The sequence below is a fragment of the Aulostomus chinensis genome, chromosome 4 (assembly GCF_037954235.1).
Source record: "Aulostomus chinensis isolate RoL2024-O1b breed Wild chromosome 4, RoL_Achi_v1.0, whole genome shotgun sequence".
Taxonomy (NCBI): Eukaryota; Metazoa; Chordata; class Actinopteri; order Syngnathiformes; family Aulostomidae; genus Aulostomus; species Aulostomus chinensis.
Window position 1 is genome coordinate 27353009 of NC_141323.1, and position 71335 is coordinate 27424343.

At 42.5% G+C, this 71335-nt stretch overlaps 12 non-coding genes and 7 pseudogenes across 12 annotated transcripts; 18 read left to right on the forward strand and 1 right to left on the reverse strand.

Annotated features, from left to right (window-relative positions):
• The first annotated feature begins 7565 nt into the window (after positions 1 to 7565).
• On the forward strand, positions 7566 to 7638 carry trnar-acg (transfer RNA arginine (anticodon ACG)). Its single transcript has one exon. It is a non-coding gene; the product is annotated as a tRNA-Arg (tRNA).
• Positions 7639 to 22059: 14421 nt separating this feature from the next.
• Positions 22060 to 22168, forward strand: LOC147264855 (5S ribosomal RNA; annotated as a pseudogene).
• Positions 22169 to 22479: 311 nt separating this feature from the next.
• LOC147264856 (5S ribosomal RNA) lies at positions 22480 to 22598 on the forward strand. The gene has a single exon (XR_015114377.1). It is a non-coding gene; the product is annotated as a 5S ribosomal RNA (ribosomal RNA).
• Positions 22599 to 22909: 311 nt separating this feature from the next.
• LOC147264857 (5S ribosomal RNA) lies at positions 22910 to 23028 on the forward strand. The gene has a single exon (XR_015114378.1). It is a non-coding gene; the product is annotated as a 5S ribosomal RNA (ribosomal RNA).
• Positions 23029 to 30015: 6987 nt separating this feature from the next.
• On the forward strand, positions 30016 to 30134 carry LOC147264858 (5S ribosomal RNA). The gene has a single exon (XR_015113471.1). It is a non-coding gene; the product is annotated as a 5S ribosomal RNA (ribosomal RNA).
• A 310-nt stretch (positions 30135 to 30444) lies between these two features.
• Positions 30445 to 30553, forward strand: LOC147264859 (5S ribosomal RNA; annotated as a pseudogene).
• Positions 30554 to 30863: 310 nt separating this feature from the next.
• Positions 30864 to 30982, forward strand: LOC147264860 (5S ribosomal RNA). Its single transcript, XR_015115280.1, has one exon. It is a non-coding gene; the product is annotated as a 5S ribosomal RNA (ribosomal RNA).
• A 310-nt stretch (positions 30983 to 31292) lies between these two features.
• On the forward strand, positions 31293 to 31411 carry LOC147264861 (5S ribosomal RNA; annotated as a pseudogene).
• A 307-nt stretch (positions 31412 to 31718) lies between these two features.
• Positions 31719 to 31837, forward strand: LOC147264862 (5S ribosomal RNA). Its single transcript, XR_015114785.1, has one exon. It is a non-coding gene; the product is annotated as a 5S ribosomal RNA (ribosomal RNA).
• A 308-nt stretch (positions 31838 to 32145) lies between these two features.
• LOC147264863 (5S ribosomal RNA) lies at positions 32146 to 32264 on the forward strand (annotated as a pseudogene).
• Positions 32265 to 32572: 308 nt separating this feature from the next.
• LOC147264864 (5S ribosomal RNA) lies at positions 32573 to 32691 on the forward strand (annotated as a pseudogene).
• Positions 32692 to 33000: 309 nt separating this feature from the next.
• Positions 33001 to 33119, forward strand: LOC147264865 (5S ribosomal RNA; annotated as a pseudogene).
• A 308-nt stretch (positions 33120 to 33427) lies between these two features.
• On the forward strand, positions 33428 to 33546 carry LOC147264866 (5S ribosomal RNA). Its single transcript, XR_015114786.1, has one exon. It is a non-coding gene; the product is annotated as a 5S ribosomal RNA (ribosomal RNA).
• Positions 33547 to 33856: 310 nt separating this feature from the next.
• On the forward strand, positions 33857 to 33975 carry LOC147264867 (5S ribosomal RNA; annotated as a pseudogene).
• A 311-nt stretch (positions 33976 to 34286) lies between these two features.
• On the forward strand, positions 34287 to 34405 carry LOC147264868 (5S ribosomal RNA). The gene has a single exon (XR_015113601.1). It is a non-coding gene; the product is annotated as a 5S ribosomal RNA (ribosomal RNA).
• Positions 34406 to 34716: 311 nt separating this feature from the next.
• On the forward strand, positions 34717 to 34835 carry LOC147264869 (5S ribosomal RNA). The gene has a single exon (XR_015112881.1). It is a non-coding gene; the product is annotated as a 5S ribosomal RNA (ribosomal RNA).
• Positions 34836 to 42014: 7179 nt separating this feature from the next.
• Positions 42015 to 42087, reverse strand: trnak-uuu (transfer RNA lysine (anticodon UUU)). Its single transcript has one exon. It is a non-coding gene; the product is annotated as a tRNA-Lys (tRNA).
• Positions 42088 to 45939: 3852 nt separating this feature from the next.
• Positions 45940 to 46021, forward strand: trnas-gcu (transfer RNA serine (anticodon GCU)). The gene has a single exon. It is a non-coding gene; the product is annotated as a tRNA-Ser (tRNA).
• A 25047-nt stretch (positions 46022 to 71068) lies between these two features.
• On the forward strand, positions 71069 to 71142 carry trnan-guu (transfer RNA asparagine (anticodon GUU)). The gene has a single exon. It is a non-coding gene; the product is annotated as a tRNA-Asn (tRNA).
• Positions 71143 to 71335: the final 193 nt, after the last annotated feature.

Consider the following 71335-nt stretch of genomic DNA (forward strand, 5'->3'; position numbering starts at 1 on the left):
GACATCTACCTTCACTGGATGGCCTGTATCAAACATATTCAAACCCAACAATAACACTTGTCACTATTGCCAATATCAACAAAACAAAAAGGGTAGGCCAAGTTATTCGAGAAAAATTCCTTCACCAAGACTTGAAAAACAAAACTGATAAATAGAAAATAAATAAAATAAAGAATAAAATAAAACATCCATCCAGATCTTGACAACCAACAACATAAAATTTATCTTCATTGGATGGTCTAATTCGTAGATTAATTTGCAAAATAAAGTAATAAAATAAGACCTCTCAATAAAGCCAATATCAACAAAACTAAAAAGGGTCAGCATTGTATTAAATCTCTTTTTCTGTCTTTTCGTCTCATTTTAAGCTTGTTTGTTTTGCAAGCACCTGAACAGCTCCACTCTCCTTTCTCATCAATCCATTCTACAACAACAGTCTCCTGTTTCCCTTTGCAGAACTCTATCAAATCCTCCATATCCAAGTCATTTGTGATGGACTTCTCATGGACCAACATCACCTGTTCCTCTTTCTTTTATGGAACATGGTGCGATTGTAGGGGGTTAGGAGCCGTGACAAAGTAGAGAAGGAACTCTCCCAAGATGCTGAAGACGCATCAGTGACAGGGCACAGACTCAGGAGGGAAAGAGTGAGAAGAGGTGTAACCTCTCATCTCATTGGTGCCTTTTCCAGTGGATTTTTCAGTTACTGTAGTAACTCTTGTTCATACTCAGTTTGTGGGGGATCTGTTATTTTCTTAAGGGAGAGAGAGAAAGAGAATCTTCATATTCTGAGTGCAACCGAACGCAGCAGAAGTCAGTGTTGGTGCTGAAACCTGACAGGCTCCATCTTGGGTCGTTTGCATCCAAACAGTGATTGGAAGTTGACGGAGGGTCGTGGAGCTGGGAGGGGTGTGTGTGTGTGTGTGTGTGTGTGTGTGTGTGTGTGTGTGTGTGTGTGTGTGTGTGTGTGTGTGTGTGTGCGCGCTGTGCAGCCTAAGAAGATACACACACACACACACACACACACACACACACACAGCTGAGTGACAGAGAGATGAGAGGAAGCTGATACTGTATCACTCACATTTTTCAGCGACTGTAGATAATTTTGTCAACTCTTAAAGTAGTAATTTTGTGCACACACTTCAGCAGTGTCTCTGTCTCCAGGACCACAGCTGTACTAGTTTGTTTTCTTATGTGTGTGTCTTTAAAAAAACTTTCAAAAATTAACATAATAATAATGTAAATAAAGTAAATGTGTACATCAAAATGGATGTTTTGGCAGCTAACTTGAAATTAACAATTACAGAAAAACAAAATATATTAATGATGTTAATTGGTTCATGAATGTAATCTACAAACAAGCTTTCCTTCACAAGAAAATAAACAGATAAATTAAAAGCAACCTAAAACTATTGGCTTCTTCCCTGTTACACTCCTGATTTAATATAAAGCCTCCAAAGAAATGCATACAACATTATAATTAACACTTCAACATTAAAACACAGTCAGCACACACACACACACACACACACACACACACACACACACACACACACACACATTTCAGCAGTCTCTCTCTCCTGCAGCAAGTCACATGATATCCAAATGAGTCACGTCAGAATTAACCAATGTTACAGTCGCTTTAGAGAACAAAATACAAAGGCAAAACTCATGCAGACACAAATGAAGCCTTATTTTTTCATTTAAATGCAGTTTCAGTCCAGATCAATGAGTCTTGAGCTGCTAGCTTGTCAGCTAAACACAGAGCATCACAACACTTAGCAGGACCAGAGCAGGAGTCGTTTTGCCGGCTTGAACTGATGTCACTATTGCAGCTCTTTGAAAGCACAAGGAACTCTTTTGCTCAAGACAGAATTTGCTTCAGAAATCGAGGCCAGGACAGGAAGTGACTCATTGCAGCTCAAAAGAGCAAAAAGTAAAGACTAAAAGAGAATCAGAGATGATCAAGAATGTGATGTTATGTCCATCTGAATCTCAAACAGAAGTCAGTGAGGATGAGCATCCGTTTCAGTGCTCCACATGTAGTACAAGTTTTAGAAACAGAGGGAGTTTGGATGAACACATGAGAAAACACACTGGGGAGAACATGTTCCCATGCTCCGTTTGTGGCAGGAGATTCTCAAAGGGATATTTGACCACACACATGAGAATACACACTGGAGAGAAACCATTCCCCTGCTCAGTTTGTGACACAAGATTCTCAGAAAAGAGATATCTGAAAAGACACATGAGAACACATACTAGAGAGAAACCATTCCCCTGCTCAGTTTGTGGCACAAGATTCTCAGAAAAGAGATATCTGAAAAACCACATGAGAACACACACTGGGGAGAAACCATTCCCCTGCTCCATTTGTGGCAAAACATTCTCAGTTAAGGGACATCTGAAAACACACATGAGCATGCACACTGGGGAGAAACCAGTCACTTGCCCTGTTTGTGGCAAAAGATTCTCACAAAAGGGACAAATAACAAGGCACATGAGAACGCACACTGTGGAGAAACCATTAACCTGCTCAGTTTGTGGCAAAAGATGGTCAGAAAAGGGAAATCTAGAAAGGCACATGAGAACGCACACCGGAGAGAAACCATTTCCCTGCTCAGTTTGTGGTAAAAGGGAAACTGGAAAAGACACATAAGAACACACACTGGGCAGAAAACATTTGTCAAAATGTGGCACTGAAGCTGTGACAAAAGAGTGGGAGACGCAGGTTGAAAGCCAATTAATGAATGTATTTAACTAAAAAAAAAAAAACACAACGATGAACCAAAAATGGGCCCAGGTGCTTCCAACTAGGAGGAATGAACAGCTCCCCACCCTCCAGATACCTGCTGCAACACCAGAAACATCATGAAAGACATGAGGTTCCACGTGTGGAACTTACTTACTTACTTCACTTCAGTTCAACCTGTGTTGGGAGCTAACTTGCTGTTTGGGCTGAAACCAGGTTACTTTTGGATGCTGCAAAAATACATCCCTGTAATCATTCAAATAATTATCATACAAGAACATACATCAGGTTTGTTTTTTCAAAAGCAGGCAGAAAGATTTTAAACACAACTCTGGATTTTACTGGAGGCCAGTGCAGCGAAGCTAAGACTTGGGTGGTGTGGTCTCTCCTCCTAGTTTCTGTCAATACACGTGCAGGTGCATTCTGGACCAGCTGCAGTCTTCAACCACTTGTTGGTGCAGCCTGATAATAAAGAGTTACAATAGTCCAGCCTAGAAGTAACAAATGCATGGACTATTTTTTGAGCAACATCTTGAGACAGAATGTTTCTAATTTCAGATATTTTGTTGATTTAAAAAGGCGGTCCTTGAAATTTGTTTCATGTGGGAACTGAAGGACAAATCCTGACCAAATAGAACTCCCTAGGTTCTTCACTGTGCTGCTGGAGGCCATAGTGATGCCATCCAGAGCAGTGATATCACTCAGTCATGTGCCTTGAAGGGTTTGGGGCCAAGCACAGGAACTTCTGTCTTATCAGAGTTGAACTGTAAAAAGCTATAAGTCATCCGGGCCTTTATGTCTGGAATGCATGCTTGCAGTTTAGATAAATGTTGGCCTACATCCGGCTTTGTTGATGAATGAATTGAATATCATCTGAGTAACAATGGAAATTTACGGAGTGTTTTTGAATAAAATGACCAAAAGGAAGCGTTGAAGTGTTCAAGTCCCTGTAGCAGGATTTGATGGTCAATTGTGTCAAAGGCAGCACTGAGGTCTCACAGGATGAGTACAGACTGAAAGCCATGATCTGATGAAATTCAAGGTGTCAGTAATTTCTACCAGTGCTGTCTCTGTGCTGGGCTCTAAAACCAGACTGAAATGGATTTTTCATCATTCTCCTCATTACCATACTTTAGGTTGCAGTATGTACACCTGAGTTAGTCTTGGGTTTCAGAAATCATACAGCATACAAATAATAGCAGGTTGAAACATATTTATTTAAAAGAATTTAACATGGTCACACACACACACACACACACACACACACACACACACACACACAGCCTGTCTTTGGTATAAAATGGTCTGTCACGTTCTCTCACGTTGCACAACAACAAAACAAACAAAGACGGCCATGTCCAGTGTGGTCCTGGATATGACGACTGGACTGCAGGGTCCCAGTATCACTGTGACAATTCTTTTACCAGCTATGACCTTGGACAAGAACTTCTCAGGAGGAAACTTATCATGGTGGCACAGTGAAGAAAACTAGACCTGAGCTGCCTGCTGAAATCTTGCAGGTGAAGGACAGAGCTCCACCTCTTTGACAGACACCACCACTGTTGGCTCAAGTTGTCAAAAAAATAAAGTGTCCGTTTTTGACACACACACATCTAAACACACACACATACACACGCATCTAAACACACAGAGACTTTTCCTCTGTTTTTGTTTTTTACTGGTTTTGAACCAGTAGTTGGTTTCTGTTGGTTTGATTTGCTTGACTGGTTGTTGTTTGTTTGACCTTGCAAATCCATATTTTGGGTTCTCGCTTGTTCTGCTTTTCATTTTGTGTTTGTATTAAAGTTCTGTTGCTGAAAAAAATACTTTTTTGTCTTTTTCTTGAAGTAAATATATGAGGGTCTAAACTGACCCATAACACCATGGATGTTACAATAGTTAATAATATTAAAATGAATAATAAATCAAACCAATCCATGTCAGAGATGTGTTCTAACAACCCTCAGTAATGGTCAGCAAACACAACAACCTTTTGTTTATTTCTATGATTTTCTTGAGGTTCATTTGATAATTTTTTAAACTGAAATCGAGGGTTTACTGACTAAAAAAGGTCCAGAGGCCCACAACAAAATATTCAAATCAATATTTCCATGGATAAGGAAGCCTAACAAGGTAACCAAGAGATGGGAAACAACTTGGATGATAGAAAATTCTTTTTAGTTTATTTTACAGCTGATTGAAGATGTGGGTCAAAACCGACCTGTTAACATCAGAGATGGGAACAGAAACCTAACACAAGAGGAAGGTTGAAGCTATGAAAAAGGAGTTTGATAAAAATCTTGAACTGACAGTAGAAATATCCTTTTGTATGTTTACCTTTGTTGACAGAAGTCACTTTAGCTTGGCAGTGAAAAGAATCTCTGCTAGCTTGACAAATAAGTGGCACAAACTGGGTTCAAGCTGGACTTTGGACACTGGTATCTGCAACAACTCCCATCAACTCCTAATTTGTGTGTACAAAAAAATCATTGAGAAATCAAGGTGAGATCAAAGAAAGAATTCTAAGATCACCCAGGGATGATGAACAGGCTCTACTGGTGCTTAGGACTCTGTTGATCAGCTGCTGAGTTGCTACTTGATGTCAACATTGGTCTGTTTCATCCTGAGTAGTTTGATCATAGCAGAGTCGTTGCATCAATGATCTGAATGTGGACGGACAGATTGACCCTCCACAGCAGACGCATGTGACAGATCTCTTGATGAGACGCCTCAGTCTTCAATTTAGTCGTCGTGTGTCATGCAGTGTTGAGGAGGCCGGCTGGCTGTGGGTAAAGTGGGGCTCAGAGTTTGTGGAGTCGGCTCTGGACTGAAGGGGGTCACTGATTTGTTCTCAGATGCTACAGCTCAGGTTAGCGAGGTGGTGGAGAAATGAGTGAGAACTCTGCCAGCTGGAGCCTCTTGGGTCCCGGGGGGCTTCACTCCTGGAGGTGGAAATGATGAGGAGTTTTAAAATCTGCTCCTCTTTCATGCTGACTTGTTTTCTTGGGTTCCCTCTTTTATTCATGTGTGATTTTAATCTCAGCTCTCTAAGCCTGAATGGAGCCAGAACCCATTTTAAAAGAGCTGCTCTTTTTAAACTCCTGGAGATCAAGAGGATCCCTGCCATGTTTGTCCAGGAGACCCACAGCACAACAGTCAGTGAATGGGGATGCAGGCAGGCTTTTAATGGAGGTCATTTGAAGTCCCAAGTCCAGTTGGAGCAGAGGGTGGAGTTTGATTCTCCAGGAGTTTTTTGTTGTTGTTTTTTCACCAGTTTCTTTTGATTTGGAGGAAATCGTTCCAGGTGTTTGAAAGAAGGTGAGAGCAACCTTGGAAAATCGAAGCGAAGTAAAATCTGGTCAACTGGACGTAAGTTTTAAACTACGGTACGTAAACTTACGTCCAGTTGACCAGGTTTTACTTCGCTTCGATCTACGATGACCTGGATGAATGAGAACCTACACAGAAAACTTTGGAAAATGTTCAACTGGTGTTTTTAAATGTCTTTGCACCAACAAATGGTGGACAGGACAGCTTTTGAAACATTTTAATGCCACTGTTCAACACTGAATCTGCTGGTTTCCTGTTTTTAGGAGCTGATGGGAGCTGCACAGAGAAGCTCTTTTAGACAGGAACCATTCAGAGCTCCATCCTGCTTCTTCCAGCAGGATCCACAGATCCACCAACACACCAGCTGTTTGATGTGTGGAGGCTTTTTACCAGGATTCCTAGACAGCACAGCTGGACTCACTCAACAGCTAACTTGTTAGCACCGACCAGACAGGAGCGCTTCTATGGTTTTACTCAGTGGTTCAATATTTTTAAAAGATGTCCCATTCAGCCTGTGGGTTTTAGTGATCACTCTTCAGTCTCCTGTTCTGTTTTATTAAAATATTCATTTAAAAGCTCCTGAGAGAGAGAGAGAGGGAGAGAGACAGAGAGACAGAGAGAGAGAGAGGGAGAGAGGGAGAGAGAGAGAGGGAGAGAGAGGATCAAACTGATCTCAAACTTGACTTCAAAATTCTCTGATTATAATTTGTACTCCTTGATAGATTCATCACTACAGTGTCATAGAGGGTCCATTACTATTGCAGTATATTAAAGAATATAAGAACGAGGTTTCCATCCATGGAAATATAATATTTCATGTATTGCAGTATATTTTCAAAGATATAACACTTTAATGTGAGACTTTAATGTCTGTCTTTGGTTTCTAAACTCTGACTCTCCTGTTATTGGTGCTGACTGAATTCTACCACCTGACAGACTGGGAAGGCTCATATTTGTGATGGATCCATAAATACATGAAGGTCTTGTTTCAATTTTATCACATTAAAGCTCATCTTAGTAAAACAATGAAGTTACCTGAACTAAGTTCTTGAAAAAAATGACTGTCACTGACTTAAATAAATCAAATCTACTTCAAAGTTCCTTCTGTTGTCTTAAGTCGGCCATTTTAAGTGTACTTGTAGTTCCAGAGCATTCCAAGTGGAGATGATATGAATCCATTTTGTTAGATGAACTCAGTTCCTCTGCTTTGATGTTGGTGGACTGAGTGGAGTTTGCCTGAACCTGCTTGAACCTGTTTGCTCCTGCTCAGTCCCTCACTCAAGCCTCACTCAGCCTCAGCAGCACCGCTCCACTGAGGACTGATTCAGGTTCCTAGCAACCAAATACAGAGGAGAGCTGAACCTTCTTGCTGTGAGGCCACAGTGCTGACCACTGCACCATTGTGTCCCCTGAAAATGCCACCACGTTGTTGGGATTTTCTGTAAAACCAAGCACACATGAACATAGCAGTTCCTTCACAGGGCTGGTGGCGCAATGGATAATGCGTCTGACTACGGATCAGAAGATTCTAGGTTCAACTCCTGGCCAGCTCGCTTTAAACTTTATACTGAGAAGATGAAGTGAGAACCACTGCTAAAAGTCCCTGAAATCCTCTCTCAGATGCTACAGCTCAGGTTAGTGAGGTGGTGGAGAAATGAGTGACAACTCTGCCAGCTGAACCCTCTTGGGTCCCGGGGGGCTTCACTCCTGGAGGTGGAAATGATGAGGAGTTTTAAAATCTGCTCCTCTTTCACGCTGACTTGTTTTCTTGGGTTCCCTCTTTCCTCCTTGTCTGCTGTAAACATGAACACATGCATGGATCCTGCTACCTCTCACATGTTAAGCTGGCACTTCACAGTGACAGCAGGAGAACAAAAAATCCCAGAGTGTCATCAACATTTCCTGTAAACTAAATGATAGAAGCTGTTGAATTTCTGTGTCAGAACAAGGAGAAAGGAGCCCCAATGAAAGAGTGGTGTGTGTGTGAATGAGAGGACATTGTTCAGTCCACAGACCTGAGCATCGCTGCTCTGACTACCACGTTACCTCCTGGTTATCAGTGTGAAGTCAATGGTGAGGTAGTCAGTTGTTCCTTGTGTTTTATTCCAGAGGCCTGGTAGTTAAACGCTGAATTAAATAATTTTAATTCTTTACTTTAATATTCATGCAGTTTTGCTGGAAATGTTTGACAACTTCTTGCATGTTGGTGCCCCATCACACAAAAAAGGTGCAGTTGTACTCTTTTCACCTCTGACCCACAAACATTCCACCAGTGAACGTCCAGAAATTGAAGCATAAACAGTTCAGCAACAACAAATTCTTCAAATCATCCTCTGAACTGAGAGCCACAGGCTCCTCCCAACATATGCAACACTGCCATTGAACTCTGCTTCAGTGTAACGGTGGTCGAAGGGTCAACATTGAACCTGTTGTATGACTTGAAAATTGTATCAGAGATCTGTGAGCAGGGCTAAATATATGAAAGTGTTGTCATTAACAGGTTGTGCATTTCTGTAGGTCCAAACATATCCTGGAGTCCACCAATGCCAGTTGTGACCTTGTGGGCTCCGGCTCCAGCGCTGTCAGTGAAAAATGATTGACAATCCATTGTCTCCTGGTGAGTCCTGCTGTGTTGGTAGGATGCATCAAATCACTGTGGGAACAAGAGACACAGTGACTGAACTGTAGCCCTTCCATCCATTCATTCATTCATTCATCCATCCATTTTCTTCCACTTATCCTGTTAAGGGTTGTGGGGTGGGGGGACCTGTCTCCCCAGCTTTCAGCGTGAAGTGGGTTCACCCTGGAGGGGTCGCCAGTCCATTGCAGGGCCAACACATAAAGACAGACAACCATTCACACTCACAGTCACACCTAGAGTCAGTTTAGAGTATCAATCAGCCTCGTCCTCATTCTCATGTCTTTCCCACTGAAAAACTTTCACACCTGAAGTGTGAAGCATCGATAAAAGTTAATTTGACAGCACAACAGAAAATCCGAGTATATCACTGACATATTCTGTAAAAGAAATGATAGAAGCTGTTGAATTTTTAGAATGAGAAAAAATGTCCCCCAATGAAAGAGTGATGATTCTTTATTTTGATTTTGTTCTTCACTCCTACACAAGAGAGGGAAAGTGTCGGCTGGCTAGGAGCAACTGCCTGCTTCAGAATGGGAGGAGCCTCAGGACTTTCCAGTGAGAGCTGCAAACTTCCACCAGCGCCCACTGCCAGCACGTCTTCATGATGGAGCTGAGAAGAACACAACAACACAAGAGCACTGGAGAGGAGCACAACACTTCTTTGCTTCCTTGTCACTCTCATATCTGTCTGTACCATCTGGAGCTGGGGGGAGGAGCTTCACATGTTTTTTCTCTTGTTTTTTTTTCCAAAAGGGAATGACATGACTTACTCTGTATATTAGTATATGAACTACTGAGAATGTTCATCCCCAGTTTTAAGTTAGAATTAAATGTTAAGTAGAAAAATCTTCCCTCTTCAATCCTGTCACTCAGTGTTGTAAACTGTTTCAAACAAATTCTACTGTTCAACAGTTCAAGTGTTTCTAATGAAGCTGAATGTGCTCTCTTATACTTTCCTCAATTGTGTTTCTTTCATGTCCTCCTGAGATCAAAGACAGAATTCTAGGTACTGTCAAAGCCCTGATGACATCATCAGGAATTCTGACTTTGATCTGGAAACTCTTGCTTTAATCTGAATTTGATCTGACTGAAGTTTTAGTTTAGGTTGCATGAGACTGATGCCCCCCCCCCCCCCCCCGTGACCCTTAAAGGATAAGAATAGAAAGTGGATGGAGGGATGGACTGAACACTGAAATCAGCTGATCTGATCCACATTCTAATTTTTCCTTTCCCTCTTTAGGAGTCAATGAGAATAGTAGTGTATATAATAATGTATATACAACCTTGGAGTATCTTTCCAAAGCTTTTAGTATTTCATCTTGTTTCTACTTGTAGTTTTAGTGTCTGGATCTTTTCTTTTTATATCCTGCTGACTGCTCTTTGCTTTTGGAGCTTCCTTCAACAACTACCAAGCCTCCTGGGTACTGTAGGAAACATGGTCAAGTTCTTCCTACTTTTGCAGTCAAGTCCTGCTCACATTGGTCTGTCTTCATTTTGACTCCTCCCACTGCCACAATGACCAGCCTTTATACACTTGGTGACTGGGGCCCTGGTTGCTGCAGGCCTCAACACCAGCCTGTGGTTGTGAGCAGGGCAGAACAGAACTGACAGTATCTCACATGCAGGACCTGGGTCAGTGCCTGGTGCCAGCTGGGGCACCGCTTTAACCTGGACGCCCTGGAAGATCTTCTCCAGGATGTCGCCTTTTTGGTTCCATCAAGGCCTGTGAGGATGGTGAAGAGTGATCCACCAACAGGCAGCACAGTCAGCAGCAGCCATTTTGTTCCACTAAACTCATGTATGATAGTGAAAGACTGGTGAGTACTTGCTAACTAACACTTCCTGTTTTTATTGCTATTCTTCCATGAATGTGCTCATGTTGGCTTGTCCCCAACCACAGTTTCAAAGCCATGATGACATCTTTCATTAACAATCAGACTTATTTTTTCTCTATTTGGACAAATAAGGTTTCAACTGACACGGCTGGCCAACGTCCTGGAGTTAATTCAGCCTGTAGAACCAGGTGCTGGTTCCTTCTTTTACCAGGCAGGAACAGGCAGCAGATCCAAGATCAGTAGGCGAAGATGTCTGCTTTGACTGGTAGGAGGAAAGAGAGCAGGAGAGCTGGTCAGAGACAAAGACAGATAATGAAGAAGGACTGCTGTATTCTGCCAGCACATGCTAGTCACAGTCAGAGATAATGAGTCTCAGCAGGTAAAGATTCATCACTGATTTCAGAAGATAATTGGAAGTTCACTGGAAGATTATGAATGTTTGTGGGTCAGAGGTGAAAAGAGTACAAGTGCACCTGTTGTGTGTGATGGGGCACCAACATGCAAGAAGTTTTATACATTTTGAGCGAAAAAGCGTGAATCTTCAAGTAAAGAATTAAAATTATTTCAGTAACAATGAGGTCTCTGTAATAAAACAAAAGGGACAATGACTACCTCACCATTTCCACCCCTCTTTAACAGATTCACATTTCAAAACAACCAAGTTTATTTATTCCCTTCTTTTAGTAGAGGATGGTTTTGATCCATCAACCTCTGGGTTCTGGGCCCAGCACGCTTCCTCTGTAAATCCATATTTTGGATTCTGGCCTTTTCTGCTTTTCATTTTGCGTTTGTATTAAAGTTCTATTGCTGAAAAAAGGTTTTTTTGCCTTTTTAAACACACACACACACACTTCCAGTGACTAACCCATATTTTCATCACTTAAACCACCACTGGAGTATTGAAAGAGATTCCACATGTTGGTCAACCAGAGAAGCTTCACCTGGTGACGCTCATCCAACCATGCATGAAGGTCAAGCTGCATTATCGGCTGTGCTCATTAGCAGGGGAATTAGCTGAAATGGTCAGTAACAGTAACAGGGTGACACTTTATCACAGCAGTGGACAAACATCAGCATTCATCACACAGCAGCTTCTCTGATCAACAGAACAAGCTGAAGTATTCTGGAGAATGAGGGCATGGATCCCTCTACCTCTCACATGCTAAGCTAGCACTCTACCATTGGAGCTAATTCCCCTGCTAATGAGCACTGCAAATAATGCAGCTTGACCTTCAGATTTGAGGGAAGAAAACCTTGAAACATTCATTCATCTTCTTCCACTTATTCCTGTTCAGGGTCGTGGGGAGCTGGAGCCTATCCCAGTGTCTACGGGCAAAAGGCAGCGTTCACCCTGGACCAGTCACCAGTCCATCACAGGGCCAACATACAGGGACAAACAACCATTCACACTCACATTCATACCTACAGTCAATTTAGAGAATCCAATCAGCCTTTTCCCCAAATTGCACGTCTTTAAACTGTGGGAGGAAGCCGGAGTACCAGAGAGAACCCACACAGGCACGGGGAGAACTTGCAGACTCTACACAAGAAGATACTGCGCCCGAGCCGGTACTCGAACCCAGAACTTTCTTGCTGTGAGGCCACAGTGCTAACCACTGCACCACCCTGCAGCCCCCTTGAAACATGATGATGTTATTATTTATGTCTTTAATGCACCCAAACCTTTATTTTTCAGGGGTTTTGAGTGGTTCTGGGTCATGAATCAAAATTTGAATTGGACAAAAATTTCATGCAGGGTCACTGGGGCCACACGTTTCATGTTCTCAACAGATTGAAACTGTAGAGTGTGTGACATGTGGTGTGTTTGTCAAGTTCATCAAGGACAGTAAACATGAGCAGGTCTAGATTCACCTCCATCTTTGGAGGTTGTTGAATTTCCTCCTGAGGACCGTCAGGCTGTTTCCTTACTTTGCTGTGACACAACAGCAGACAGCAACAAGGACTGCTGTAGTGCACTTGGTAAAATCACCATCTGTAGACTGGACAAATATGCTGATGTGATCCTTTGATTAGTTTCGGATCAGTCTGAGATCAAAGACTGAAGCAGGAGATCAATGCTCAGCATTCAGAGATCAAAGACTCCTGGAGCGTTGCCCTCTCTTGTCTTTGGGCCTGGATGTTAATGAATGTTTTACACATTTCTTTTGAAGAAAAAACTTGCATGACATTTCAAGGAGTTTTTCCTGCCAATACAGGACAGCACCCACTCACAAACCAGTGCTGGACAAGTTCCTTCAAAGCTGTAATGCCTTATTTCTTACTTGTTACTGTCATTTTAAAATAATTGGTTCCATTACGATTGTGTCTGCCAGCGCTTGGTGACTGTACAGGAGGTCTGTGGACCGCAGGGCCACAACAAGCCCATTTCCTCAACTCTCCATTTAGTACAGAGGTCCCCAAGTATGGACCAGTGAGGATAAATGTGATCGTGGAGAAGTCTGTTTGTTCTTCAACTGGTCCAACTTGATGGTGAGATCTGTGACGCCATCTTGTGATAGTGGATTCATTCATCTGCTATTTCAACACATTCAAGTTCATTATCCCTACATGTCAAAATACATTTGGTGTGGAGTTTTACTTTCTGGCCTCAATCATAATGTGTGCATTTATTCTTCATGAACATTTCTCAGCTTTGTAAGTTTATGATATTTTGTCTTCCTCTGTTTTCTATTCCATTGTTGTTGATGATTCTATTGCAGGTTTGAGTTCCCTGTTGACTGAAGCAGAAACAGGAACAAAAAGCTGGAGGTGGTCAGAGCTCCAAGTTGGGACGCTGATATTAAAGTAGGAGATGAACACATCCAGGTTAGCCATCACTCTCAGAACCTGCTACTTTACCTCTTCAGAATGTAGCAGCATAGCATAGCTTCATCTCACCGGTTAGTGGCCCACTTTGATGTCTGGGATATGAGGTTAAAGGTTCTTTACAGCTCTGAATGAAGGGTTTATAAAGTGTTAACAATGCCATAAATAACACAAGCATTCAGTAATCCTTGATAAAAGGAGACTCACCATCAAGTTGGACAAGTTGAAGAACAAAAGGACTTCTACACTATCACATTTATCCTCACTGGTCCATACTTGGGGACCTCTGTACTCAATGGAGAGTTGAGGAAATGGGCTTGTTGTGGCCCTGCGGTCCCCAGACCTCCTGTACAGTCACCAAGTGCTGGCAGACACAATCGTAATGGAACCAATTATTTTAAAATGACAGTAACTAGTAAGAAATAAGGCATGACAGCTTTGAAGGAACTTGTCCAGCACTGGTTTGTGAGTGGGTGTTGTCCTGTATTGGCAGGAAAAACTCCTTGAAATGTTTTTTCTTCAAAAGAAATGTGTCCTTCTCATGTTGAGCTGTGGACATCAGCTGACTGCTTTTCTTGCCACTGCCTTGCTGGCAGGAAAAGCCTGAGCAGAAATGAAGAGTGAGTTCAAGGCAGTAGATTTCACTCCATAGTTTAGGCCTTCATCCAGCAAGGAACCATAAATGATGATGTCAGCACTCCTCCAGCACTGCGATGCAGCTTAGAGAGGTCGGAGAATCACATGACTTCTGTCACTGGTTATTGATGTTTATCTGTGTCTATATATAATTTATGTCATGTATATATTTGTATATTAATATGTTATTCATGTTACATAAAACATGTTAAACACGGAACGGCGTGGACACAACAAATGAACTGGTTCAGAGACACGAGGCAAAAAAAGCTGGATGAACTCTTCTTCATTCCAAAAATGACTTCACCCTTGAACACTGACGTCAGGTCATTTTATAGGGTCCTCCATTTTTTCATTTATGTGACATTGCATATTGGGAAATAATTATAAAAAAATATAAATTTTGATGAAAACTACATTGGGTCAAATAAATCCATCGTTAGTGACAGTGTTACTAATTTTAACTTTAGTGCTCTGGTGCTGATTGCCTCATTAAGATCTTCATGAAGAAATAAAGTGAGATTTGTAAAAATGTTTTTTTTTTTTACAGAGTTGGCAGTTTGAGCATTGAATCTTTCTTTTTGTTGAGAACAAACCCTCAAAGCCTTCATGTTTCAGTTTGCTTCACAGCTAACAGACAAACACCTCTTAGCCTGGTTCTGGTAGTCCAGGTTTAAACACCAACACAAGGATTTTATGCTGATTTCTTCACATGCAGCTGAAATCTAGACTTCAAGTGTTCATGTGAGGTTACAGCTTCACGCCTATTTAGTTTTCAACAAATATTACGTCACTTTCATGCATTGAGCTCACTAACGAACTTTAGTCTCAGTAGCTGAATCTGTTAGGGGGAAGGCAGTGTGGACCGGCAGGAGCCTCCTACAAAATGCAATGGAGAGAAGAAGAAATCCTGAGGAGTCGCTATGAGATTGAAGTGTTAAAGACGTGGCTCCTTTGGTGGTGATAGGATTTGAGCTATTGACTCTATTTTTAGTTTATTTCAATGTTATTGCAAACATCAGCTGCTCACTTATCAGCTAGCAAGTAAACAACGGTATTGTTCAGTGTGCTAGCTGAAGTAGACCGAGCGGTCAGTTGAGTCTTTATTTCCATGTGTGCTCATGGTAGCAGGGGTTTAGATTTCTAAATGTAACCCTTTTACCACCGGCTCCAATATTAAAACCCACCTTAGGCTTACAGGGAACACTTTAACTCATTTCAAATATCTTGTATGGTAAAAGTCCCATCTGGAATAATTAATATCAATCTAGGGCAATGTATGATTCTCACTCTTAAATATTCAAATGGAGGCTATGGGGAGTACACTTGACCTTTAAACTCTGCTGTAAAGCTTCAGTAACACACAAATTCAATGAAACAACACAAGATTTCAGTTTCGAAAATGTATTAAAGGCTTGCAGAAAAACACATTCAACAAACAAGACTATAGAAAATAAAAAGAAGAACCCCGGGGTATATTGTTTGTCTTTTTTTCAACTGTCTAATTTTATTTCGAGTGCACTCATGTTTACTTTCGTTGGCCCGCTTTAATTGGAGCTCATGATGGAAACCTTTACCAGATCCCCCCGTGTGTCGGTGAAGTCAACAATACCGGACCGCAGCCGATGAATCCCTCGCTCGTTATGGCAGCAACCGTCCCGCTCGCAGCAGCCCGCAGCAACAGACCTCCGTGACTCGGCAGCAGCGGCACATCCTCCGTTAACGACTCTCTCCCGAGGCGACTATCCGAAGCTCCTGTCCCGTCCGTGCAGCGTCGTCTCCCTTCAGCGTGGACAGCGTTAGCCTAGCTCCCGCTAGCTTCTGTAACTGGACTTGCCTGGTGCTCAAAACACAATCGGTGGCGGAGAATCCGACTCACGCACTCCGATCACGTCGGTCAATTACAGTTCACAGTCCGTTACCGATAAAAACTCCTCTCCGACGACACACAGTCTCGAAACTCCGATAACGTTACGCCATTAACACGATGCTCCTTCCTCGCGCTCGTTTCTCCCGGAAGTGTAAACACTAAAGGTCATGAACTCACGCACGTAACCTAACGTAATAGAATTACTTTAACATTTTTGAAAGACATTCACACCCCGTGAAATTATGTTTTTTGAAAGTTACTAATTTTAAACAAATTTTATTTACATTTTAATATCTTCTTCATAACAAATACTTATTTATGGAAATAAATTTTAGCTTAACCATGAACTGGCATTTTATTCTTAATTTATTCCTGTGAAAATCATGAAATAAATACCACTGATTTATCAGAGTATTACATCAACCTAGGATTAAATTAAAGCTGCAGTCAGCGTTGTTTGGGCCTGAGCCTCCTCCCGCCCACCGGGGCCGAGTAGCAGGGGTCGTCCTGAATCCAGTGATGAATTTTATGAAAGCGGTGGGACTTGTACACTGCAAGCAACTGCTGTAAATTTACTACAAGATTTCAATAGTATCACCGTTTATAAAAATACAGTACTTTGCCGTTAATTCTAATAGGAATCTGTTAAATTACACCCCATGACTGTTTAACAGAACTATGCTGTAATGCTAAAATACAGTACTTCACTGTAAATAAAACAGTATCATGCAGTATCTTTGCCTTATGGACGCAAGGAGAATCTCCTGATCTGCACGTGAGGCCAGAGCCTTGGTTTACGCCATCCATCTCAATCTCAGTCATTTGGTGAGTAGCGATTGCATTTATTGTAGACACTGGCGCAAAGTCTGTAGGCCAGTGGAGGCTAAGTGAAGTTTCCAGTTTGTGTGGCGACACACACGAGTGGGGGGTGCACTTATTAAAATATAATAGTGACCAAAGCCAGACATCGCCACCTTGGGAATTTTGCCCAAGGAAATAGTTAACGTACCGACCAAAAGGCACTCACAGGTTCATTTACTAATTGGCAGGAGATGTGGTTCCATGACAAAAATATTTTATTGTAAACAGGCCAGCAGATTAAAAAGAGAACAAGAATAAATCTAAACAAGTCTGGAGCTTACCAGTGGGGGGGAGGGATCCCAAGGCAGAAGACACCCTGATCAATTGGGACATCACATTTAAAAAAAAAAAAAACCACACATGATTAAAGCAAAACAGGGGTGCACAGCACACAAGAGGAAAAGAGACGCCAGGACCGTGAGCTTCCAGTACCTGAAACGAAATGACAAGAATTATAATTTAACACCAAAACTAAAAAAAAACACAAAAACCAGAACCAAACTCAAACCACAATTGAAAAATTAATTCGAGAAACAAGATTTAATTATTAAACACAAATTAGCAAGGAAAAATAATACAACCCAAAATAACCAGAAACGAGTTCATTTCTCCATTGCTAGACCAGGGAGCTAACGGATAGCCGTCCAGCAGCTTGCTACACCCTGAAGCCCAAGCGGAGGAATGGGAAACAACGCAGATCCAAACCTTCAGAGCACCATGAAGGACAGTTCAGTGGCGCCACACGGTGGACATCAGGATCTGGCAGACCCTGGTTAAACAAGGTGAATTACTGAAACAACCTCCAGTTCAACACACAGCGGATTCCAATTCGTTAACACAGAAGCAGAGCACTCCAGTGAACACAGTAAACAGTGAACAAACAAACAAGCAAAACATGTGTAGATGGCCAGTAGGTCGCAGAACAGGCTAGTAGCAGAGCAGGCTAATAGAGCAGGAGCCTGTAACAAAGCAGGACAGTCTGTAGCAAAACAGCAGCCAGAGCAAAGCAGGGTAGTCTGTAGCAAAACAGCAGCCAGAGCAAAGCAGGGTAGTCTGTAGCAAAACAGCAGCCAGAGCAAAGCAGGGTAGTCTGTAGCAAAACAGCAGCCAGAGCAAAGCAGGGTAGTCTGTAGCAAAACAGCAGCCAGAGCAAAGCAGGATAGTCTGTAGCAAAACAGCAGCCAGAGCAAAGCAGGAGCATCTAGCAAAGCAGGATAGTCTGGCAAGACAGCGCCCGGTAGCAAAGCAGCAGCTAGTTCTTCCTCAGTGTCACGGCTCACCAGCTGTGCCAATCAGGTGTAGATCGCACGCATGCAGAGCAAAGGGTTTCACAGCTAGTATGCTGTGGCAAACAGCCTCTGCACGTCAGATGGGGGGGGGGGGGGTGTTTCCCCACTAGCGGCGATTAAGGGACCGTGTCCCAAAAGCCGGACGCCTACAATTAAACATGTGAATATGAAAAACGTGCATGATCAGCATGCAACACGAGCTACAGGGAGCTACTGCTACATACCAGCACAGACGGTGGCGAGAAGGCAGACGTGAGGCGATCAGAGGCGGAAGCGAGGTGACCAGGAAGTGGGAGGACCGCGGACCCCAAGAGCAAGAGATTGACCAGGTAGATGCTGCCCCTATTTATAGAGCAGCGCCTCACACTGGTTGGCTAATGATGGTACAAGCCAAGTCAGGCATCACCAACCAGTCTCACTGCTAGGATGGGACCTCTCATCCTGCCACATTTGCATTGATAATTACACTCGGTGCACATCATGCTAGCCAGATTTAGCAGCTAGCCAAAATGTTGAAAATGCTTGCAAATTAATCCAAAAAAACACAGAGAGTTGACTTTACTTTTTACATCTCGAGCCTCCACAAATTAATGTGTGCGACATCTGTATTTTGCCTGTGAATTCATGAAGCTTTCTGATAGTCTGAACCATTTTACAGTACACACAATATACGTGTCACACAACAGTTAAGTCGGTTCATATTAAGATGAGTGCACACTGACTGTGTTTACATGCAATTACGTTCCTCCATCTTGTGCTAGGCTACTGCTCTGGCATGAGTCTGTCTGATGGCATGATTACAGTGTACTTAAGGCCATAGATCAGGAGCTGTGGTTGTATTTGTTTAAAAAAGAGTGGTTTTAGCATCGTTCAAGTGCCTGCTCATTTCGGTTGATTTTTCTTTGTCTCTGATATTGCCTACAGATGCAGGAGCCTTTTTTCCAGCTGCCCTGAACCTAGTAAGTACTTGCCTGTCCATCACATTTCACAGTTAATCAGGTATTTTTTCAGACCTCAAACATTGAAATAGACAACTACGTTATCTGGTCAAAGAAGCTGTTTTTTTCTTCTTCTTCTTCTCTTCTCTTTTCTCCCTGTTTTTTTGGATCTCCAACACTATATCTACATGTATATATTTGATGGCTTATAATGTCTCATTCATCTGAGTGAGTTCCAACACTCCTTTTTTAGGCGCTTCATTGGAATAAATCCTGAGAGTGTCTGCATGTTTTCCCTGTGCTGGTTCTCTCCAGGTACTACAGCTTCCTTCCACAGTCCAAAGACATGCAAATGGAAATGCAACTCTAAATTGACCGTAGGTATGGCTCTGAGTGTGAATGGTTGTCTGTCAATATTTGTTGGCTGCGGTGGACTGCAATGGACCACTGACCTGTCCAAGGTAATGTCCCCTCTGGGATAGGCTCCAGCCCCACCCTGTGACCCTTAACAGGATAAGCGGAAAAATGGATGGATGGATGGATGGATGGATGGATGGATGGATGGATGGATAGATGGGTGGGTGATCACTCACAGGACTGTGAGTCTCTCACTCTGACCGCTTCATGCTATGGGACTTACACTGACGTAACCTGATTAGCTCAGTCAGTCGAGCATGAGACTCTTAGTCTCAGGGTTGTTGGTTCAAGCCCCATGTTGGGTGTTGATCTTAAACACCACTGCTTGTCCTCTCAGTTTTGAAAGCTTTGTTTGTAAATTGTCAGAAAAATCAGTGAATAAACAATACAAACTTAGGCTTTGTCAGAAATTCCATGCTTCCAAACTAACCAATATGAAAAAAACTAAAGGTGAGACTTTTTCATGCATTCGAAAAATTTGTATGCGCTTCATTGTATCCGCTTTCTATACTTCCATGCATCCCAGCTTATTTCTGTTAAGGGTTGCAGGGGGAGGCTGGAGCCTTTCCCAGTGGCTTTCAGGTGAGAGGCAGGTTTCACCCTGGACAGGTAGCCAGTCCATTGCAGGGCCAACACAAATAGACAGACAACCCACGCAGACACGGGGAGAACATGCACACACCACACAGAAAGAACCTGTGCTCGAGCCAGGACTTGAACTTGCTTTGAGGCGAAACTGTTAACAACGGTACCACCGTGCCAACCATTGACTGTAACACATTGTAAACAATATACACTCTTGTTATCATACAACACGTAGCCCTGTACAAAAATCAAATAAATTACATCGCATAAAAAGCATAAAAAGATGTGTTAAAAAGTTCAAAAATAAATAGAGTTCATGATCTTTAAAATTGGTTATAATGTGAGCAGGTTAAAAGCATAAATATAATATGTAACATTTAAAAAGTAAAACTATTTACAGTTAAAAAATAAATTCATATAAAGGTCTTTAAGTTCTCTGAGTCTGTAAAAGATCAGTGATCTGAGAATAAGGAGAGGGGAAGAAGCCGTGTTTATATGTAACCTCAATTGTTACCTGTCAATCATTTCATTCCTGTCTTATCTTTGGGTGTATTAAGACCGCAAAAGCCAATGAGAGGAAAGTTACTGTGTAAGGGGTGGGACTAGTGGCGCAGGTTTGTGAGGTGAGTAGTTAGCGCGCATGGGGAGAGAAACAGAGGCAATGATCAGAGAGTTAAGAGGGGAGGCATCGTTTGTGTGGAGAGCATTTAAGTTTATTTTGGAGGTCGACGACTGGTGGTCCTGATGTAAACTTCTGTGTGACCTTCGAGAGGTGAATATTTATGCCTGTATTTGCGCTTTATCTAACTGTTATAGTGAAAAGAGACTGGATGTGTACATGGTTAGCGACGTGCTAGCTAGGGATAGCATTCCGTGCTAATGTGCCAGCAGATCGTAGCTTTAGCGTTGTAATATTTTTGGAGCGAAAGTAAAGGTAATGCGAATTCGACACGAGATAATGTTTGATAATTGTGGCTAAATTAAGATAATATGCTTGAAGGAGACGGACATTGGAGAGAGAGAGACGGGTTTCCATCCGATGGCTCTGCTGTTCTGCTGTGCCCTGTCCTGCTGTGTTTTCTTCTTCGTGACTTTCGCTGTCCCGCCATTGCGTGTGAGTGTTTGGATTGTGACTTCCACCGCCATTGCCATTACCATTCAGACTCTCATCCTCCATTCCCGTTCTCCCCCTTCTAATAAAACCCTGGATTTGTGAGGACTAACATACACATGCACTTGCTTTTATTGTGTGCTCAGCTGCGAGTGAAGCGGCCATTACAGTTGTGAAGCCCCGACCGCACACCAGCTTCAATAAACAGGCCTGAAACAGGTAAAAATTTAATTTAAGGTGTTTCATATGAATGTGTGTGTGCCCACAGGTAAAATATTGAGTTTTAGTTGTTGTAAATTAAAGAATACCGTTTTAGAAGGTAACTCAAGGATTCTGAAAGGGATTAAATATGATGTATATTTTAAAAAAACAAAAGGGTTATCTTTTGTAGAGGAAACTTTTTTTTCCTTACAATTGAGGTGTAAAGGATGACTTGAGGGTATTTTATGTGAAACTATCTAACTAAAAAAGATTTTTATTTTCAGTGAAACGAAAGTTCAGAACCAAGAAAGACACTGTTTATTTTGTTTTGAAAATCCTCTTACTCATTGTTAATAATTTTGTTCATTGTATTTTTATAATACTAGAATATATTCAATTTTTATTTCATCCATCTCTGTGAACAAGTACCTGTGAAGGATTAATTTGCAATTCTTTTAACTTCAGCTTGAGGAAAGGGCAGCTTTGAGTCTTTGGGGACCAGCATGAGCGACCTTCCCTCACACACTTCTTCTTGAAGCGCCTTTCCGCAGCTTTGAAATTGAATGTCATGCAGCGTGTAATTTGAAGTCGACAGATGGCAGATGCAGTACTTTTCTCTAGATGACATCAACATTCTTTTCTTTATATTGACAGGACACCTATTTGGCGTGTGAAAAGTCCCTGAGGCTGTTGCGCATCACGTTTTTTCTGAGGTTGTTAAGTGAGTGAAATGGATATAGAGCCCATGTGTGTCAGAGTCAAGGGCTTACGGCCATACCACTCTGAACACGCCGGATCTCGGAAGCTAAGCAGGGTCGGGCCTGGTTAGTACTTGGATGGGAGACCGCCTGGGAATACCAGGTGCTGTAAGCTTTTTTGTTTCTTTGTGAGGAAAGGGCAGCTTTGAGTCTTTGGGGACCAGCATGAGCGAGCTTCCCTCACACACCTTTTCTTGAAGCGCCTTTCTGCAGCTTTGAAATTGAATGTCATGCAGCGTGTAATTTGAAGTAGACAGATGGCAGATGCAGTACTTTTCTCTAGATGACATCAACATTCTTTTCTTTGTATTGACAGGACACCTATTTGGCATTTGAAAAGACCGTGAGGCTGTTGCACGTCACTTTTTTTCTGAGGTTGTAACGTGAGTGAAATGAATATAGAGCCCATGTGTGTAAGAGTCTAAGGCTTACGGCCATACCACTCTGAACACGCCCGATCTCATCTGATCTCGTAAGCTAAGCAGGGTCGGGCCTGGTTAGTACTTGGATAGGAGACCGCCTGGGAATACCAGGTGCTGTAAGCTTTTTTGTTTCTTTGTGAGGAAAGGGCAGCTTTGAGTCTTTGGGGACCAGCATGAGCGAGCTTCCCTCACACACCTTTTCTTGAAGCGCCTTTCTGCAGCTTTGAAATTGAATGTCATGCAGCGTGTAATTTGAAGTAGACAGATGGCAGATGCAGTACTTTTCTCTAGATGACATCAACATTCTTTTCTTTGTATTGACAGGACACCTATTTGGCATTTGAAAAGACCGTGAGGCTGTTGCACGTCACTTTTTTTCTGAGGTTGTAACGTGAGTGAAATGAATATAGAGCCCATGTGTGTAAGAGTCTAAGGCTTACGGCCATACCACTCTGAACACGCCCGATCTCATCTGATCTCGTAAGCTAAGCAGGGTCGGGCCTGGTTAGTACTTGGATAGGAGACCGCCTGGGAATACCAGGTGCTGTAAGCTTTTTTGTTTCTTTGTGAGGAAATGGCAGCTTTGAGTCTTTGGGGACCAGCATGAGCGAGCTTCCCTCACACACCTTTTCTTGAAGCACCTTTCTGCAGCTTCGAAATTGAATGTCATGCAGCGTGTAATTTGAAGTAGACAGATGGCAGATGCAGTACTTTTCTCTAGATGACATCAACATTCTTTTCTTTTATTGACAGGACACCTATTTGGCATGTGAAAAGACACTGAGGCTGTTGCGCATCACTTTTTTTCTGAGGTTGTAAAGTAAGTGAAATGGATAATAGAGCCCATGTGTGTAAGAGTCAAGGGCTTACGGCCATACCACTCTGAACACGCATGCGCCAATCAGACGGTACGCTGACAGCACGACACACGGAGGTCGCGGACTCCGCTTTTCCCATTTCTTTCGTTTTTTTCAGCCTTTTTCATTGTTCTTCCTTATTTTCCGTGCATTTTTGGTTCGTTTTTAGAGTGAACATTTTTTCCCCCCGACAGTTTTTATACTGATCGGGGGAGGTCAATTTGAGTTTTTTTTTCCTAATGGAAAACTTTCGGACGGACCAAATGGATTTGAACTCTGCAAACGGATTTCAGATTACGAGCATGGAAAACGGACTTGACGTAAACGCACAAACAGGTGAAGAAAATGAAAAATGGTTGCTTGTTAAAAGAAACAATCAGAAACGAAACATGAAGAAGTCGGAAGGAAAACTGCCGGAGGGAAATGAGAGAGCGGCTTCCGCAGCGACAGCGGGGGAAAGACGGCGAGCAGCGGCTGATTCAGAGGAGATGTGTGGAAGGAGCGCTGGAGCCGGTCCACAGGCAACGAGAGCTGGTGGCCTGAAGAACAGAGCTGAAGACGTGGTTCCGAGAAGACCTGGGCAGCGAGGAGCTACTGGAGAGGCGACGGAGAGTGAGAGAGAATTGGCGGCGGAAAGAGATGCGGCGTCTGGTGGGGAAAGGCAGCTGCAGCAGCGACATGGAGCGGCGAAATCTGCGGGTGGCGACCACAAGTATGACAGAGAACTGACGGTCAGTGTCGAGGTAACTGGGCAGGATGAAGTCCCAGTTCTCGAATTAATGAGATGCATAAGAGCACTGTGTGGAGGTTTAATAGCCTGTAGGGCGACAGGGCCGCAGAAATATGAAATTACCATGTCACACATCAAAGGGAAAGAGAGAATCCTAGATGGTTTCAAAATTGGGGACAACACAGTGCATGTCAAAGATCTGTGTAATGATGAACTCATGGTTTCTTTTTTAAGCTTACCAGCTTACATCAGAGATGAGGAAATTTTACAAAAGCTAGAAGGGTGGGGAGTCTCAGCTGCATCAACTATAAGGATGTGGCCGGGTACGCAAATTGCTGATGGGACGCGGTTTCTCAAAGTAAAATTTACAGACAAAGTCCAATCTCTGCCTTATTCAGCACGGTTTGACACAGCAATAGGACCGGAATATTTCAGGGTCATACATGATAGGCAGGCTAGGGTGTGTAGGATGTGCCTCCAGCCGGGGCACATCCTAAGGGACTGTCCTGAGTTCTCCTGCCATAAGTGTGGTGTCCAGGGGCATTATGCAAGGGAGTGCAACAGGAAACCTAATAAGATACAGAAATGTGAGGTGTGTTGGAACAAAATTGATGAATGTAATTGTAATTATAGTGATGAGGATATTGTGGTGGAATCTGGATCTGAGGAGCTGTACAGTGAGATGGAAGGTTTAAGTGAGGGAGGAACGGAGGATGAGGAGGAAGATGACGAGGTGGGTAGTGGCGCCGCCAAGCAGGCTGCCGGTGAGGGTTACGCCCCTCAGAGAACCCAGAGCCCTCCTAAAGTGGTGCAGAGCCCAGGCACAAGGCTTGGTTCAAGTCTGAATGACATGAGCACTGACTCAGGCCCACAGCAGAGAGGAAAGGATGGAGGAGGAAACGGGTCCGAAAAGGAGCCGGAGCCTTCTCAACTCCTGGAATCAATGGAGGTGGGGGATACCCCAAGAGAATTGCAGCCGGCGGCAGCCACATCCACCAGGGTACCTACCTTAAATGTGCCCTCCACCTTCCCTCCTCAGAGTAGATCAAACAGTGACTCGGAAATGGACTTTGCCACAATAAAAAATATTCGGAAAAAGCACACCTCAATAAAAGATGCTGCGATGAAGAAAAAACAGAAGAAAGAAGGAGGGAGAGGTAAAAAATCTTGAGGGAAAATTGGCTGTTTAAAGGTTTTTTTGGTCTGACCATGTTTCTGCTGCACTCCCTTAATGTCAATGGACTCCGCACTTATGGCAGGATGACCGCCATTTTACTTAAAAGCAAGTGTGACATTCTCTGCTTACAGGAGACAAGGTGGGAAGGGGATAGCGTGGCGGCAGCAAGCAAAATGTGGGAAGGAGATGTCTTTTTTAGCAACGGCACAAGTAAATCTTGTGGCGTAGCTATTTTAGTAAAAAAGACTATAAGTGCCAATAGCAAGTTAATATATCATGACAAGAAAGGTAGAATACTTATTATAGATGTTTGCATAAACAATAGAACATACAGAATTGTTAACATATATGCCAGTAACTGTGAAAAGGAAAGGAAAATGTTTCTAAATAGTATAAGCAGATGGATAGATCATAGAACCATAATAATAGGAGATTTCAATATCGCATTAACTAAGGATGATATATCAATTAACAATGTATACAAGAATGACACAAGCAGAACTGAGCTATATAATTTAATGAATATTCACAATTTGACAGATGTATGGAGAATTCACAACCCATTCAAGAAAGAGTACTCCAGAAGACAGGTTGTGCAGGGAAAAATGAAACAAGCCAGAATAGATTTATGTCTAGCGGCCCCTGAAGCAACAAAACAGATCAATAAAATACAATATAATTATAACGCATGGAGTGATCACGCAACAATTGAGTGTTACTTGGGTGCTGCAGGAGGTTTCAGGGGGGGAGGTACCTGGTGCCTCAACTCCAGCCTCCTGGCAGATTCAACTTACGTTAAAAAAATCACAAAACTGCTTGATTATGCAAAAATTGAAATGAAAATAGAAAATAATTTTATAGAAAAGTGGGAAATTCTAAAGCAAAGAATTAAAAGAAGTAGTATAAATTATAGTAAAGAGAAAAAGTGGAGAGAGGAGCTGGAAGAAAATCGACTAAGAAAATTAATCAATCATGAAATAGCATTATTTGATAAAGAACCTAACAGAAACAGAAAACTATGAATTATATAAAGCAAAACTAGGAAACATAGAAAAAATAAAATGCAGAGGTGCAATGATAAGAAGCAGAGTTAAAAATTTAGTAGAAGGAGAAAAATGCACCGCATATTTTTTGGGGCTCGAAAAGCAAAAACAAAACAAAACTATAATAGAAAAAATCAACGATAAAACTGGAAAAGAATATGACGATCAAGAAAATATACTAAGAGTAACTACAGAGTTTTATAAAGAATTATTTGATAATGGATATAGCAATAGCGAAGAGGTAGACAAGTTGTTATCAAATATCCAAAGTAGTATTTCAGTGGAGGATAAGGAATGGTCTGATGCACAAATTACTATTAATGAGATAAAGACGGCAATAGATAGCTTAAATAAAAACAAAAGTCCAGGGGTAGATGGTTTAACAGCAGAATTTTATATTTGTTTCAAAGAGCAGATAGCTCCCCTGTTGCTGTCATTGTACCACTCAATGGAACAGGAACAGAGAACATCCAATACATTCACTGCAGGAATAATTTCACTTATCTACAAAAATAAAGGTTCAAAACAGGATATAACAAACTATAGACCAATAAGTTTACTCAATACAGATTACAAGATACTGACCAAAACACTGGCAAACAGGCTTAAACTTACAATAGGAACCATTATTGGTAATACACAGGCATACGGCATACCAGATAGAGACATCATAGATACGATCCTTACAATAAAGGATACCGTCAGGACAATGGCAGCACAGGGGGGGTATCTGCTCGGAATTGATTTGGAGAAAGCATTCGACAGAGTAGAACATCTTTTCTTATATAAAACTTTAAAAAGATTTGGATACGGTGAAGGCTTTATTAGATGGATTAAATTATTATACGATAACGCATACAGTCAAATAAAGATAAATGGACAACTAACAGAAAAGATCAAATTAAAAAGATCGGTAAGGCAAGGATGCCCGCTTTCGGCTCTTTTATACAGTATTGTTGCTGAGCCACTAGCTTTAAGTATAATGAATGATAAGAATATTATAGGTATAAAAACATATAGAGACAAAGTCGTTAAAATAGCACAATTTGCGGATGATATCAATATAATGTTTAAAAATGAAGAAAATTTAAATTATATTATAAAACATCTAGAAAGATATGAAAAAGCATCAGGAGCTAAGGTTAACAGAAATAAGTCAGAAATGATGGAATTCGGTAAAAATAGTTTAAAAAATAATTGGGGTTTTAGCACTAAAGAATACAGGAAAATACTGGGTGTATACATTGGTAAAAATGAAGGGGAAGCCAGGGACTTAGGGTGGAGAGAACTTGTAAAAAAGGTAGAAAATACACTTAATTTATGGAGAAGTAGGGGTTTAAGCCTGAGAGGAAAGGTAATTGTCATCAATGCCTTAATACTGTCAAAAATTAATCATGTTTTGGGGGCCTGTGAGCTACCGCAGTGGGCACTAAATTCGCTAAATGAAGCGATCTCCTCCTTCCTTTGGAGGGGAAAGGGAAATTCGATCGCTCATCGGGTGATAATTGCGAATAAAAGGGAGGGGGGATTAGGACTAATTGACATCAGTGCAAAAAAAGATGCACTCAGGGCCAAATTAGTTAGAAATTTTCTCGATTCGAACAGGCAGTACCCCTGGGAGGACACAATGGCGGGCTACCTGGCTGAGTACGGGGAGGGGGAGAAACTCCCTCTTTATCACCTCCTTCCTGGGAAAAGCCATGGCTCGCTACCGATGTTCTACCAGGAGGTGCTAGAGGCATGGGGCAAATTCCTGCCCCACCTCAGGCCTAAGTGCAGTCAGAAAAGTCATGTGCTGCAGTTACCTTTTCTCGAAAGCACCTTTTTCACACACAATGGTAGGACACTTAAATGCAGGGCACTTCAGCAACATAATATAACAAGGGTCGGTCAAGTGGTGGGGGAAAGGGGTCTGTTCAGTCTCAGGAAAGTCACAACCCAACTCAAAAAAACAGGGACACCGTGCAGAAAGGATTACCTAAATGGACTAGGTAACAAAATCAACAGAAACATAACCTCACTGTGGAGAAACTTAATCATCACGGACAAATCAAGAGCAGACCCCGAACTCCCACCGCTTGAGCTTGTCACACAGTACACAGGGAAAGAGCTGTCACAGGTGAAAACAAAGGACTGGTACACCATAGGGATTAACTCAATTAAACGCACTCCAAAAGCAGAAAAACACTGGGCACAATTATTCAAGGGAATACCGATAGGAAAAATCTGGCAAAACCTTAACATACCTTACATGGACAGCAATACTTTCAAGCTAGAATTCAATATTAGACACAGGAGAATTTTCACAGGAATCAAATTACACCAGATTAATAAGGAAAACTACAGTAGGACATGCCAAATCTGCAATAAAGAACCGGAAGACCAGGAGCATCTATTCATCAACTGCAAGGAATCGGATAAATTCAGGAATTTCATAAGGATGCTACTGCAAGAGCACTGCAATTTCAGTTTGACAGATGAAACACTATGGACATGGACTCTTCTCTTTGGTACAACACTGAAACAAAAGGATCAGAACAGGACTCTCATAAATACCATACTCACTTTTGCAAAAAAATCAATATGGACAACTAGAAACTACGCTCTCTATGAAAAGAAGAAAATAAACATATTTGGGGTTTTTTGCACAACACTCTTGACGCACCTACAAATCTTACATGACATGGACAAGGATATTTTTGAAAACACTTTCTGCAGGAAAAACACATTTTTCAACATAGCAAATGGCAAAATTGAAATAAACAAGATTGACAATGGTATGTTTTCTCTTCAAATTCCCAGCTAAGTAGTCTCTTTTTTTTTATAAAGCAAAGTATTTTTCAAATTTAATAAAGGGGTGAGCAAATTGGGTGGTTTATGTTTTTGGTGTGTTCAACATTTCATTTTGATAAAATTTCATTTAAAAAAAAAAAAAAATTGTGTGTGTGACACTTCACGACAGGAATTTGTTCTTTTTAGTCCCAGGAGTTTTTTTTGTCTCTCTTTAATTTTAATTTTTTTTTTTTTGGAATGACCTGCATTGCTCCAGTGGCTGTAGGCACATAGTGTTGGTTTATTTGTCTAAATTTAACTTAATTAAAAAAAAAAAAAAAAAAAAAAACAAAAAAAAACAAAAAAAAAAAACTCTGATGGTGTTTTCATCAAGTTCGAGGTGTATCAAGGGTGGGGGTTTTTTTTGGTAAGATTTCTTTCCTGAAGGAATTTATTTTTTATATAATTGTTAAATTTTGTCATGTAAATAAGAATGTACAGTTGGTAAAAATGTATGATGTATTTTTGATAATAAAAGACAAAAAAAAAAAAAAAACATGCCCGATCTCATCTGATCTCGGAAGCTAAGCAGGGTCGGGCCTGGTTAGTACTTGGATGGAAGACCGCCTGGGAATACCAGGTGCTGTAAGCTTTTTTGTTTCTTTGTGAGGAAAGGGCAGCTTTGAGTGTTTGGTGACCAGCATGAGCGAGCTTCCCTCACCGGCTTTTCTTGAAGCGCTCTCCGCAGCTTTGAAATGGAATGTCATGCAGTGGTTAATTTGAAGAAGACAGATGGCAGATGCAGTACTTTTCTCTAGATGACATCAACATTCTTTTCTTTGTATTGACAGGACACCTATTTGGCGTTTGAAAAGACCGTGAGGCTTTTGCGCTTCACTTTTTTTCTGAGATTGTAAAGTGAGTGAAATGGATATAGAGCCCATGTGTGTAAGAGTCAAGGGCTTACGGCCATACCACTCTGAACACGCCCGAACTCGTCTGATCTCGGAAGCTAAGCAGGGTCGGGCCTGGTTAGTACTTGGATGGGAGACCGCCTGGGAATACCAGGTGCTGTCAGCTTTTTTGTTTCTTTGTGAGGAAAGGGCAGCTTTGAGTGTTTGGGGACCAGCATGAGCGAGCTTCCCTCACACACCTTTTCTTGAAGCGCCCTCCACAGCTTTCGAATGGAATGTCATGCAGTGTGTAATTTGAAGTAGACAGATTGCAGATGCAGTACTTTTCTCTAGATGACATCAACATTCTTTTCTTTGTATTGACAGGACAACTATTTGGTGTGTAAAAAGACCGTGAGGCTTTTGCACATCACATTTTTTTTGAGGTTGTAAAGTGAGTGAAATGGATATAGAGCCCATGTGTGTGAGAGTCAAGGGCTTACGGCCATACCACTCTGAACACGTCTGATCTAGGAAGCTTAGCAGGGTCGGGCCTGGTTAGTACTTGGATGGGAGACCGCCTGGGAATACCAGGTGCTGTAAGCTTTTTTGTTTCATTGTGAGGAAAGGGCCGCTTTGAGTCTTTGGGGACCAGCATGAGCGAGCTTCCCTCACACACCTTTTCTTGAAGCGCCCTCCGCAGCTTTGGAATGGAATGTCATGCAGTGTGTAATTTGAAGTAGACAGATTGCAGATGCAGTACTTTTCTCTAGACGACATCAACATTTTTTTCTTTGTATTGACAGGACACCTATTTGGCGTGTGAAAAGACCGTGAGGCTGTTGCACATCACTTTTTTTCTGAGATTGTAAAGTGAGTGAAATGGATATAGAACCCATGTGTGTAAGAGTCAAGGGCTTACGGCCATCCCGCTCTGAACACGGCCGATCTCGTCTGATCTCGGAAGCTAAGCAGGGTCGGGCCTGGTTAGTACTTGGAAGGGAGACCGCCTGGGAATACCAGGCGCTGTAAGCTATTTTGTTTCTTTGTGAGGAAAGGGCAGCTTTGAATCTTTGGGGACCAGCATGAACGAGCTTCCCTCACACACCTTTTCTTGAAGCGCCCTCCGCAGCTTTGGAATGGAATGTCATGCAGTGGTTCATTTGAAGAAGACAGATGGCAGATGCAGTACTTTTCTCTCGATGACATCAACATTTTTTTCTTTGTATTGACAGGACAACTATTTGGTGTGTAAAAAGACCGTGAGGCTGTTGCACATCACATTTTTTTTGAGGTTGTAAAGTGAGTGAAATGGATATAGAGCCCATGTGTGTGAGAGTCAAGGGCTTATGGCCATACCACTCTGAACACACCCGATCTCGTCTGATCTCGGAAGCTATGCAGGGTCGGGCCTTGTTCGTACTTGGATGGAAGACCGCCTGGGAATACCAGGTGCTGTAAGCTTTTTTGTTTCTTTGTGAGGAAAGGGCAGCTTTGAGTGTTTGGTGACCAGCATGAGCGAGCTTCCCTCACCGGCTTTTCTTGAAGCGCTCTCCGCAGCTTTGAAATGGAATGTCATGCAGTGGTTAATTTGAAGAAGACAGATGGCAGATGCAGTACTTTTCTCTAGATGACATCAACATTCTTTTCTTTTATTGACAGGACACCTATTTGGCGTGTGAAAAGACCCTGAGGCTTTTGCGCTTCACATTTTTCTGAGGTTGTAAAGTGAGTGAAATGGATATAGAGCCCATGTGTGTAAGAGTCAAGGGCTTACGGCCATCCCACTCTGAACATGCCCGATCTCGTCTGATCTCGGAAGCTAAGCAGGGTCGGGCCTGGTTAGTACTTGGATGGGAGACCGCCTGGGAATACCAGGTGCTGAAAGCTTTTTTGTTTCATTGTGAGGAAAGGGCAGCTTTGAGTGTTTGGGGACCAGCATGAGCGAGCTTCCCTCACACACCTTTTCTTGAAGCGCCCTCCACAGCTTTCGAATGGAATGTCATGCAGTGTGTAATTTGAAGTAGACAGATGGCAGATGCAGTACTTTTCTCTAGATGACATCAACATTCTTTTCTTTTATTGACAGGACACCTATTTGGCGTGTGAAAAGACCCTGAGGCTTTTGCGCTTCACATTTTTCTGAGGTTGTAAAGTGAGTGAAATGGATATAGAGCCCATGTGTGTGAGAGTCAAGGGCTTACGGCCATACCACTCTGAACACGCCTGATCTTGTCTGATTTTGGAAGCTTAGCAGGTTTGGTCCTGGTTAGTACTTGGATGGGAGACCGCCTGGGAATACCAGGTGCTGTAAGCTTTTTTGTTTCATTGTGAGATAAGGGCAGCTTTGAGTGTTTGGGGACCAGCATGAGCGAGCTTCCCTCACACACCTTTTCTTGAAGCGCCCTCCACAGCTTTGGAATGGAATGTCATGCAGTGGTTAATTTGAAGTAGACAGATGGCAGATGCAGTACTTTTCTCTAGATGACATCAACATTCTTTTCTTTTATTGACAGGACACCTATTTGGCGTGTGAAAAGACCCTGAGGCTTTTGCGCTTCACATTTTTCTGAGGTTGTAAAGTGAGTGAAATGGATATAGAGCCCATGTGTGTAAGAGTCAAGGGCTTACGGCCATCCCACTCTGAACATGCCCGAACTTGTCTGATCTCGGAAGCTAAGCAGGGTCGGGCCTTGTTAGTACTTGGATGGGAGACCGCCTGGGAATACCAGGTGCTGAAAGCTTTTTTGTTTCATTGTGAGGAAAGGGCAGCTTTGAGTGTTTGGGGACCAGCATGAGCGAGCTTCCCTCACACACCTTTTCTTGAAGCGCCCTCCACAGCTTTCGAATGGAATGTCATGCAGTGTGTAATTTGAAGTAGACAGATGGCAGATGCAGTACTTTTCTCTCGATGACATCAACATTCTTTTCTTTGTATTGACAGGACACCTATTTGGCGTGTGAAAAGAACCTGAGGCTTTTGCGCTTCACATTTTTCTGAGGTTGTAAAGTGAGTGAAATGGATATAGAGCCCATGTGTGTGAGAGTCAAGGGCTTACGGCCATACCACTCTGAACACGCCTGATCTCGTCTGATCTTGGAAGCTTAGCAGGTTTGGTCCTGGTTAGTACTTGGATGGGAGACCGCCTGGGAATACCAGGTGCTGTAAGCTTTTTTGTTTCATTGTGAGATAAGGGCAGCTTTGAGTGTTTGGGGACCAGCATGAGCGAGCTTCCCTCACACACCTTTTCTTGAAGCGCCCTCCACAGCTTTGGAATGGAATGTCATGCAGTGGTTAATTTGAAGTAGACAGATGGCAGATGCAGTACTTTTCTCTAGATGACATCAACATTCTTTTCTTTTATTGACAGGATACCTTTTTGGCGTGTGAAAAGACCCTGAGGCTTTTGCGCTTCACATTTTTCTGAGGTTGTAAAGTGAGTGAAATGGATATAGAGCCCATGTGTGTAAGAGTCAAGGGCTTACGGCCATCCCACTCTGAACATGCCCGATCTCGTCTGATCTCGGAAGCTAAGCAGGGTCGGGCCTGGTTAGTACTTGGATGGGAGACCGCCTGGGAATACCAGGTGCTGAAAGCTTTTTTGTTTCATTGTGAGGAAAGGGCAGCTTTGAGTGTTTGGGGACCAGCATGAGCGAGCTTCCCTCACACACCTTTTCTTGAAGCGCCCTCCACAGCTTTCGAATGGAATGTCATGCAGTGTGTAATTTGAAGTAGACAGATGGCAGATGCAGTACTTTTCTCTCGATGACATCAACATTCTTTTCTTTGTATTGACAGGACAACTATTTGGTGTGTAAAAAGACCGTGAGGCTTTTGCACATCACATTTTTTTTGAGGTTGTAAAGTGAGTGAAATGGATATAGAGCCCATGTGTGTGAGAGTCAAGGGCTTTTGGCCATACCACTCTGAACACGCCCGACCTCGTCTGATCTCGGAAGCTTAGCAGGGTCGGGCCTGGTTAGTACTTGGATGGGAGATCGCCTGGGAATACCAGGTGCTGTAAGCTTTTTTGTTTCATTGTGAGGAAAGGGCCGCTTTGAGTCTTTGGGGACCTGCATGAGCGAGCTTCCCTCACACACCTTTTCTTGAAGCGCCCTCCGCAGTTTTGGAATGGAATGTCATGCAGTGGTTAATTTAAAGAAGACAGATGGCAGATGCAGTACTTTTCTCTCGATGACATCAACATTCTTTTCTTTTATTGACAGGACACCGATTTGGCGTGTGAAAAGACCCTGAGGCTGTTGCGCATCACTTTTTTTTTTTGAGGTTGTAAAGTGTGTGAAATGTATTTAGAGCCCATGTGTGTCAGAGTCAAGGGCTTACGGCCATACCACTCTGAACACCCCCGATCTCGTCTGATCTCGGAAGCTAAGCAGGGTCGGGCCTGGTTAGTACTTGGATGGAATCCCACCTGGGAATACCAGGTGCTGTAAGCTTTTTTGTTTCTTTGTGAGGAAAGGGCAGCTTTGAGTCTTTGGGGACCTGCATGAGCGAGCTTCCCTCACACACCTTTTCTTGAAGCGCCCTCCGCAGTTTATGAATGGAATGTCATGCAGTGGTTAATTTAAAGAAGACAGATGGCAGATGCAGTACTTTTCTCTCGATGACATCAACATTCTTTTCTTTTATTGACAGGACACCGATTTGGCGTGTGAAAAGACCCTGAGGCTGTTGCGCATCACTTTTTTTTTTTGAGGTTGTAAAGTGTGTGAAATGTATTTAGAGCCCATGTGTGTCAGAGTCAAGGGCTTACGGCCATACCACTCTGAACACCCCCGATCTCGTCTGATCTCGGAAGCTAAGCAGGGTCGGGCCTGGTTAGTACTTGGATGGAAGACCACCTGGGAATACCAGGTGCTGTAAGCTTTTTTGTTTCTTTGTGAGGAAAGGGCAGCTTTGAGTCTTTGGGGACCTGCATGAGCGAGCTTCCCTCAAACACCTTTTCTTGAAGCGCCTTTCTTCAGCTTTGAAATTGAATGTCATGCAGCGTGTAATTTGAAGTAGACAGATGGCAGATGCAGTACTTTTCTCTAGATGACATCAACATTCTTTTCTTTTATTGACTGGACACCTATTTGGCGTGTGAAAAGACTCTGAGGCTTTTGCGCTTCACTTTCTTTCTGAGGTTGTAAAGTGAGTGAAATGGATATAGAGCCCATGTGTGTAAGAGTCAAGGGCTTACGGCCATACCACTCTGAACACGCATGCGCCAATCAGACGGTACGCTGACAGCACGACACACGGAGGTCGCGGACTCCGCTTTTCCCATTTCTTTCGTTTTTTTCAGCCTTTTTCATTGTTCTTCCTTATTTTCCGTGCATTTTTGGTTCGTTTTTAGAGTGAACATTTTTTCCCCCCGACAGTTTTTATACTGATCGGGGGAGGTCAATTTGAGTTTTTTTTTCCTAATGGAAAACTTTCGGACGGACCAAATGGATTTGAACTCTGCAAACGGATTTCAGATTACGAGCATGGAAAACGGACTTGACGTAAACGCACAAACAGGTGAAGAAAATGAAAAATGGTTGCTTGTTAAAAGAAACAATCAGAAACGAAACATGAAGAAGTCGGAAGGAAAACTGCCGGAGGGAAATGCGAGAGCGGCTTCCGCAGCGACAGCGGGGGAAAGACGGCGAGCAGCGGCTGATTCAGAGGAGATGTGTGGAAGGAGCGCTGGAGCCGGTCCACAGGCAACGAGAGCTGGTGGCCTGAAGAACAGAGCTGAAGACGTGGTTCCGAGAAGACCTGGGCAGCGAGGAGCTACTGGAGAGGCGACGGAGAGTGAGAGAGAATTGGCGGCGGAAAGAGATGCGGCGTCTGGTGGGGAAAGGCAGCTGCAGCAGCGACATGGAGCGGCGAAATCTGCGGGTGGCGACCACAAGTATGACAGAGAACTGACGGTCAGTGTCGAGGTAACTGGGCAGGATGAAGTCCCAGTTCTCGAATTAATGAGATGCATAAGAGCACTGTGTGGAGGTTTAATAGCCTGTAGGGCGACAGGGCCGCAGAAATATGAAATTACCATGTCACACATCAAAGGGAAAGAGAGAATCCTAGATGGTTTCAAAATTGGGGACAACACAGTGCATGTCAAAGATCTGTGTAATGATGAACTCATGGTTTCTTTTTTAAGCTTACCAGCTTACATCAGAGATGAGGAAATTTTACAAAAGCTAGAAGGGTGGGGAGTCTCAGCTGCATCAACTATAAGGAGGAGGATGTGGCCGGGTACGCAAATTGCTGATGGGACGCGGTTTCTCAAAGTAAAGTTTACAGATAAAGTCCAATCTCTGCCTTATTCAGCACGGTTTGACACAGCAATGGGACCGGAATATTTCAGGGTCATACATGATAGGCAGGCTAGGGTGTGTAGGATGTGCCTCCAGCCGGGGCACATCCTAAGGGACTGTCCTGAGTTCTCCTGCCATAAGTGTGGTGTCCAGGGGCATTATGCAAGGGAGTGCAACAGGAAACCTAATAAGATACAGAAATGTGAGGTGTGTTGGAACAAAATTGATGAATGTAATTGTAATTATAGTGATGAGGATATTGTGGTGGAATCTGGATCTGAGGAGCTGTACAGTGAGATGGAAGGTTTAAGTGAGGGAGGAACGGAGGATGAGGAGGAAGATGACGAGGTGGGTAGTGGCGCCGCCAAGCAGGCTGCTGGTGAGGGTTACGCCCCTCAGAGAACCCAGAGCCCTCCTAAAGTGGTGCAGAGCCCAGGCACAAGGCTTGGTTCAAGTCTGAATGACATGAGCACTGACTCAGGCCCACAGCAGAGAGGAAAGGATGGAGGAGGAAACGGGTCCGAAAAGGAGCCGGAGCCTTCTCAACTCCTGGAATCAATGGAGGTGGGGGATACCCCAAGAGAATTGCAGCCGGCAGCAGCCACATCCACCAGGGTACCTACCTTAAATGTGCCCTCCACCTTCCCTCCTCAGAGTAGATCAAACAGTGACTCGGAAATGGACTTTGCCACAATAAAAAATATTCGGAAAAAGCACACCTCAATAAAAGATGCTGCGATGAAGAAAAAACAGAAGAAAGAAGGAGGGAGAGGTAAAAAATCTTGAGGGAAAATTGGCTGTTTAAAGGTTTTTTTGGTCTGACCATGTTTCTGCTGCACTCCCTTAATGTCAATGGACTCCGCACTTATGGCAGGATGACCGCCATTTTACTTAAAAGCAAGTGTGACATTCTCTGCTTACAGGAGACAAGGTGGGAAGGGGATAGCGTGGCGGCAGCAAGCAAAATGTGGGAAGGAGATGTCTTTTTTAGCAACGGCACAAGTAAATCTTGTGGCGTAGCTATTTTAGTAAAAAAGACTATAAGTACCAATAGCAAGTTAATATATCATGACAAGAAAGGTAGAATACTTATTATAGATGTTTGCATAAACAATAGAACATACAGAATTGTTAACATATATGCCAGTAACTGTGAAAAGGAAAGGAAAATGTTTCTAAATAGTATAAGCAGATGGATAGATCATAGAACCATAATAATAGGAGATTTCAATATCGCATTAACTAAGGATGATATATCAATTAACAATGTATACAAGAATGACACAAGCAGAACTGAGCTATATAATTTAATGAATATTCACAATTTGACAGATGTATGGAGAATTCACAACCCATTCAAGAAAGAGTACTCCAGAAGACAGGTTGTGCAGGGAAAAATGAAACAAGCCAGAATAGATTTATGTCTAGTGGCCCCTGAAGCAACAAAACAGATCAATAAAATACAATATAATTATAACGCATGGAGTGATCACGCAACAATTGAGTGTTACTTGGGTGCTGCAGGAGGTTTCAGGGGGGGAGGTACCTGGTGCCTCAACTCCAGCCTCCTGGCAGATTCAACTTACGTTAAAAAAACCACAAAACTGCTTGATTATGCAAAAATTGAAATGAAAATAGAAAATAATTTGATAGAAAAGTGGGAAATTCTAAAGCAAAGAATTAAAAGAAGTAGTATAAATTATAGTAAAGAGAAAAAGTGGAGAGAGGAGCTGGAAGAAAATCGACTAAGAAAATTAATCAATCATGAAATAGCATTATTTGATAAAGAACCTAACAGAAACACAGAAAACTATGAATTATATAAAGCAAAACTAGGAAACATAGAAAAAATAAAATGCAGAGGTGCAATGATAAGAAGCAGAGTTAAAAATTTAGTAGAAGGAGAAAAATGCACCGCATATTTTTTGGGGCTCGAAAACCAAGAACAAAACAAAACTATAATCGAAAAAATCAACGATATAACTGGAAAAGAATATGACGATCAAGAAAATATACTAAGAGTAACTACAGAGTTTTATAAAGAATTATTTGATAATGGATATAGCAATAGCGAAGAGGTAGACAAGTTGTTATCAAATATCCAAAGTAGTATTTCAGTGGAGGATAAGGAATGGTCTGATGCACAAATTACTATTAATGAGATAAAGACGGCAATAGATAGCTTAAATAAAAACAAAAGTCCAGGGGTAGATGGTTTAACAGCAGAATTTTATATTTGTTTCAAAGAGCAGATAGCTCCCCTGTTGCTGTCATTGTACCACTCAATGGAACGGGAACAGAGAACATCCAATACATTCACTGCAGGAATAATTTCACTTATCTACAAAAATAAAGGTTCAAAACAGGATATAACAAACTATAGACCAATAAGTTTACTCAATACAGATTACAAGATACTGACCAAAACACTGGCAAACAGGCTTAAACTTACAATAGGAACCATTATTGGTAATACACAGGCATACGGCATACCAGATAGAGACATCATAGATACGATCCTTACAATAAAGGATACCGTCAGGACAATGGCAGCACAGGGGGGGTATCTGCTCGGAATTGATTTGGAGAAAGCATTCGACAGAGTAGAACATCTTTTCTTATATAAAACTTTAAAAAGATTTGGATACGGTGAAGGCTTTATTAGATGGATTAAATTATTATACAATAATGCATACAGTCAAATAAAGATAAATGGACAACTAACAGAAAAGATCAAATTAAAAAGATCGGTAAGGCAAGGATGCCCGCTTTCGGCTCTTTTATACAGTATTGTTGCTGAGCCACTAGCTTTAAGTATAATGAATGATAAGAATATTATAGGTATAAAAACATATAGAGACAAAGTCGTTAAAATAGCACAATTTGCGGATGATATCAATATAATGTTTAAAAATGAAGAAAATTTAAATTATATTATAAAACATCTAGAAAGATATGAAAAAGCATCAGGAGCTAAGGTTAACAGAAATAAGTCAGAAATGATGGAATTCGGTAAAAATAGTTTCAAAAATAATTGGGGTTTTAGCACTAAAGAATACAGGAAAATACTGGGTGTATACACTGGTAAAAATGAAGGGGAAGCCAGGGACTTAGGGTGGAGAGAACTTGTAAAAAAGGTAGAAAATACACTTAATTTATGGAGAAGTAGGGGTTTAAGCCTGAGAGGAAAGGTAATTGTCATCAATGCCTTCATACTGTCAAAAATTAATCATGTTTTGGGGGCCTGTGAGCTACCGCAGTGGGCACTAAATTCGCTCAATGAAGCGATCTCCTCCTTCCTTTGGAGGGGAAAGGGAAATTCGATCGCTCATCGGGTGATAATTGCTAATAAAAGGGAGGGGGATTAGGACTAATTGACATCAGTGCAAAAAAAGATGCACTCAGGGCCAAATTAGTTAGAAATTTTCTCGATTCGAACAGGCAGTACCCCTGGGAGGACACAATGGCGGGCTACCTGGCTGAGTACGGGGAGGGGGAGAAACTCCCTCTTTATCACCTCCTTCCTGGGAAAAGCCATGGCTCGCTACCGATGTTGTACCAGGAGGTGCTAGAGGCATGGGGCAAATTCCTGCCCCACCTCAGGCCTAAGTGCAGTCAGAAAAGTCATGTGCTGCAGTTACCTTTTCTCGAAAGCACCTTTTTCACACACAATGGTAGGACACTTAAATGCAGGGCACTTCAGCAACATAATATAACAAGGGTCGGTCAAGTGGTGGGGGAAAGGGGTCTGTTCAGTCTCAGGAAAGTCACAACCCAACTCAAAAAAACAGGGACACCGTGCAGAAAGGATTACCTAAATGGACTAGGTAACAAAATCAACAGAAACATAACCTCACTGTGGAGAAACTTAATCATCACGGACAAATCGAGAGCAGACCCCGAACTCCCACCGCTTGAGCTTGTCACACAGTACACAGGGAAAGAGCTGTCACAGGTGAAAACAAAGGACTGGTACACCATAGGGATTAACTCAATGAAACGCACTCCAAAAGCAGAAAAACACTGGGCACAATTATTCAAGGGAATACCGATAGGGAAAATCTGGCAAAACCTTAACATACCTTACATGGACAGCAATACTTTCAAGCTAGAATTCAATATCAGACACAGGAGAATTTTCACAGGAATCAAATTACACCAGATTAATAAGGAAAACTACAGTAGGACATGCCAAATCTGCAATAAAGAACCGGAAGACCAGGAGCATCTATTCATCAACTGCAAGGAATCGCATAAATTCAGGAATTTCATAAGGATGCTACTGCAAGAGCACTGCAATTTCAGTTTGACAGATGAAACACTATGGACATGGACTCTTCTCTTTGGTACAACACTGAAACAAAAGGATCAGAACAGGACTCTCATAAATACCATACTCACTTTTGCAAAAAAATCAATATGGACAACTAGAAACTACGCTCTCTATGAAAAGAAGAAAATAAACATATTTGGGGTTTTTTACACAACACTCTTGACGCACCTACAAATCTTACATGACATGGACAAGGATATTTTTGAAAACACTTTCTGCAGGAAAAACACATTTTTCAACATAGCAAATGGCAAAATTGAAATCAACAAGATTGACAATGGTATGTTTTCTCTTCAAATTCCCATCTAAGTAGTCTTTTTTTTATCAAGCAAAGTATTTTTCAAATTTAATAAAGGGGTGAGCAAATTGGGTGGTTTATGTTTGGGTATGTTTAACATTTCATTTTGATAAAATTTCATTAAAAAAAAAAAAATTTGTGTGTGTGACACTTCACGACAGGAATTTGTTCTTTTTAGTCCCATGAGTTTTTTTTTTCTCTCTTTAATTTTTATTTATTTTTTTGGAATGACCTGCATTGCTCCAGTGGCTGTAGGCCCATAGTGTTGGTTTATTTGTCTAAATTTAACTTAATTAAAAAAAAAAAAAAAAAAAAACTGATGGTGTTTTCATCAAGTTCGAGGTGTATCAAGGGTGGGGTTTTTTTTGGGTAAGATTTCTTTCCTGAAGGAATTTATTTTTTATATAATTGTTAAATTTTGTCATGTAAATAAGAATGTACAGTTGGTAAAAATGTATGCTGTATTTTTGATAATAAAAGACAAAAAAAAAAAAACACGCCCGATCTCATCTGATCTCGGAAGCTAAGCAGGGTCGGGCCTGGTTAGTACTTGAATGGAAGACCGCCTGGGAATACCAGGTGCTGTAAGCTTTTTAGTTTCTTTGTGAGGAAAGGGCCGCTTTGAGTCTTTGGGGACCAGCATGAGCGAGCTTCCCTCACACACCTTTTCTTGAAGCGCCCTCCGCAGCTTTGGAATGGAATGTCATGCAGTGGTTAATTTGAAGTAGACAGATGGCAGATGCAGTACTTTTCTCTGGATGACATCAACATTCTTTTCTTTTATTGACAGGACACCTATTTGGCTTGCTGATGGAGAATATTTGGGTGTAGATTCATTGAAGCAGTTTGGTACTGGACCTGCTCTACCTGTAAAGTGTCATGAGATAAGTTTTGTTTTGATTTGGTGCAATACAAATAAAATTAACTTGACCAGTGTTATTTGTGGTCTTTCGTTAATTGCATGCCACATGAAATTATTATTAGTCACTTTTATCTCACATTTGACCTGCAGCTACAGTCTCGCAGTGGCAAGACAAGAACACTTCTACTTCTGATGATAACAGTTTGTTCAACAATGAACTTAATCCAGTACCATGTTGTCAAACACTGGAACACCAGCATAGCACCTGAACAGGGACTTGAACCCTGGACCCTCAGATTAAAAGTCTGATGCTCTACCATCTGAGCTACTCAGGCTCTTCTTTCAGCATTTAGACAGGAAAAGAAATGCCTGTGAAGGTCAAACTGCTGCTTTCTTGACTTGTTCAATACTCCATGTGTAAGTCCACCATGCTTTTGATTGGCTCTGATTCTCTGTGGCAAAATCCAACAAGAGGCTCCAAAAATGTCTTGAATGTTATTAGAATGCACAGGACAAGATGTTCGTTTCCTTCATGTCTGCAGTTCCTCCACTGGAAAGTAAAGTCAATGCTGTTCCTCTGCTGAAACCTGGGATTGGACCAGGGACCTTTAGATCTTCAGTCTAACGCTCTCCCAACTGAGCTGTTTCAGCTCTGAGTGAAGGCCCTGCTTCTCTCATTTTATAATCTCTTCCACTCTCACTAGAACTTAGAGAGGATTTGAGCTTCTGAAGTCATGACACATTGAACAGTTCTACAGGACCATTTTTGATGAATGTCTGAATCACACAAGCCTTTTTTGTTTGTCTTCTTCCCAGTTGCCTCAACATTGTGTGAGCCAATAATTCCACATCTGTACCAGACACACCTCTGGTTGGTGGGTTTTCTGGATCTTTCTGTTCTAACAGTGTCTTTTATCTTAAATATGCCACTTTCACATGAAAACATCAATAACAGGACAATATCAAAACTATTATTGCTGCTGTTGCGGTTGTTGGTTGTCTGTCTGTCTTCCATCCCCCTGTCTTTCTCTCTGCTTGTCTTTCACCCTCATCTTGTTCCCATCTTTTTGTCATTCTCTCCCTCCTTTCTCTCTGTCTTTTTTCTTTTCTTCTCTATATTTGTCTTCTGCTGCTCCAGGATCAGCTCCTATCACTCAATGGTCCAGAACCATTATGAAGCCTGATCATGAATGTTAGCCCAGCTCTTGGAACAGGCCTGCTGCCACCACAACTAAGATCCTGCAGGTCACTAGAAACTCCAATGTCCAGCTGACAAGTGGACTTTCCTCTGATCTGTGGTGGTGCTGAGTTTAGCAAACATCTCCAACAAGAAGATGAAGGAGGCCATCAACTCCTCCAAGCTCAACATCTATGCTGGCTTTACTGGGAGATCAGGAGGTCAAAGCAGATCTTCACCCTCCACCTCAGATGGTTTCTACTCACAGAGATGAGGGACCAGTTCAAACCAGCTACCTGGAGCTCCCTTAAGCCATTGTCCCCATCAGCTAACATCTGGATCTGGACCTGCACCGGTGCTGATTTGTGTCTTGAGTCCCCAGAGTTTGTTGAACCAGAGAAGCTTCAACTGGTGACGGTTGTACAACCAAGCGTGAAGGTGAGCCTGCATTGTCTGATCTGGAGCTAACAGGGGAATTAGCAAGTGCTCTGACTGTTCTAGAGTTGCTGCTGAGTTGAATTTGAATTTATTTGTTGAAATGTTCCAGTTTCTTTGGGGTCAGGGAAGATTGGTGTGGATCTAAAGGTCCCTGGTTGGATCCCAGGACATTGTTTTGGCTCATTTGAACATTTTCAAACCCTCGTTGCTCAGATTTTACATGAATTTGATCATGACTTTTGGACAAATGTTCTGTTTATTAATTCAATAATCACTTCAGTTATGAATTTAGTGAGTCACCCAGACAGTCAGTAGGGACACACACACACGCACACACACACACACACACACACACACACACACACACACACACACACAGCCTGTCTGTGGTATAAAATGGTCTGTCACGTTCTCTCACGTTGGAAGATTTCTCTGACTCCATTGTGAATAAAGAGATTCTTCATCTGACACCTGAGTCTTGATCCACTGATTCCTCTGATCCACCTCTTTCTGCTCCAACAAGGCTGACATGGATCAGGTGGGTCCATGTCATCCAATCAGTAGGTTTCTCTTCTCAATTAATTTTCTTCATCCCAGTTTAGATTGATTCTTCTCAGCCTCATGAAGGAGCATCTGATCAGGTGTTTGACTGCTTGTTGGTTGTAATTCCATAGATTTTAATCTCAGATGTTATAGAATTAATAAGAACATCTTAAAGACCTTTGTCCAACACTTGAAACTCACCTGTCTGTGGAGGCCCAACTGGCCTTTGGTAGTGAGGTGGTGGATGCATGTGTATGAAATGAGGCTCGTGTTGCTGTGAGGAGCCACTAGAGGGAGACACCTGTCGTTCCTCCCAGCTGACAATGAGGCTTCACAGCTGCATTTGAAGCTGTCCTTTATGAGTCACAACTGTCTTGAGCTCAGGAGCCAAACTCACCGAAAAAATATGCAAGTGGCTCTGGACAAAAGCGTCTGCTCAATGAAATTGTAGGATTGTAGAATTCTATAAATGTATAATATAAGTGTAGAAATGCTCTCTATCACCACCCCCAACGTCTGTGCCAGGGTCTCTGGCCAGTGGTCAATGGCTCCTATCACCTGCCCAGGATGGATCAAGCTTGCTTGTCTTTGTAATTCTGCACTTATTAGAGACCTGGAAACAAAGGAATGCTGAAAAAGAGAAAATAGGACCTCACACAAATGGGCTTGTGACACAATTTTAAAGAGTTGTGTCAATGTGAATCTTTTACAAATGTGTGTGTGAATGTGGTTGTTGTGGCCGAGTGGTGAAGGCGATGGACTAGAAATCCATTGGGGTCTCCCTGCTCAGGTTGGAGTCCTGCCAACAACGTTAAAGTGTTGATGTTCTGGAGGAGACAACATCTGATCTTTGTTAGATCCACGAGTCAAAGGTTTTCTTTAAAGTGCTGCAGCAGCTGAGGATGAGGGAGAGACAGAATTACAAACCATCTTCCTGAGGACATTTTGAAAAATGATGACATTTTTCCACAGTTATTATTGACTTGGAACACTGCAAAAATATCCCTTCTCCAAAAACCCTCCTCTTCAACTTTGTACCCAAGTTGTCTCCTCATCAGGCACCACAGTGTCCAGGATGTTCAGTCAAAAAGTCATTAATGATTTTAAAAATGTCCATCAAACACAAAATAAGGCTTCAAATAGGTAAAATCACCATCTGTAGACTGGACCAATATGCTGATGTGATCCTTTGATTAGTTTAGGATCAGTCAGAGATCAAAGACTGAAGCAGGAGATCAATGCTCAGAACCCAGAGATCAAAGACAGAATTCAGACATCAGAGACAGAATTCAGACATCAAACACATACCTGATGGAGGCTCCACCCCCCCCCAGACAGTTTCCATGTAAGTCGTAAGTTTTATTTTTAAAGCGTCAAATCACAACAAATGTTATCTTCTTTTTATTCTTTTTATTAAAGATTGAAGCTCCATACAAGACAGAGTTTGTAGACAAGAACATCACAGCCTGGGAAGCTTTCACTTCTTTTGATGGACAGCTTTGATTTCAGGTTCTACCTCTGTAAAATTGAAAGTAAAGTAAATGAAGCACCTGTGAAGGTAAAACTGATGATGTCATGACTTGTTCAGTCCTCCAACATTAAAGTCCAACAAGCTTTTGATTGGCTCTGATTATCTGTGGCAAAATCCAACAAGAGGAAAAAGAAAATCTTGAGGTTATCTCACTTTCTTTTAAAGAAACTCTGCATAGGACAGTGATAGGATGCTTGTTTCCTTGGATGAAAAAGTCTGGTACTCTCATCTTCTTAAACATTTACTTGTTCAATCAGGACAAGAGAATCTGAGCTTGGATGTCATTTTTTAGTAAAAGGTGAATTAAACTTGTAAACATCAGCTGGTGTTCACTCTGATGATGTATCGATGGTCTGTATTCTGCCTTCTGTAGCACGATGCTGCTGGGAAGAAGCCTGATTATGTCAGAGTTGTGTTCAGTGGCTCCTGCTGGGTCCATTTCTGACAAATAGGCTCCAAAGAGTTCAGGTGTTATAAAGCTCAGGGTTGCTGTCAGCAGACGAGGTGGCCGAGTGGTTAAGGCGATGGACTGCTAATCCATTGTGCTCTGCACGCATGGGTTCGAATCCCATCCTCGTCGTGAGCGACTCTGGTTTCTACTCCTAGATGATGGAATTACTGTGAGGCTTTTAACTGACACAGATACCAGTTGAGTCAACTTCCCTTTCACAACCTGACCAAAACAACTCTGACACCCAGAGCTCACATGTGTCAATCACCTCTGTAGAAGGTCCCGCCCCCACAGAGCTATAAATCCTCCCATCAGTGAAGAAAACTGAAGACACCTCTTGGATGAGAGCTGAAGCATCTTCAAGAAACCTGAAACAGTTCACTTGGTATGTTTAAATAATTCTACAATTTCTTTCAGCTTTTGTCCAAAGCCACGTGCATGTATCACATGTATATAATATATATGTGATACTCTTTCATCTACTCATGAACCAAAAATGCAGTCTAATACCAGTAAATTTGTGCAGAAAAATGTCATTTCTGCTCCTTCTTTTATTTATTTGTTTATTTAGTATTTTTTAATGTATTTACTTTCAATTCACATTTTGTCCATTAACTTCATAATCACTCTTCACAGTCGCCATCTCATCACATGACTAAAGTTTGGGTTCTGTATTGGTGGTAAAATATCCTTCCATGCCCCTCACTAGTTTGCACACAGAAAAGCATATTTTACTGGTTTCAAATCTCTTAGTGTGTTCTCTCACTTAAACCAGCTGTGGCAGCTTTCATCGTGTGATTGATTTTAAAATATAAATATGGAACAGAACCATTGGAATAAGATGTCAGGACATTTGAAGGAATGTAAATCTCCTGTTGAAATGTTGCAGTGTGCAGCTGAGGCTCTCTGGCAGTGGCACAAGGAGCCACAATGGCAGAACCTGGACCCTCCTGGAGGAGAACCACAGGTGAGGGCCTTCTTGGCTCCAGATTGATGGAAATCAAGTGTCTGAGGCTGTTAGCAGCCATTAAGTTGATCTGGTTGGGCACTGGTATTTTTTCTTTCTGCAGCTCAGGAGTGATTCAGGAGAAGAGTTTCAGAACAGCCAAGGTTGGGGACTGAAATTTTAAAATTTCCCCTGGAACCAGACAAACTTGGGAGGTAAAACCTCACATCATAGCCACTCAGATGCAGCAGCAGAAAGAAGCTGTCATCTACCCTGACAGTCAGAGCATCAAGTCAAGAAAACATCAACCATCTTGTAGTTCCAAACCTTCACCTGTCAGATTCAGCTACTTCTTATTGTGGGACTTTAAATTTGAACACAATGGAATTTGGACAAGGAGTTTTCCTTCAAGTCCAAACATCATCGTCCAGCCTCCAACCAGAGGTCCATCAGTTATCATGGGAGCCACATGTGGAGTCTGGGTTCTTTTCTAGAATGTGACGGCAATGACAGTCCTGCCAAGTGACATCACTGACATGAATGGATGACTTCAGTCACATGACTGGATGACTTCAGTCACATGACTGGATGGCTTCAGTCACGTGACAGGATGACTTCAGTCACGTGACTAGCTGACTTCAGTCACATGACTGGATGGTTTGAAAATTTTGTTGTTGGCCTCTGGACCTTTTTTTAATCAGTAGTTGACCACAGGTAGCTTAGCTAACTGTTAACTAATTAACTTTCAGTCCAGACAAAGAATGTGGGTTGACAGTTATTCATACAAGTCTTTGGTTTCAGATGCAGCCTCAACTGAGACTCCAAGTTCAGAGGATGGGTTTGTTTGCTGTCAGGTTGCCACCTTTCAGAAATGAAAATCAGGGACGCCCACCACAGCTCCTGGGGGCCATGACCACCAGGGGCCTGACTCCCATGAGGTGGGTGCCCACAGCAGTGGTGTGTTTTATTTTGTAGGTGTTTTTAGTCAAGGGGTGATCAAGAAAGCATTTCCTCCTACTTAAAGCTTGAAATGCTTTATCACCAATAAACACATTATTTATTGTTCAACACTGAACTGCACATTTAAGTTTTAAAATACAAACTCAATAAATGGAGAACTTTATGTGACTTAAGTTCATAACACATCAGCAGGTTTCCCTCCCTTCTTTTTCCAAGTCTCCTTCTTGTTCCTCCTTGCAGCTCTGGGGAACTCTTGGTCTCTCAAAGCCCTGTTGGAAAACTCTGAACAGGACTTCTCAAAGTTGAGAGTGATCACTCCTTTGAGCTCCATGGAGCTCCTGTTCCTGCAGTCACTCCATTTCTGCTTTTCATTTTGTGTTTGTATTAAAGTTCTATTGCTGAAAAAAAGACTTTTTTTCCTTTTTCTTGAAGTAAATATATGAGGGTCGAAATTGACCCATAACACCATGGATGTTACAATAGTTAATAATATTAAAATGAAGAATTAATAAAACCAATCCATGTCAGAGATGTGTTCTAACACCCCTCAGTAATGGTGAGGAAACACAACAACCTTTTGTTTATTTCTATGATTTTCTTGAGGTTCATTTGATCATTTTTCAACTGAAATCGAGGGTTTACTGACTAAAAAAAGGTCCAGAGGCCCACAACAAAATATTCAAATCAATATTTCCATGGATAAGGAAGCCTAACAAGGTAACCAAGAGATGGGAAACAACTTGGATCATAGAAAATTGTTTTTAGTTTATTTGACAGCTGATTGAAGATGAGGGTCAAAACCGACCTGTTAACATCAGAGATGGGAACAGAAAGCTAACACAAGAGGAAGGTTAAAGCTATGAAAAAGGAGTTTGATAAAAATCTTGAACTGACAGTAGAAATATCCTTTTGTATGTTTACCTTTGTTGACAGAAGTCACTTTAGCTTGGCAGTGAAAAGAATCTCTGCTAGCTTGACAAATAAGTGCACAAACTGGGTTCAAGCTGGACTTTGGACACTGGTATCTGCAACAACTCCCATCAACTCCTAATCTAGCATCTCTGCTGTGGTCAAACTATTTTACAGAACATTTGACAGACCTGTGGAGCAGTGAGGACAGACATGAGTTGATCCACATGATCCACTGAAGCGCCATTTTCCCCTGCCACTGAGGTCACCAACATGAGCTGGAGTTGGGACTCTTGAACTGAACCTGGTATCACAGCGACACCTACTGCTGCTAAATGGAACAGCAACATTGAACCCAAGTACAGGATTGGAGGGAGACTGATGGTCGCTGTTTGGGTTTTTGAAGAACAAGGAGGGCGTTGGTTCAAGCTGGATTCTCAGAGACTATTTCCCTAACCTCTACATTGGCATCTACACTGTCATCCAGTCATGTGACTGAAGTCATCCATTCATGTCAGTGATGTCACTTGGCAGGACTGTCATTGCCATCACATTCTAGAAAAGAACCCAGACTCCACATTTCCTCCTATCTATTATTGTGTCCCACCCTCCTGGTCCTTACTCTGAATTCTCAGAGTTTATATCCAGTTCAGTCCTCAAAACAGATGAAGTCATGAGTGTTGATAAATTTCCTTTTCTCCACTGATTATATGTCAAGGTTTGTGTGTGGGGGTGGAGCCTATCCCAGCAGCCTTCGGACATGAGGCGGGGTTCATCCTGGACAGGTCACCAGTCCATCACAGGGCCAACACATAGAGACAGACAACCATTCTCACTCACAGTCACACCTACAGTCAATTTAGAGTATCAATCAGCCTCGTCCCCTCTTGATGTCTTTGGACTGTGGGAGGAAGCTGGAGTACCAGAGAGAACCCACACAGGAACAGGAAGAACATGCAGACTCTGAAACATCCCATGCCCGAGCCGGTACTCTAACCCAGATCCTTCTTGCTGTGAGGCCACAGTGCTGACCACTGCACCATTGTGTCCCCTGAAAATGCCACCAGATCGTTTGGATTTTCTATAAAATCAAGTACACATGAACATGAAGAGGTTTTCACAGGGCTGGTGGTGCAATGGATAGCATGACTGACTACTGTCAGAAGATTCTAGGTTCAACTCCTGGCTCGCTCACTTCAAGTTTTATACTGAGAAGCTTTCACACCTGAAGTGTGAACCACTGCTAAAAGTCACTGAAATCCTCCAAGGTTTCCTCCTTGTCTGCTGTAAACATGAACACATGCATGGATCCTGCTACCTCTCACATGTTAAGCTGGCACTTGACAGTGACAGCAGGAGAACAAAAAATCCCAGTGTGTCATCAACATTTCCTGTAAACTAAATGACAGAAGCCAGTGGTGGCTGGTGAAAAAAATTCTTGGTGGGGCTGGTGTGCCAAAAACATTTCCGTGCCTAGTCTAGTATAATCATTCAAAAAGAGCAGCCGGACAATTATTCAATGTTTTAAAATAGTATTTACTTTCCTTCTTAAAATCGACAGTTTCAAAGACAAAAAAACAAAAAACAATTTACAACTACAGTAAATTTTATGCGATCAAATATTATACAATGATGTTAACTTTACAGAAGGTGATTTGAGCTTAATCTATACAATCCAAATCAACAATGTGTGTGTTTGTCTCTCTCTCTCTGTCTCTCTCTTTGTTCATCTGTGTCTGTCTCTGTCTCCTTCTCTGTGTCTCCGTCTTTGTGTCCTTTTCTCTGTGTGTCTCTATCTCTGTTTGTCTGTCTCTTAGTGTGTGTGTCTCTCTCTGTCTCTCTCTCTTTGTGTCCGTCTCTCTTTCTCTCTTCGTCTACCTGTCTCTCTCCCTCTGTCTCTCTGTCTATTTGTTTCAGTCTTTCTGGGTGTGTGTTCGAATTCAGCAGTTTTTTGTACAGGAACTTTGCTCGTCTCTCTTTCTGGGAGGCAAATTTCTCAATGACCCTGGTGTTGAAACCAGGAATGTTTCGTGTCAGTTTTTTCTCAATGGAGAGCATAGCCAGAGCGTTGAGCCGATCTTGTGCCATGGTATTTGTAAGAAAAGTTTTTATCCTCTTCAAAGTGGAGAAGCACCTCTCAGATTCTGACGTTGTCATTGGTGTGGTGATGAGGATGTTGAGCAGACTTACAGTTTCAGTGAACGTGTCTTGAAGGTTATTTTCCATCAAAACCTGATAGAGAGCCAGTGCACCACTGCAACTCTGAAACTCTTCGTTCCCGTAGATCAGAGACAGCTCTGTTTGAAGTCTGGCCTTGTCCAATGAGGGATAGGCTTCCACTGTGGTTTTCAGTGCTGAATCTGGGAACTTTCGGCTGTGCTGTGGGAACAGGTCTCCTTGCAGGAGTGTGGCGCTGACAAGATGCTTGGTGAAACTAAATCTCTCCTTGGCATGGCTCACAATGGTGTCACATACCTATGCAATGATATAATTATACAAAATAGGAATTATTGCATCTTCACTTGTCTTCATACATTGACCTGATGAGCTAGCCTATATTATGTAATAAACATACTGTAATGATTCATATCATCATAAAACAATATACATTTAAGTCTGGACCACTGTATCATATGGCCAACATCTTATTTTGATTTGATTTAATAATGTGATTCAAATCACACTAAGAAGCAAGTTCTTACCTCCAGTGCCAAATGGTGCAGTGTGTCTTCTCCCAAGGTTCTGCGTCTCTTTGCGGGTGGCTCCTGAGCAGGTCCCCTGAACTCCTCATCCTCAGCCAGAGTAGGCACATCCTCCCTGACCCAACACATAAGTTTCATGAGTAAGTTCTAAAAACTGGTTAGGGATACATTAACAAAACCAAAGGTGGATATCATTACTGTCAATTCTATTATACAGATAAATCAATTCTTTAAATAAGATGATATATAAGCATTTAAGTCTACATATACAGAGAAATTTAGGTTAGGCTACAAATTAATTAATTTAGCATACCTGATAGCCTGCATGTGGTCAATGAATGTCTGGGTGACTCCTGCCATGTAGACAGCATCAATGTTTCTCTTCTGCAGCTGGTTGTAAAGGATGTCCACATGTGGCATGATTTTGTGGAACAGGGCCAGTAAAAAACAAAAAGTTTCATCTTCCAGCATTCTCACATAGCCACCAGCTTCTCTCTTTGTCTGGCTATCAAACCCTTCACTGTTCCGGATAGCCTGAAAGCAATTCACCAGATCCTTCTTGTGCTCATAAACTGTGTTAACACGACTGTTGAAGTTCCAACGTGTTGATGATGCACTTGGAAGTCGGTGCGCAACCATCTCATCAAGCACTGCAGTTCTCTTGCTTGACTTAGAGAAAAGAGAAGCAAATCCCCCCGTGTCAGAAAAAAAGTGACTGATCTGAGGGATGTGGGAGGTTGCTTGCTGCAGTATCAGGTTTAACTGATGGGCATAGCAGTGAACATAGTGAGCGTTTGGATAGATGTCTTGTACCTTTCGCTGCACTCCTCCTTTGGCACCCCTCATCACAGCTGCCCCATCACAGGCCTGGGCAATCAGCTTCTTTTCTTGTCCCTCAGAAAGGATGCTGTGCAGCCTCTCCAATAAGGCACTGGCTATTGCATCCGCACAGGTGTTGGGCAGTTTCAAAAATTCAAAGAACCGCTCTTGAATATTGTGGCGGTCGTCAATGTATCTCAGAACTAAGACTAACTGACACTGTGTTGAAACGTCAGTAGTTTCATCAGCCTGGATCGCTAAAAAGTCTGCCGATTTAACTTCATCCAGGATCTGTTCTCTCAAAACTGCCAGCATACAGTCCAGGAGCTCGTTCTGTACTGTCTTCGAGGTGCCTTTAAAAACGGTTGCATTTTCAAGGTGCTCCCTCAAGTCCCGATCAATGGATGCCATCAAGTCAACTGGACCTCTGAATATTCCAGCGTTGTCAGAGGTATCACTTTCGTCATGTCCCCGCAGAGCCAGTTCAAAAGCACCACAGAATTTAACAGTTAATTATCTTAGATAAGATGTTACGGTTCTTATCTACCTCATCATTGTGCTTCCTTACAGCGATGCGGTGACTGTCATCGAGCTGCGTTGCTATGCTAATCTTCCGAAGAACCGCTAGCTTCACGCAGTTTTCCATGTGAATTTTCGCTCTTTCGTGTTTCTTAATCCGCTCGGAGAGGTGCTTTAGGTCAGTGATTCCTGTCTGTGTCCATGCTGAATCACACCGGTCACTCCTGAAAGGGATGTAGGGGAAGCAAAAAAGTGCGTTGGCTGCTCCACAACCCGTCAGCCACGGCTTGCGCTGAAACCAGCTCCGGCAAAAAGTCCTGTTGTAGGATTTAGCCTTTTCCTTGGACTGCTGCTGGATGTTGATTTCAGGCTTGTCCGGTCCCAGCTCCTTAACGCGGATTTTTTCCGCCATGGTCCTCCTCGCAAAAGGGAAATTTAAAAGGGATCTCACCTAAATCGGTGGAAACTGCTGCTTTTGAACTTCGATCGTTGTTGTCGCCATTTTCTCTCTCACTCACTTCTCGCGGTATTTTTTTTCGTAGGGCATCGGAAATCTGGGAATCTCACTACGCAAAAAGAATATCGCGGGCTCCTCAGCTAGCTTTCGCAATCCAAACCTTCACGCATTTTACGTTGGCGTAGGGGCGACTTTTCCGGCGCCCCTACGCCGTTAAATTTGGCGATGTTGATTGGCCAATTATTCATTATTTTTCCCTAGCAACCATACAGGATTGGCTAATTAAATGCAGGTCTGGGGCGCTTTGACGAGCGCCCCTAAAGACAAATTATACAGTCTATCGGAGTAAATTCACTATTAATTGAATGAGTCAGTTGGCGTAAATGTTGTTTAAATGACCCATATTGCATGTAGACACACACAATTAAGTAAGGCTGACATTGACGCTAATAATTGTAAACATATGCACATATATATGTATAAATACATGTAGAGATTTTCCTCTCCACATCTGGTGGGGCGGCGCCCCAGCGCCCCCCATGAGCCAGCCGCTACTGGTGGATAATAAAAAACTTTCTCATTCAAGTTGAAACCTGCAAGAGGCAGCAGACAAGGTCAAATTAATTTGACACATCAAACTAAACAACAATAGGGGGCATACTGCCCTCTACTGACTAAAGCTGATAATGCTACCATGAACTATCAGGAAAAGAAAAGCACAAATTAAACAAAATAATACAGGACATTCACCCCCCCCCCCCCCCAAAAAAAAGAAAAAATATATTTAAAAAAATGTCCTCAAATAGTGAAGTTTCATCAAACCTTGTGTCTGTATGTTGTGATAGTATTTTATACACAAAATGACACTAAACTCACCTCCATGTTTGATGCAGTACAGAAAAAGAACATAGTTCCCTTTATTCTCCTGCCATTAAAGTTCATAAACTAGCAAGAATGTCAGGTAGCATTAGCATTAACTTCAGCTAAAGTCTACCAGCTTCAGGTACCTTTAACAATCGCCTTACTCGCTTCTTAAGGCTTTATCGTCCATCGTTGTCTTCCGCTTATTCCTTACTATTAAGGGTCGCGGGGGGGCTGGAGACTATCCCAGCATCAACGGGCGAGAGGCGGGGTTCACCCTGGACAGTTCGACAGTCCATCGCAGGGCCAACATACAGCAATTGCTTGCAGTGTACAAGTCCCAAGACTTTCATAAAATTCATCACTGGATTCAGGACGACCCCTGCTGCTTGGCCCCGGTGGGCGGGAGGAGGCTCAGGCCCAAACAACGCTGACTGCAGCTTTAATTTAATCCTAGGTTTATGTAATACTCCGATAAATCAGTGGTATTTATTTCATGATTTTCATAGGAATAAGTTAAGAATAAAATGCCAGTTCATGGTTAAGCTAAAATTTACATAAATTAGTATTTGTTATGAAGAAGATATTAAAATGTATACAATTTGTTTAAAATTAGTAACTTTCAAAAAAACATCATTTCATGGGGTGTGAATGTCTTTAAAAAATGTTAAAGTAATTCTATTACGTTAGGTTACGTGCGTGAGTTCATGACCTTTAGTGTTTACACTTCCGGGAGAAACGCGCGCGAGGAAGAAGGAGCATCGTGTAATGGCGTAACGTTATCGGAGTTTGGAGACTGTGTGTCGTCGGAGAGGAGTTTTTATCGGTAACGGACTGTGAACTGTAATTGACCGACGTGATCGGAGTGCGTGAGTCGGATTCTCCGCCACCGATTGTGTTTTGTTGAGCACCAGGCAAGTCCAGTTACAGAAGCTAGCGGGAGCTAGGCTAACGCTGTCCACGCTGAAGGGAGACGCCGCTGCACGGACGGGACAGGAGCTTCGGATAGTCGCCTCGGGAGAGAGTCGTTAACGGAGGATGTGCCGCTGCTGCCGAGTCACGGAGGTCTGTTGCTGCGGGCTGCTGCGAGCGGGACGGTTGCTGCCATAACGAGCGAGGGATTCATCGGCTGCGGTCCGGTATTGTTGACTTCACCGACACACGGGGGGATCTGGTAAAGGTTTCCATCATGAGCTCCAACTAAAGCGCGCCAACGAAAGTAAACAAGAGTGCACTCGAAATAAAATTAGACAGTTGAAAGAAACACAAACAATATACCCCGGGGTTCTTCTTTATTTTCTATAGTCTTGTTTATTCAAGGTTTGAATGTGTTTTTCTGTAAGCTTTTAATACATTTTCTAAACTGAAATCTTGTGTTGTTTCATTGAATTTGTGTGTTGTTACTGAAGCTTTACAGCAGAGTTTAAAGGTCAAGTGTACTCCCCATAGCCTCCATTTGAATATTTAAGAGTGAGAATCATACATTGCCCGAGATTGATATTAATTATTCCAGATGGGACTTTTACCATACAAGATATTTGAAATGAGTTAAAGTGTTCCCTGTAAGCCTAAGGTGGGTTTTAATATTGGAGCCGGTGGTAAAAGGGTTACATTTAGAAATCTAAACCCCTGCTACCATGAGCACACATGGAAATAAAGACTCAACTGACCGCTCGGTCTACTTCAGCTAGCACACTGAACAATACTGTTGTTTACTTGCTAGCTGATAAGTGAGCAGCTGATGTTTGCAATAACATTGAAATAAACTAAAAATAGAGTCAATAGCTCAAATCCTATCACCACCAAAGGAGCCACGTCTTTAACACTTCAATCTCATAGCGACTCCTCAGGATTTCTTCTTCTCTCCATTGCATTTTGTAGGAGGCTCCTGCCGGTCCACACTGCCTTCCCCCTAACAGATTCAGCTACTGAGACTAAAGTTCGTTAGTGAGCTCAATGCATAAAAGTGACTTAATATTTGTTGAAAACTAAATAGGCGTGATGCTGTAACCTCACATGAACACTCGAAGTCTAGATTTCAGCTGCATGTGAAGAAATCAGCATAAAATCCTTGTGTTGGTGTTTAAACCTGGACTACCAGAACCAGGCTAAGAGGTGTTTGTCTGTTAGCTGTGAAGCAAACTGAAACATGAAGGCTTTGAGGGTTTGTTCTCAACACAAAGAAAGATTCAATGCTCAAACTGCCAACTCTGTAAAAAAAAAAAAAAAACATTTTTACAAATCTCAGTTTATTTCTTCATGAAGATCTTAATGAGGCAATCAGCACCAGAGCACTAAAGTTAAAATTAGTAACACTGTCACTAACGATGGATTTATTTGACCCAATGTAGTTTTCCTGATCAAATATAGTTTTCATCAAAATATATAATTTTTTTTATAATTAATTATTTCCTAATATGCAACGTCACATAAATGAAAAAATGGAGGACCCTATAAAATGACCTGACGTCAGTGTTCAAGGGTGAAGTCATTTTTGGAATGAAGAAGAGTTCATCCAGCTTTTTTTGCCTCGTGTCTCTGAACCAGTTCATTTGTTGTGTCCACGCCGTTCCGTGTTTAACATGTTTTATGTAACATGAATAACATATTAATATACAAATATATACATGATATAAATTATATATAGACACAGATAAACATCAATAACCAGTGAGAGAAGTCATGTGATTCTCCAACCTCTCTAAGCTGCATCGCCGTGCTGGAGGAGTGCTGACATCATCATTGATGGTTCCTTGCTGGATGAAGGCCTAAACTATGGAGTGAAATCTACTGCCTTGAACTCACTCTTCATTTCTGCTCAGGCTTTTCCTGCCAGCAAGGCAGTGGCAAGAAAAGCAGTCAGCTGATGTCCACAGCTCAACATGAGAAGGACACATTTCTTTTGAAGAAAAAACATTTCAAGGAGTTTTTCCTGCCAATACAGGACAACACCCACTCACAAACCAGTGCTGGACAAGTTCCTTCAAAGCTGTAATGCCTTATTTCTTACTTGTTACTGTCATTTTAAAATAATTGGTTCCATTACGATAGTGTCTGCCAGCACTTGGTGACTGTACAGGAGGTCTGGGGACCGCAGGGCCACAACAAGCCCATTTCCTCAACTCTCCATTGAGTACAGAGGTCCCCAAGTATGGACCAGTGAGGATAAATGTGATAGTGTAGAAGTCCTTTTGTTCTTCAACTGGTCCAACTTGATGGTGAGTCTCCTTTTATCAAGGATTACTGAATGCTTGTGTTATTCATGGCATTGTTAACACTTTATAAACCCTTCATTCAGAGCTGTAAAGAACCTTTAACCTCATATCCCAGACATCAAAGTGGGCCACTAACTGGTGAGATGAAGCTATGCTATGCTGCTACATTCTGAAGAGGTAAAGTAGCAGGTTCTGAGAGTGATGGCTAACCTGGATGTGTTCATCTCCTACTTTAATATCAGCGTCCCAACTTGGAGCTCTGACCACCTCCAGCTTTTTGTTCCTGTTTCTGCTTCAGTCAACAGGGAACTCAAACCTGCAATAGAATCATCAACAACAATGGAATAGAAAACAGAGGAAGACAAAATATCATAAACTTACAAAGCTGAGAAATGTTCATGAAGAATAAATGCACACATTATGATTGAGGCCAGAAAGTAAAACTCCACACCAAATGTATTTTGACATGTAGGGATAATGAACTTGAATGTGTTGAAATAGCAGATAAATGAATCCACGATCACACAAAAAGATGATGACCCACTACCACAAGATGGCGTCACAGATCCTGATGCTCTGAGCAGGAAACACCGAGCAAAACATGACTAAAAAGCTCCTGCTGTTCCCTCCATGAAAAACTGTGGCACTGATGAGAAGAAGGATCCCAGCGTCCTCTGAGGATCCATCGCCGCACCATTCGGTAGAAGGATGATCGGGTCGGCACCAGGAGAAACCCTTGTGTCTCTGATGCAGGGAAGATGGAGCACTGAAGAGGACACATTGTGGCGTCCTAAAGAGGACATTTGGTGGAGCCTGAGACAGCAAACATCATGCCGCCCTTCATCAGAAGAACCACAGCACTTCAGTCACGTGACTGAAGTCATCCATTCATGTCAGTGATGTCACTTGGCAGGACTGTCATTGCCGTCTCATTCTAGAAAAGAATCCAGACTCCACATGTGGCTCCCATGATAACTGATGGACCTCTGGTTGGAGGCTGGACGATGATGTCTGGTCTGGGGGGGTTAAGATGGTGGGGGTTGTTTCAGTTCTAGTGCTGAAAGCTTTCACCATGACAGTCAGACTCTCATCTGTCCTTCATGTTCCCTCAAATGTGCAGTGTGGACCTCACACTCTGAAATTTAGCCTGAAAACTCTTCATGAAAAGCAGGAGACTCAGAGTCTCTGTGTCTCAATCGGTCAGCGCGCTCGGCTGTTAACAGAGAGGCTGGTGGTTCGAGCCCACCCAGGGACGATGAACAGGCTCTACTGGTGCTTAGGACTCTGTTGATCAGCTGCTGAGTTGCTACTTGATGTCCACATTGGTCTGTTTCATCCTGAGTAGTTTGATCATAGCAGAGTCGTTGCATCAATGATCTGAATGAGGACGGGCAGATTGACCCTCCACAGCAGACGCATGTGACAGATCTCTTGATGAGACACTTTGTGGTAAAGCCAGATTCTGCCAGTCCCACTGACATATTTCAATCACACATGTTCAGAGATGGTTTTGTTTTCCTGAATACATTTATTATTTTCTGATCACCTTGTGGATTTTTCATCATTCTCCTCATTACCATACTTTAGGTTGCAGTATGTACACCTTAGTTAGTCTTGGGTTTCAGAAATCATACAGCATACAAATAATAGCAGGTTGAAACACATTTATTTAAAAGAATTTAACATGGTTACACACACACACACACACACACACACACACAGAGCCCGTCTTTGGTATAAAATGGTCTGTCACGTTCTCTCACATTGCACAACAACAAAACAAACAAAGACGGCCATGTCCAGTGTGGTCCTGGATATGACGACTGGACTGCAGGGTCCCAGTATCACTGTGACAATTCTTTTACCAGCTATGACCTTGGACAAGAACTTCTCAGGAGGAAACTTATCATGGTGGCACAGTGAAGAAAACTGGACCTGAGCTGCCTGCTGAAATCTTGCAGGTGAAGGACAGAGCTCCACCTCTTTGACAGACACCACCACTGTTGGCTCATGTTGTCAGTTTTTGACACACACGCATCGAAACACACACACACACATACATACACATGCATGTTCTTACACACAGAGACTTTTCCTCTGTTTTTGTTTTTTCCTGGTTGTGAACCAGTAGTTGGTTTCTGTTGGTTTGATTTGCTTGACTGGTTGTTTTTTGTTTGACCTTGCAAATCCATATTTTGGGTTCTGGCTTGTTCTCCTTTTCATTTTGTATTTGTATTAAAGTTCTGTTGCTGAAAAAGAGACTTTTTTTCCTTTTTCTTGAAGTAAATATATGAGGGTTGAAATTGACCCATAACACCATGGATGTTACAATAGTTAATAATATTAAAATGAAGAATAAATCAAACCAATCCATGTCAGAGATGTGTTCTAACACCCCTCAGTAATGGTCAGCAAACACAACAACATTTTGTTTATTTCTGTGATTTTCTTGAGGTTCATTTGATCATTTTTTAACTGAAATTGAGGGTTTACTGACTAAAAAAAGGTCCAGAGGCCCACAACAAAATATTCAAATCAATATTTCCATGATAAGGAAGCCTAACAAGGAAACCAAGAGATGGGAAACAACTTGGATGATAGAAAATTGTTTTTAGTTTATTTTACAGCTGATTGAAGACGTGGGTCAAAACTGACCGTTAACATAAGAGATGGGAACAGAAAGCTAACACAAGAGGAAGGTTGAAGCTATGAAAAAGGAGTTTGATAAAAATCTTGAACTGACAGTAGAAATATCCTTTTGTGTGTTTACCTTTGTTGACAGAAGTCACTTTAGCTTGGCAGTGAAAAGAATCTCTGCTAGCTTGACAAATAAGTGCACAAACTGGGTTCAAGCTGGACTTTGGACACTGGTATCTGCAACAACTCCCATCAACTCCTAATCTAGCATCTCTGCTGGCTCAAACTATTTTACAGAACATTTGACAGACCTGTGGAGCAGTGAGGATAGACATGAGTTGATCCACATGATCCACTGAAGCGCCATTTTCCCCTGCCACTGAGGTCACCAACATGAGCTGGAGTTGGGACTCTTGAACTGAACCTGGTATCACAGCGACACCTACTGCTGCTAAATGGAACAGCAACATTGAACCCAAGTACAGGATTGGAGGGAGACTGATGGTCGCTGTTTGGGTTTTTGAAGAACAAGGAGGGCTTTGGTTCAAGCTGGATTCTCAGAGACTATTTCCCCAACCTCTACATTGGCATCCACACTGTCATCCAGTCAGGTGACTGAAGTCATCCAGTCATGTGACTGAAGTCATCCATTCATGTCAGTGATGTCACTTGGCAGGACTGTCATTGCCATCACATTCTAGAAAAGAACCCAGACTCCACATTTCCTCCTATCTATTATTGTGTCCCACCCTCCTGGTCCTTACTCTGAATTCTCAGAGTTTATATCCAGTTCAGTTCTCAAAAATGATTCAGTCATGAGTGTTGATAAATTTCCTTTTCTCCACTGATTATACGTCAAGGTTTGTGTGGGGGGGTGGAGCCTATCCCAGCAGCCTTTGGACAAGAGGCGGGGTTCACCCTGGACGTGTCACCAGTCCATCACAGGGCCAACACACAGAGACAGACAACCATTCACACTCACAGACACACCTACAGTCAATTTAGAGTATCAATCAGCCTCGTCCCCTCTTGATGTCTTTGGACTGTAGGAGGAAGCTGGAGTACCAGAGAGAACCCACACAGACACAGGGAGAACATGCAGACTCTGAAACATCCCATGCCCGAGCCGGTACTCTAACCCAGATCCTTCTTGCTGTGAGGCCACAGTGCTGACCACTGCACCATTGTGTCCCCTGAAAATGCCACCAGATCGTTTGGATTGTCTATAAAATCAAGTACACATGAACATGAAGAGGTTTTCACAGGGCTGGTGGTGCAATGGATAGCATGACTGACTACTGTCAGAAGATTCTAGGTTCAACTCCTGGCTCGCTCACTTAAAATTTTATACTGAGAAGCTTTCACACCTGAAGTGTGAACCACTGCTAAAAGTCCCTGAAATCCTCCAAGGTTTCCTCCTTGTCTGCTGTAAACATGAACACATGCATGGCTCCTGCTACCTCTCACATGTTAAGCTGGCACTTGACAGTGACAGCAGGAGAACAAAAAATCCCAGTGTGTCATCAACATTTCCTGGAAACTAAATGATAGAAGCTGTTGAATTTCTGTATCAGAACAAGGAGAAAGGAGCCCCAATGAAAGAGTGATGATTCTTTATTTTGATTTTGTTCCTCACTCCTACACCAGAGAGGGAAAATGTCGGCTGGCTGGGAGCAACTGCCTGCTTCAGAATGGGACGAGCCTCAGGACTTTCCAGTGAGAGATGCAAAGCTTTCACTTTATCAATGGAATCACTGGGAAAAGAAACTCATCCTGTCAGATGAAGGCCAAAGAGTTTTGCTTCACTGTGTTGAGGGAGGGTTTGTTCAGATGATTCTAGAAGAAGAAATCAAAACATCATCATTTAACATTCAGAAGAAGTGAATGCAGAGTTTTATTGATGGTTTCAGGAATCAGCCTCTGGGTTCGTGGTGCTCCAATCTTCAGACAACTGAAAGTGATGAAACCACCTGTGTTGAGTTGTCTTCCATCATGGAAAACTAAAAGGAAAAACTCACACAATTAAACATTAATTGGTTCACAGTTAGCTGAGCTACCAGTGGTCAAACCTGCAGCTGAGGGAACAAACAAGAGCAGGCTAACATTTGTATTTTAATTTTATGTATGCAAAGAATCAGAAAGACAGTTACAATGACATCATCAATACAAAACCTTGTGTTCACAAAGATGAAGTGAACAATTTCCACAATCAATCCCAAATTTAAGGCCTGAAGTTAGAAAATAATATTAGCTAGCTAGCTAACGTTAGCTAGTTAATGTTAGCAAGCTGGCAATATTTAGCACCATCAAATAGTTCAAACAAGGTCAACAGCTGTTATAATGATGGTCACATGATTTAAAAGATTAAAAACAACTCTCTGTATCAATGTGAGATAGAGTTACATAAATGAATAGAACATTACTCACTGACTGAAAATTGAAAAACCAGACTTTGGTCCAGAGCTTGGTTCTAACGTGACTTGACAGCACTTTTTAGGGCCTGAGCCAGAAGGAACTTCTGGCAAAGACTCCATTATTTTTCCCACTTTTTTTTCTTCTTGCAATCAACACTGCCCAGAGTTCATCTGCAGGAAATAAGACTCACACATTTGATGAAGTTTGGTCAGACGGTGCAGACACACTTGACACCCGGAGAGGTGAGCAGGTTTTGGACCAAGTTGAAGCTTGTGAAGTATTTGAGACAGAAAATGACAGAAAGCTGTGGCTGTGTTCTGGTTCTGCGTGTTTCAGATTTATTCCCCTCCCAGTAATGTCTTATTTCCAGCTCTGCTCTCCCTCAACTACTGTTTAGTGTCATGTTTATTTTGCTGACTACTTCATTGACATGTGGTCAAAATGTCTTGTGTTTCCTGAAATTAACTGAGTGCTGCTCAGTAAAGTAGACATGACTTGAGATTCTATTCCTGCTTGGTCCATTTCAACATTCTTATCCTTCCTAGCATTGGAGATAAAGTATCAGTCAGGGCTGTACTTGATTAGTACTGCATATAGTACACATCAGTCACGGCCATTACACAGTGGAATGGAAGTTGAAATACTGTTTACCAGCAAGCTGAAAACGTGTAAAAGTAGTCTGTGTTAAATGAATCCACCAACCTTCTGGGAAATATGCTTCTTTTCCATCATCCCCAGAACCAGACAAGGAGACAGAGACTCTCCTCTAGGGAGCTGAGACCCACGCTAGTTAGCTTAGCACATTGAATAGTAGCGGTTGGGAAGTGTTAGCAAGTGTTAATAGTTTCTCCAGAAACATTTGTTCGTCCTATCATTTGCTCACGTGAAGGTCCCACTTCAAACTCAGTGTCAGAACGAACCTGACAGGAAACGATCTCGTTGCAAGAGGCCCCAGACTTGAACTGGACAGTTTGAACAAACAGGAAACAAAGAGAGAGGAAACTGCATGAGGTTCAACACGTTGGTGAAATCAAACCAAGAATGTTGTAATTACATGTTCTGTGTGTCCATGAGGGAGCTGAGACCAGCAGAGACCAGCAGACCATGAGTTAGCTTAGCATAATGAATGGTAGTGAGTGGGAAGTGTTAGCATCAACTGTCTCAGGATCATGATGTTGGTTTGTCCTGCAGTCCTCCTCCTCCTCCTCTCTTACAAAGTCGGCCATGATCAGTAGCAGCAGTTGCTCTCCTGCTCCAACAAACATTTGGTTTTGGTGGCCAAATCACTGCTCCCAGTCAGGAAAGTAGTCCCAGCTATGTGTCTGATTCTAAAATTAGAATGTCTGTTAAAAGTGATCCACAAGCCCAGATATATGAATGCAGGTGTAGGTGCTCCAGACTGAGGGGTATCTGGACGCTACATGTGATACCCAGGATGAAGACTGAGGATCAATGAAGAGAGAAACGATGGATGAACGTCTTCTCAAGGGCGTTTGATTTCTGACGCTTCGTTGGGCCTGTGGGAAAAATCTCTCAGCCTAACCCACGTAAGCGTCAGAGCTCCACCTACTGGTGAGGTGGAATAAATTCAAAAAATAGGGGGTGTCTGTTTTATGTGAAAACACATTAAAAAACAACATTTTCTGTCTGTTTATATTAAAACTTTTATTTTCTTTTTTTTTCAGTTCCTTCCACAGGCAACGACTGTTTGGGACTTTTATGCTAACACTTCCCACCTCCTACCATTCATTGTGCTAAGCTAACTAGCATGAGTCTCAGCTCCTAGAGAAGGGTCTCCATCTTCTAGTCTGGCTCTGGGGATTATGGACAATCAGAGACTTCTCCTAAAAGTTAGTGTGTTCCTTTAACATGCAGCCTTCCATCAAGAACCTTCAACCATCAACATGTCTGTGGTGGTCAGTGGTGATGTCATTGATCAAATGTGATGATTCTAAATGTTTTTCAGTGCCTTTAAGTGATTTCATCATCAGAGCGTTCATCCACCATCTGATCCTGGGGTCATGTGCTGTCTTCTTCTACCGCTACTTCAAGGTAACACGACGTAGCTTCGTAGTCCTTGGCTATGAGCAGTTGTTTCAGCAGCAACTGGAGGTCTGAGCTGTCATGTCTTCCAGGCCAAAATGGAGCGGCAGGCAGGACACCAGGAGAACATTGAACTCAACGCTGGTGATGCTACAGAGGAAGGCTTGGTTGATGAAGAGGCTGGAGTTCACCACCAAGACACCACGGACGTGTGACTGCAGCGCCGCCACAACTGAGCTCCAGGCTTCTTCTGTTTTCACCGTGATGATGTTTAAAGCAACAGGACGTCTCCTCATTGCAGTCTTGTGGTTTTTCTCATGTTTTCATGATCGTCCATCTCTGTTCTCAAGGTCAAGTCTCAGTTCTGGCCTGTTTTATCAGATAGATCAAAGGTTATTGAAGGTCCCTGAAATGAAAACTCCATGTTCTCAGTTCTGATCCTGCATCTCTGTGGTCATGGCTCATTGATCTCTCCATACATGACAAACCAAAAACATCCCTTTTCCAGTGTTTTTACATCAAACTCCCTGTTTTTCTTTTTTTCTCTTCCTGTTAAAACAATTCAAACATTTGAGGACTCATCCTTCCCTCAGTGGTGTCGACTCATTTTCCATCCAATGGAAACGTCTCCTCAGGATGCCCCTCCCCCATCCACCACGTAATGCACTGTGGCCCCAAAATACTTTTTTCCCATAAACATCCAAGAAGAAGTGGCTGTAAAACATTGGATTCATTGTTTTAGTCTCTACAGCCCAAACTGACTCGTTCCACTGACAGAATAAAACTGATGGAAAGTCTGAAGGGACCATGATTCCATTTTTGTACCCACTTTTGTTAGCAGCAAGCTAACCACAAGTAGCCAGAGCAGGTCAAGTGAACATGTTCTGCTGTGCGGGGGTGCGTTCACTGCTTCTGGCTCATGTAGAGGTCACATCCTGTCACATGACCCATGAGGACAGAGGTTCTGTTCATCATCAGAACTGTTGAGGAGCCGTCTGAGCACATTTTGATGAAAAATAATCACAAAATCAACTTTAAACAAGTTCCCATCCTCCAACATAGCAGAGATCAGCTCATGGTCCAATACTGGGCCTCCTCCTGATTAGTAGGCTGGATTTTTACAGTGAACATTTGAAGTCACCAAATGAGAGATGGAAACAAAATGAAGTCCAGTTTGATGCTGGAAAACCACTTCTTTGACAAAACTGTGTTTTTCTCAGCTTTCGTTAAAAAATGACAGTTTTTCATGAAACCATCCTTCATTCAGGTGTTGATGAAAAATATAATAGACTCACTGACAACAAATCTTTTGAAATGAAAACAGACACCTTGGTCTTTGTTCTGATGAGCTCTGATGTTGTTCAACTGTTGGTCTCTGAGCCTCAGCACCCCTGCCTGTTTGAAGGCGTATTCTGTCCAAGTAGAGCTCATGATGTGTTCATCTGACCAAAATAAAAATGGATGAAAATGTCAAGAACCTCCCTCCCAAATGTGATGTCTTCCACTGAAACACCTCTGGAACATTGAGAGGTTTCCTCCTCCAACAGTCCTGTCTTCTTACCAGCTTTGCTCTCTCACTACTGTTTAGTGTTGGAGAGATTTTGTTCTGTGACACCTGTGAGGAAGAGACTTCTATTCTTCTTCATGATGTCATGACATGATTTCTGGAGTGAAAGTAGTTAGTGTGATGTCATATGAGCTCCATGATTTTCTGTTATTTTTGGTAAGCGTTTCATTGTTTCACCTGTACATGCGTAGTTAAGTCAGAAGGGGGCAGTAGAGCTCATAGAGTGTTCTTTTTCTGCGGTGGTTCTGCTGATGCTTCCAGTTCTTGCCAATGCTGAAGTAATAAAAGAAGGTGTTGTCCAGCAATGCTGTCTGTCTTCATGGTGTCTCATTGATTCCTTCATCTACATATCAGGCCACAGCAACAGTGCTGTCCGTCACTACACAACATTGACACTGAGATTCCCACTATTGATGAGTCAGCACATCCTGACTGTTATGATGACCTCAGCCTGAATGCTCCTCCTTCCTGAGATGCCAGACCTCAAAGGACTCCAGTTTGACTCAGAGTCACTTCTTCTTCTCTTGGACAAATAAATGGATGAACAAACACTAAAATATCAATCATGATTTAAACCCACTGGCAAAACCAATGTTTCCACTTTGTTGATTTTTATAATTTCCTTCAATAAATACAAGTGGGTGGAGCCCAGATGGGGGGCTGCACGGTGGTGAAGTGGTTAGCACTGTGGCCTCACAGCAAGAAGGTTCCGGGTTCGAGTTCCGGCTCGAGCACGCGATCTTTCTGTGTGGAGTCTCCATGTTCTTCCCGTGTCTGTGTGGGTTCTCTCTGGTACTCCGGCTTCCTCCCACAGTCCAAAAACATGCAATTGGGGACGAGGCTGATTGAATACTCTAAATTGACCGTAGGTATGAATGTGAGTGTGAATGGTTGTTCGTCTCTCTATGTTGGCCCTGCGATGGACTGGCGACCTGTCCAGGGTGTACCCCGCCTCTCGCCCGTTGATGCTGGGATAGGCTCCAGCCCCCCCGCGACCCTTAATGTGTAGGAATAAGCGGAAGATGACGATGGATGGATGGATGGAGCCCAGATGGTCCAAACCTGTTTCCTGTCTCCTGTCATTGTGGAGAGTCTCTGTTCTGTCCTGCTGCTGTCCAGTTGTCTCAACTGAGCCAACTCAGACTCACACCCTCTTCATCAAAACATGACGTTTGGTCGAGTCCTGTCACATCAAGGTGACGTGGAGGAAGTCATCAGGAGACACGGCGATGTACAGCAATGTGACATCAGCAGAACTGTGGAAGTTTATACTGAGTCTCCTGATGACAAGTGGCAGTATAGGGATATTAAAGAGGGTCTGAGCTAAAACTGAACCTTGGGGAACCTCAACCTTTGATCTCAGAGTTTTGTGTTTGATCTTAGAATTGTTTCTTTGATCTCACCTTGATTTCTCAATGATTTCTTTGTGGACACAAATTGTCTTTGATCTCTCAGTCTTCTTCTGTAACCTCACCAGTTGAAGCTTTCTCACCACTTGGATCTCATGTTTCTGACATCTCTGAGCTTGTTTCCTATCCCCCTGTCTCATATTGATGAGGTCATACAGCCTGATGATGTCTATGGTTCTCCTTTGAGTGGTTCCCTCTGGGAGAGGTCTCTCTCTGTAACTTGTGTGTGTGTTTGGTCGTATCCTGTTTCTCCTTGACAGCACTTTAGTGTTTTTACCACTGGTGTCTCATCTGTGATTCACCTTTTATTTTACTGTTTTGTCAAAGATGAAGGTGTGTTTGTTGTCATTTATTCATCATGTGATTGCTCATGTGACTGTGGTCACGTGTATGCCAGATGGCGCTGTTCTTTTCTTTTGCAGATGAAGCGCTTGTAACGTCTCTCACTCTGATCAGTTCATGCTATTGAAGCAAGTCAGATGTAGCCTGACTAGCTCAGTCAGTAGAGCATGAGCTGCTTAATCCCAGGATTGTGGGTTCAAGCCCCACGTTGGACGTTCATCTTGAATATCACTGCTTGTCCTCTCGCTTTTTGCAGCTGTGGGAGCTTTGATTGTGAAGATTGACTCTGCAAGGACCTGCCGTGAGGCTGGGCTCTCCTCTGTATTTGGTTGCTAGGAACCTGAATCAGTCCTCAGTGGAGCGGTGCTGCTGAGTCTGAGTGAGGCTTGAGTGAGAGACTGAGCAGGAGCAAACAGGTTCAAGCAGGTTCAGGCAAACTCCACTTAGTCCACCAACATCAAAGCAGAGGAACTGAGTTAATCTAACAAAATGGATTCATATCATCTCCACTTGGAATGCTCTGGAACTACAAGCACACTTAAAATGGCCGACTTAAGACAACAGAAGGAACTTTGAAGTAGATTTGATTTATTTCAGTCAGTGACAGTCATTTTTTTCAAGAATTTAGTTCAGGTAACTTCATTGTTTTACTAAGATGAGCTTTAATGTTATAACATTAAAAAAAGACCTAAAATATAGTAAATATAGTGGAATATATTGGAAAATATCCTGCAATATATTAAATATTATATTTCCATCCATCCATGTTCTTCTGCCTCACACCTGAAAGCCACTGGGATAAGGGTTATTTTAAAGATCTAGAATATCTTGTGAATATGTAGAGCTTAATTCCAGCAGCAGACCTCCTCAGGTGATGGAATTTATATTTGACATGTTTACCATTAAATGAGACACATTTGCAGTCCATTGAAATCTACTTGTGTTCATGGTGAGTTGATTTCAAAACATGAGCTGACAGAATCTACGTTTAGGGAGGAACCACCATATCCAGGGGTCTGGACCTTTTTGTAGTCAGAGCCATCAAAGTAGCAGACTAAGCTAGCAGACATTAGCATTGAGAAGAAACTGACCAAACACCACCCTATTGCGTTGTGGGAAATTTCTGCTTGGTTTGTGTCCATCACTACACACAAGAAATTTGTCTCATGCTGCCGTGACCCGTAGTTGAACCGGGGTTGCTGCGGCCACAACACAGAGTACTAACCACTATACGATCACGGCCTCCTCAACAGCAGATTGAGCTTCCATGTCTTTGTCTCAGGTGAGATCAAAGACAGATTTCGAAGAGCAAACACAAAACTCTGAGATCAAAGGTTGAAGTTTCCCAAGGTTCAGTTTTAGCTCAGACCCTCTTCAAGGTGGAACCAGCAGAGGAGCTCAGTAGAGACAACTGGACAGCAGCAGGACAGAACAGAGGCTCTCCACAATGGCAGGAGACAGGAAACAGGTTTGGACCATCTGGGCTTCTGTCCACTTTGATGGTTTTTAAAACATTGAAGGAAATTGTAAAAATCAACATTGTGTTTAAATCATGATTTCTAGTTGAGAGTGTTTGCTCATCTGTTGCAGAAGCTTCTTCTAGAGTTGACCCTGGATGAGTGGAGGGACCTTTTTGATCATCAGGACTGCTTTTTGATGCCCTGATGGTGCATCGGGGTCATCATGGTCCTCCACCATCTGCAGGGGTTCCAGGACTGTTGTGGTGTTTGTGGGAACTGCAGGGAGAAGCCCTCAGACCTGGAGAGGAAGTCCTGGACACCAGCAGACCTCTCAACACCTGCAGCATTTTTTCAGCTCCACCAAACCCAACATTCACTGCCTCCTCATCATCTGGGCATCAAAAGCAGCTCAGACCTGCTGCAGCTCAGAGACCTCAGCCATTTTTAGGATGTCTCAATGATTCTCCTTCACATGATTTTCATTCAGAAACAATAGAATTGTCAAATACCACAACAGTTTTCAGCTTGCTGGTAAACAACACACACACACACACACACACACACACACACACACACACACAATTAGTTTGTGTTTGTGAGAAGATTTAAAAAATCTCCTGTGCTGTGTTGAAGATTAATTGTTGAATATCAATCCTCTACTCATGTTCACGGGAGTGTATTTTTTGTGGTCGAGTGGTTAAGGCGATGGACTAGAGATCCATTGGGGTCTCCCCGCGCAGGTTCGAGTCCTGCCAACAACGTTGAACTGCTGTTCCAGAGGAGACAACATCTGCTCCTACTGTAGGTCCATGTGTCAAAGGTTTTCTTTCAAGGGCTGTAGCAGCTGATGATGAGGGAGAGAGAGAGGATTGGTAGCATGTTGTCTTGTCTCAACCGTTCTGGTGTTGACCAAAATCTTTGTTGATACTCCAGTGGTGGTGAAGGTGATGGAAATGTTCCAAGTGGGACAGTTCCATGTTCAACCAGTTTCATCTGGAACTAAGGTGGAGCTTAGGGTTAAGTAGGAATTGGTTTGGTTTAGTCCCTGGGAATGTCAGTGTGTGTGTGTGTGTGCGTGTGTTTACATGCAGACTTTCCCTTGTGTCAGCTGATTTGGTTTGGAATCCATCTTAGTCAGGACATTTTGAGAAAATTTTCTCATGTAGTTGGAGTTATTTTGATTTACAACACTGGAAAAAAAAATCCCCTCCCCTCCAAAAACCCTCCTTTTCAACTTTGTACCCAAATTGTCTCCTCATCAGGCACCACAGCATCCAGTAGGTTCAGTTAAAACAAGTCATTAGAGATTTAAAAAATGTCCATCAAACACAAAATAAGGCTTCAAATAGGTTTCCAATTTCATTTCATGTTGACACATTTTGTCCATTTAACATCAGGACTGCTCCCGGATCGTCTCCATGACCTCATCCCAGCACCGGAGTACCGCCCAAGTTCATCAAGGACAGCAAACATGAGTAGGTCTAGGTTCACCTCCATCTTTGGAGGTTGTTGAATTTCCTCCTGAGGACCGTCAGGCTGTTTCCTTACTTTGCTGTGACACAACAGCAGACAGCAACAAGGACTGCTGCAGTGCACTTGGTAATTGGATGCACTGAAGTCATCCATTCATGTCAGTGATGTCACTTGGCAGGACTGTCATTGCCGTCTCATTCGAGAAAAGAATCCAGACTCCACATGTGGCTCCCATGATAACTGATGGACCTCTGGTTGGAGGCTGGACGATGATGTTTGGTCTGGGGGGGTTAAGATGGTGGGGGTTGTTTCAGTTCTTGTGCTGAAGGCTTTCGCCATGACAGTCAGACTCTCATCTGTCCTTCATGTTCCCTCAAATGTGCTGTGTGGACCTCACACTCTGAAATTTAGCCTGAAAACTCTTCATGATAAGCGACTCAGAGTCTCTGTGGCGCAATCGGTCAGCGCGCTCGGCTGTTAACCGAGAGGCTGGTGGTTCGAGCCCACCCAGGGACGATGAACAGGCTCTACTGGTGCTTAGGACTCTGTTGATCAGCTGAGTTGCTACTTGATGTCAACGTTGGTCTGTTTCATCCTGAGTAGTTTGATCATAGCAAAGATGTTGCATCAATGATCTGAATGTGGATGGACAGATTGACCCTCCCCAGCAGACATGTGACAGATCTCTTGATGAGACACTTTGTGGTAA